Source organism: Xenopus laevis, chromosome 3S (genome assembly GCF_017654675.1).
Source record: "Xenopus laevis strain J_2021 chromosome 3S, Xenopus_laevis_v10.1, whole genome shotgun sequence".
NCBI classification, from domain to species: Eukaryota; Metazoa; Chordata; class Amphibia; order Anura; family Pipidae; genus Xenopus; species Xenopus laevis.
The window spans coordinates 111,148,475-111,220,563 of NC_054376.1; the positions used below are offsets into that span (position 1 = coordinate 111,148,475).

The 72,089-nt window shown below is 39.1% G+C and overlaps 1 protein-coding gene across 1 annotated transcript; it reads right to left on the minus strand.

Annotated features, from left to right (window-relative positions):
* Nucleotides 1–14,251: 14,251 nt before the first annotated feature.
* Nucleotides 14,252–56,691, minus strand: LOC108712407 (transforming growth factor-beta-induced protein ig-h3). The gene is made up of 17 exons (XM_041588749.1): nt 56,407–56,691; nt 55,264–55,362; nt 39,206–39,270; nt 38,305–38,462; nt 38,014–38,178; nt 37,750–37,896; nt 35,191–35,335; nt 32,971–33,183; nt 27,846–27,983; nt 27,242–27,387; nt 25,837–25,973; nt 24,131–24,261; nt 23,579–23,703; nt 22,542–22,644; nt 20,386–20,462; nt 17,878–17,902; nt 14,252–14,816 (listed from the first exon to the last, which is right to left on the minus strand). Exons 1-17 carry the CDS (start codon nt 56,523–56,525, stop codon nt 14,776–14,778), a joined length of 2,034 nt encoding a protein of 677 aa, XP_041444683.1. The 5' UTR covers nt 56,526–56,691; the 3' UTR covers nt 14,252–14,775.
* Nucleotides 56,692–72,089: the final 15,398 nt, after the last annotated feature.

The window sequence follows — 72,089 nt, forward strand, 5'->3', positions numbered from 1 at the left end:
CAGTATGCAGGTGAGGAATACCTCATGCCATGCAACACAGCTCGGAATCCTGAATGGACAATTGCATATACACTGAACATTCCCTAAGGAGCTACCTTTGAAAATCATCAGTGGTTTGCTGTCTAGGACATTCTGATGGAACTCCCAAGACAATGTCTACAACCTGCAGCTCTTTCTAGTTGTATAGCTGCAACAAGAGAGTAAATTCATACCTGCCATTGTAACATTGTACATACAGTATAGCAGGGAAACTCTTGCCAGGACATGTATTTTGTATTTTATGTAATGATAGACAAATACCCTACACAGTGAGAGCATCTAGATACAAATGTCAATCCAAGGAGAATGTCTTCTTCATAATGACTTTAGAGGTGGACACCATCCATACTCATTGAAACTGAGTTGCTGGGGAGTCTGTGGCTGTAATGTGGAGACTGTTTCTTAAAAAAAGACCAGCAGACAGTCATATCTTATGAAGCACTAGCTATTCACTTTTCTGGCAGTTGTTTATTTTGATAACAGTGGGTGGCACTTAGCAGTGCAATCAGAGGAAGAGCTACAGCAAAGGTGTGGGACTGATGTAGACTTGGTAGGGGGTGGGGCATAATGGAGTAGGTATGATACAGCAAGGATAAAGCAGAGATGGAGAGAGCTATGTTAAATGTGTTATACTAACATTTTTCATTAGGTTTTTTTTGGGGGGGGGCACAATCAGAATATATATATTTTGTATGCACGTAGAGAAAGGTGGGTCTGAATAAGAAGTCGTCATGCAAAATTCGCTTTGTTGCACCATAATTTGCCTGGAGGTCCTGCAGATGCTTAATACATAGTCTCAAGGAAGGTAAAGCATGGCAGGTGTCTGGATATGTGAGTATTAATAACACTAGACAACACCACTGCATCTGGGTTGCCTAATGCTGCTTACTAATAGCCCAAAATGCCATGTAGCCCTGCTAGAAATCATGCCCTGTCCATTTTTTTCCTCTAGGATTCTACATGCATCTAATTTACAATATTGTGTTCCACTTTCACCTACTCTTTTCCACGCTATTAAATATACAATAATGGTTGGTGCTTGTTGAGATGGATATATGCGAGATCTGTGTTATGAAATAGATGATTATTTTGCCGGGTTCCATAAAATTGTGTAGATTTGTTCCAGCAAAATGCATTAAGACAGTCAGCAGCTTGCAGAATTGCCTGTAGCTATAAAGTGTACTGATTTCAAACCGGTATGAAGCCCAAATTGTTCTTATATATTCATACAACATGTTTTCTTGTTTATTTTAGTATTTAGCATATGCTACTGCCGCTGTTATTATTACAATACCAGCCCTACGTAGCACTCTGGTGACATCTGTTGGTAAATATCTAAGCAGCACTTAGAATGACACTTTTCTGCATTGTTTATTCACTGATAGAAAACATTAATATTTCAGCATTATTCTTAGTGTACATGACCTCACATGTACCACCCCCCAAACACTGATATACACTGAAGCCTGGAATGCTCTTATGGCTGATTTTTTAAAGAAAGTACAGCAGTATGGTAAAATGACATCTACAGTATATATATATATATATATATATATATATATATATATATATATATATATATATATATATATATATTCCCCTCAATCACAGCACTCACGTTTAGAAGTATCTTGTTCACCTGGGTGCATGTATCCAATGTTGTCTGTAATCCTCCAAAGTAGAAACCGCACTCACAGGACTTACAAAAATATAAAATCTTTTATTGTGGAAAACTAACGTTTCGGCTGCGTTCCAGCCTTTGTCAAAGTCACAAATACCAATGTAAACTACCTCTATATACATAGTAAAAACGGCGCGAAATTACAAATCCTCGTCGCATAATGACGTACCCCGCTCCTATTGGCTCATCCAGCATCCCTAATTTGCATTTATTTGTTATTCCGTACTATTATGCTTAATTCCTTTAATCTCCCCTTTTCCACCTAATCAAATAGGGCACTATATGTAAAGCTTAAAAAAATAAATGTAAAAGAGTTGGTGCTTTTCTAAGCACTTTTGCAATTTGCATTAATTACCTTTTATTCATTTATTTTTTAGTTTCAGAGCTATTTCAGTTTTTTTTAAATTGCTGATATAATTAATTATTTAACCACCAGCCAGTCAGATCCTCTAACTGTACAGTTGGAGAGACAGGAGAGAGATACATTCAGAAGGAACGAAAAGAACTGTGTTAATGTTGCTCTGCTCAGGAAGTAGATGAGAAAGATCATCTAAGGTTTCTAATCTCTTTCCTGAGCAGAGCAACAGAAGAATAGTTTTCTGTTTTCTTCTGAATGTATATTACCAACCACTCAGAAGAACTGACCAGTAGATGATGCTGTTATTATAAAATTCATTATATTAGCAGTTAGCAAAAATTGAAAGAGCTTTGAAACTAAGGCCACTGAGACCAGAGGAGCAACTAATCTCCTAAAAATAATGTAAATGGCAAAAGTGCTTAGAAAAACACCCTGAGCAATTTTACATTACATTTATAAGCTTTACATATCCTTTATATAGAAAACAATTACTGCACACCAAAAGTCAGTCTGGAACTCAATGGAATCCACACAGTTGAATTAGTGCTGTTTGACCAATGGCAATCTATGCATGGTCTGGTTAGGCTGGAAATACAATAAAACACACTGTAGGCATTGTATTCAAAAACTGGTTGTGATAGATGTCTACCAACTAACTGGTCTAACTATCTCCTCCAAAGCCATCTATTTCACATCTGTAGTGTTCGGTAAGAAGGTATGCAAAGCATTATAGTACAGCTCTTGTCCTATCGGCCAGCATAAGTAAAGTGCACATAAAACACAAGACAACTTGCAACAAAGAAAACACACTTAGGCTTTGCTGGTTGAAGGCTGCTGGGAAATTTGTCCTGTAATTTCCTGTTGTTCAGAATCAAAAATACGTTGTTTCTGTTCAGTTGACAGAAACAGCTGTTCCATTTTATTTTCTAACTATTCAAGTGGATTCTCTTTAGGGAAATGGCTTAGCATTTAATCTAGTGTGCATGTGATTTAGCAAATGCCTATTCCAGGCACATCTGCAATTCTTCAGGGTAAAATTCTATAGCCTATAAAAATACCTTTGTTAATATTAGTTTTTTCAGACTGTTATCCCAAAATTTATTTTAAAAAAAAGCTATATCAAACTAGATATAACTGTGTCTCTTTCTTAAGGTAACAGTTCATTTTTTGTGAAGATTTACAGATATGATTTTGTTTATAATGATTAAATAATTTACATTGAAGCCTAATTGATCCCATTAGGCAGCAAGTCAGAGTATCGAGGAACTTGTTGTAAAGTAATCCCTTGCCAAAACATGGATTATAGATTAATAATTTTTTTTATATTAGGGATCACTGATCAATCAGCTCATAATTTTCTCCATTAAAATGCTTAATAAATTTAGTGAATATGATATGACTTACTGTAGATGTCACGTTAAGTGGAGGACAGTGTCCTAGATAAGGAAAACCTAAAGAGCTATGGGCTAATTTATAAACAAGGCTGTATAGCAAAGTACCTCCTGTTATGTCATACAACACATGGGGGGGTAGTGGTCTGTATGTTGTGCCACCACCATCTTTCTGCAGCTTTTTGGGCATCCCTTGTGCCAGAACTTGTCAGATGAGTCTGAGGGGTTCTTTATTAAAGTCTGAGGGGCCCATTTACTTAGTTCGAGTGAATAGAGGAAAAATAGTTTGAATTTCGAATGGTCGAATATGGCTACTTCGACCATCGAATGGACTACTTCGACCTTTGACTACGACCTTCAACTTCGAATTAAACGATTTGAACGAAAAATCGTTCGACTATTCGACCATTCGATAGTCGAAGTACTGTCTCTTTAAAAAATTCTTCAACCCCCTAGTTCGCCACCTAAAACCTACCGAGGCCAATGTTAGCCTATGGGGAAGGTCCCCATAGGCTTCCTAACAATTTTCTGATAGAAGGAATATCCTTCGATCGATTGGATTAAAATCCTTCGAATCGTTCGGAATAGGAATAGCGCAAAATCCTTCGACTTCGATATTCGAAGTCGAAGGATTTTACTTTGACGGTCGAATATCGAGGGTTAATTAACCCCCGATATTCGACCCTAGGTAAATGTGCCCCTTCAAAAATTAAAGTTTTTGTTACTATTTTTGTATATAAGTCAATGGGAGAGGTCCCTATCCGATTTGAAAGTTTCTGGGGTCTGCGTTAGAATTTCCCTGAAAATCTGACTATTTCGGACTTTTCCAGCAAAAATACAAAACATTCTGGCTTTTCGGAAAAAAATTCTACCATTCTGGTTATTCGCTCGATTTTATCGAGTTTGTCCCTGATCTGATTAAACCATGCATTTTTAAAAATGAATAAGATCCAATCATGGAATCCAGTTTGGTAGGACTTTTTTTATTTAAACACTCAGAAAAAATCGGTTTTTGATGAATAAGGTCCTGAGAGTCTGACTAAGGCTTGAGAAGCTGAAGGAAGATAGTAGCTCCCCCACCCTGCAGAAACATTCCTTGGGTTGGTACACATTTAAAGAAAAGGAGGGCTGGCTCATTGTAAGAGGTGAGAGTCACTCGTGTGGTGGCTAGCAATAATGAAAATGAAACTTTATGAATAACAAAAAATGTATATGCAGTGTCTTGTTCTGTATCTGCTGGGTTACTGGGTGTTTTAGTTACATAAATTCACATGAAAATGTGAAATCATGGCCAACCAACATAGATGATATATTGATTATTTTGGAAGGGTCTAGGACCTCTTTAAAGTAATTTATTTACTAGCTTAACACCAACAATATATATACAGGTATATGATCCCTTATCCGGAAACCCGATATCCAGAAAGCTCTGATTTTATCCAAATAATCCAAATTTTTAAAAATGATTTCCTTTTTCTCTGTAATAATAAAACAGTCACTTGTACTTGATCCCAACTAAGATATAAGTAATCCTTATTGGAAGTAAAACAAGCTATTTGGGTTTATATAGGGGCCGATTCATCAAGCTCGAGTGAAGGATTCGAAGTAAAAAAACTTCGAATTTCGAAGTGTTTTTTGGGCTACTTCGACCATCGAATGGGCTACTTCGACCTTCGACTACGACTTCAAATCGAAGGATTCGAACTAAAAATCGTTCGACTATTCGACCATTCGATAGTCGAAGTACTGCCTCTTTAAAAAAAACTTTGACCCCCTACTTCGGCAGCTAAAAGCTACCGAAGTCAATGTTAGCCTATGGGGAAGGTCCCCATAGGCTTGCCTAAGTTTTTTTGATCGAAGGATATTCCTTCGATCGTTGGATTTAAATCCTTCGAATCGTTCGATTCGAAGGATTTAATCGTTCGATCGAAGGAATAATCCTTCGATCATTCGATCGTAGCATTTGCGCTAAATCCTTCGACTTCGATATTCGAAGTCGAAGGATTTTAGTTCCTAGTCGAATATCGAGGGTTAATTAACCCTCGATATTCGACCCTTGATGAATCGGCCCCTTAATGTTTAATTTGTAGTAGACTTAATTCATGAAGACCCAAATTATGGAAAGATCCGTTATATGGAAAACCCCAGGTCCCGAGCATTCTGGATAACAGGTCCCATACCTGTATTAGTTATTTGAAGAAGGCTAAACATCTCCATAATCTTTTACCCCCTAGCAAATTTAATGATCCTTTGGTAGCCATTAAACTAAAAAAAAAACAAAAATAGATTTTAATCTAAAGTAACAAAAAAAAGGTATAAGCAATACATTTCCTGTGTTTCCATAGGTTTAATTTACCGTTCAATATGTAAATGAGGTTTACAATTCATTGGCCAAACAAGAAGGAAGTTGAAGGATAGATTCATTATTCATTGGTTGAATATACTGAAGAGAGATAGGACCCAAGACAAGTATAAGACTCATAACTGAGATATAAGTGGTATACAAATAATGGCAATTGAGCAAACTATAAACTGTTCATCAGATCAAATGTTGATTAAAGATTTATGAGTTTTTAGTTATATAGCCTTCAAACTTTAATATCCTATGGGTTTAATGAAATGTCTGACTTATGATTATATAGATAAGAGTCCTGTGATTTCTCTTTCTCTCTATATATGTTTCTTTGACTTTTTGTGCTTATGCCTTATGTATACAGGTATGGAATCTCTCAATTACGGAAAGGCCATAGACTTCCATAGACTCCATTTCATCAAAATAATCCAAATTTTTAAAAAAATATTACCTTTTTCTCTGTAATAATAAAACAGTAATGTACGGTATACTTTATCCAATCTAAGATATAATTAATCCTTATTGGAGGCAAAACCAGCCTATTGGGTCTATTTGATGTTTACATGATTTTCTAGTAGACTTAAGTCATGAAGACCCAAATTACGGAAAGATCCAATGGTATGAATATCCAAATTACAAAAAGATGCATTATACAGAAAACCCCACGTCCCGAGCATTCTGGATAATATGTCCCATACCCGTATAGGAATGAACTGTATAGGAATGAACATATAAAACTATGCACTTCTTTTACTTTTTAAACTCTGTTACTTATAACGCTTATTTATTAGTATTCATTTATTTATAATGGTTTATATAGCAGCTTCCAGGATTATTTCTATCATTTGGAAGTGACAAGTTTGGTTTTTCAATTTTTAAACTGTTAGATTGCTTGAGTAACCCATTTGCTTTGTATACCTATGCCATTTTGCTTTTTGCTGTGTATAGCACCGTCAAAATATGGTTTTCAAATGATAGGAATTGCAGAGTATCTATACATGAATAGTTGCTATGGTAAATATGATAGTGCAGACAGCAATGCAAGGGAGTGGTGTTGTAACTGAATATGCTTTATGAAGCTGTGTGCTCACATGTCCAGTACATCGCTGTAATATCCTGCCTGGAGTTGAACCAGGGACCTGGTGTTTTTGGGCTCTATGTGAGCAGACAGCTCAGGCCTTGGTTCACTCCCATTGCTATACGTGTAAGTAGCTCAGGGCTTTGTTCACCTGTTATCAATCTGACCCCATCTGTTCCCAGGTGATCAGTGTAAGCCATCAGGCTTCCTATATAGACTCCTGCTTTGCACTGAATCTTTTCCCAATATAGGTTCTGTTTACTTGTTCCTGGGTGTGATTATTATTATTGATATCTGTGTTTGACCCTCTGCCTGATCTGATTCTGCCTGTCCTGACCCTGGCCTGTGACCTCGACTAGGGATGTCGCGAACTGTTCGCCCGCGAACTAATTCGTGCGAACATCGGCTGTTCGCGTCCGCCGAATGTTCGCGAACGTCGCGCGACGTTCGCCAATTTGGGTTCGCCTTAGCTGGCGCTTATTTTTAACCTCCCACCCCAGACCAGCAGATAAATGGCAGCCAATCAGGAAGCTCTCCCTCCTGGACCACCCCCCACACCCCCTGGACCACTCCCCTTCCATATATAAACTGAAGCCCTGCAGCGTTTTTTCATTCTGCCTGTGTGTGCTTGGAAGAGCTAGTGTAGGGAGAGAGCTGTTGAGTGATTTGAGGGACAGTTGATAGTAACTTTGCTGGCTAGTAATCTACTTGATACTGCTCTGTATTGTAGGGACAGAACTCTGCAGGGATTTGAGGGACATTTTAGGTTAGGTAGCTTTGCTGGCTAGTAATCTACCTTCTACTGAAGTGCTCTGTATGTAGCTGCTGTGGGCAGCTGTCCTGCTTCTGATCTCATCTGCTGACTGCTGCCTGTAACCCAATAGTCCTTGTAAGGACTGCTTTTATTTTCTTTTTTGTTTTTTTACTTTGCTACTATAAGAGCCCAGTGCTATTAGTCTAGCTGTGTTGGGGAGTGGGACTGGTGTGCTGCTCCTAGTAGTTCAGCACCAACCAGAGTAATTTTTTTTTTTTTAATATATATAAAAAAAAATTTATTTTCCTTATCTTACTGTTCTTTAACGTGTCCAGTGCTGTTTGCTGTTCTTCATAGTAGTGCACCAATAGTAGTGCACTTGCAGGCATTGTTTGCCCAGTGTGTTCTTCAAACAACTGCCAGCTAGCTGTTTGAGCTTGTTCACATTCTGTCTAAATATCAATAATAATACCGTCTCCAGAAACACCACCTGAGTGACGTTTTTCAAGCAGCAATAATATATTCCGTATCCACTGCTGTAGTGTATACGTTGACCTTGCAGACATTGTTTGCCCAGTGTGTTCTTCAAACAACTGCCAGCTAGCTGTGTGAGCTTGTTCACATTCTGTCTAAATATCAATAATAATACCGTCTCCAGAAACACCACCTGAGTGACGTTTTTCAAGCAGCAATAATATATTCCGTATCCACTGCTGTAGTGTATACGTTGACCTTGCAGACATTGTTTTCCCAGTGTGTTCTTCAAACTACTGCCAGCTAGCTGTGTGAGCTTGTTCACATTCTGTCTAAATATCAATAATAATACCGTCTCCAGAAACACCACCTGAGTGACGTTTTTCAAGCAGCAATAATATATTCCATATCCACTGCTGTAGTGTATACGTTGACCTTGCAGACATTGTTTGCCCAGTGTGTTCTTCAAACAACTGCCAGCTAGCTGTGTGAGCTTGTTCACATTCTGTCTAAATATCAATAATAATACCGTCTCCAGAAACACCACCTGAGTGACGTTTTTCAAGCAGCAATAATATATTCCGTATCCACTGCTGAAGTGTATACGTTGACCTTGCAGACATTGTTTGCCCAGTGTGTTCTTCAAACAACTGCCAGCTAGCTGTGTGAGCTTGTTCACATTCTGTCTAAATATCAATAATACCATCTCCAGAAACACCACCTGAGTGACGTTTTTCAAGCAGCAATAATATATTCCGTATCCACTGCTGTAGTGTATACGTTGACCTTGCAGACATTGTTTGCCCAGTGTGTTCTTCAAACAACTGCCAGCTAGCTGTGTGAGCTTGTTCACATTCTGTCTAAATATCAATAATAATACCGTCTCCAGAAACACCACCTGAGTTGTTGTTGTTTTAAAAAAAATGCCAGGCAAAGGCAGGCCGCCACGCAGAGGCACTAGGGGCCGTGCTGCTATGCTATCCTGTGGCCCTAGGAAATTGCCCAGTTTTACAAAGGCAATTACCCTGAACTCCCAAAATGCTGAAGAGGTAGTTGACTGGCTTACACAACACACCCCATCCTCTACCGTTTCTAACTTTGCCACAACATCCTCATCCTCCTCTGCTATGGGCACCCCACGTAACACTTCCTCCACCACCGGCGCCCCTTCTTCACTGGAGTCAGAGGAGTTATTTACACATGAGTTTCTTGAACTGAGTGATGCGCAACCATTATTGGCAGAAGAAGATGAAGGAGATGAGGACGTTACACCAGATATAATTCTGGCAGACAACACAACAGAGATGGACATAATGAGTGATAAGGAGGTCCCCGCTGCTGCTTCCTTCTGTGAGCTGTTCGAAGAAATTGATGCATCTGAGGAGAATGATGATGAGGAGATTGATGTTTTGTGGGTGCCCAGTAGAAGAGAGCAAGAGGAGGATAGTTCAGATGGAGAGACAGAGAGTCAGAGAGGCAGGAGGAGAATAAGACTTAGAAGAAGCAGGGAGGACAGCTCGCAGGGAACAGTAGGGCAACAACATGTATCGGCACCTGTGGTCAGCCGGCCAACTTCTACTTTTACCGCCAGATTGCCAGCTTCAAAAAGCTCAGCAGTGTGGGATTTTTTTAATGTGTGTGCCTCTGACAAAAGCGTTGTAATTTGCAATGAGTGCAGTCAGAAACTGAGTCTTGGGAAGCCCAACACCCACATAGGTACAACTTCTATGCGAAGGCACATGAACGGCAAGCACAAAGCACTATGGGAGCAACACCTCAAAGGCAGCAGACAAACTAAAAGCCACCCTCCTTCTGGTCCAGCATCTTGCTGCTCTACCTCTGCTGTCCTTGACCCGTCTGAACCACCCTCCACTCCGCCTTCCACCTTGACCACCAGTTCCCAGTCATCTGCCCCCAGCCAAGTTTCTGTGAGGGCCATGTTTGAGCGTAAGAAGCTAATGTCTGCGAGTCACCCCCTTGCCCGGCGTCTGACAGCTGGCTTGTCTGCACTCTTAGCCCGCCAGCTTTTACCATACCAGCTGGTGGACTCTGAGGCCTTCCGCAAATTTGTAGCAATTGGGACACCGCAGTGGAAGGTACCCAGCCGCAATTTTTTTTCAAAGAAGGGAATACCACACCTGTACCACCATGTGCAGAGCCAAGTCACCGCATCTCTGTCACTTAGTGTTGGGGCAAAGGTCCATATGACTACTGACGCATGGTCCTCCAAGCATGGTCAGGGCAGGTATGTCACCTACACTGCCCACTGGGTGAATTTGGTTATGACTGGGAAGCAGGGAATGCGTGGCTCAACAACAACAGTGGAGTTGGTGTCACCGCCACGGATTGCACGCGGTTCTGCCACCACCTCTACTCCTCCTTCGCTCTCTACCTCGTCTTCTTCCTCTGCTTCCTCCTCCTCTATTGCTGGGTCCTCCTCCTCCACACCTGTGCACCCCCAGCTCCCCCTAGGCTATTCGACGTGCCAGGTACGCCGTTGTCATGCTGTCTTGGGGATGACGTGCCTGGAAAGCAGAAACCATACCGGATCTGTACTCCTGTCATGGTGGCTGACCCCACACCAACTGAAGATCGGAAAAGTGGTGTGTGACAACGGAAGCAATCTGTTGGCAGCACTGAGACTGGGCAAGTTAACACATGTGCCCTGCATGGCACATGTTCTGAATTTAATAGTCCAACGTTTTGTCTCGAAGTACCCAGGATTCCAGGACATTCTCAGGCAGTCCAGGAAGGTGTCGGCCCATTTCAGACGTTCCTACACAGCCATGGCACGCCTTGCTGACATTCAGCAGCGGTACAACATGCCAGTCAGGCGTTTAATTTGCGACAGCCAGACTCGCTGGAATTCAATGCTCCTCATGTTGGAACGTCTGCTGCAACAACAAAGAGCCGTCAATGAATACCTGTTTGAACTAGGTGGTAGGACTGGATCTGCAGAGCTGGGGATTTTTTCCCCCCGTTACTGGGTGCTTATGCGCGATGCCTGCAGGCTCATGCGCCCTTTTGAAGAGGTTACAAACATGGTCAGTCGCACCGAAGGCACCATCAGCGACCTAATACCCTTTGCTTTCTTCCTGGAGCGTGCCGTGCGACGAGTGACAGATGAGGCTGTAGACCAGCGTGACGAGGAGCAGGAAGCGCACGATTTCTGGTCGGAATCACCAGAATGAACCCAGGCACCTGCTGCAACGCAGGGAGAGGTGTCAGAAGTGGAGTCAGAGGAGGAAGGTGGCTTTGTGGAGGAGGAGGACCAACAGGAGCAGGCTTCCCAGGGGGCTTGTGGTGACCTTTTGGGGACCCCTGGTCTTGTACGTGGCTGGGGGGAGGAGACCGTGGATGACGTAGTCCTTGATAACGAGGAAGCGGAGATGGATACCTCTGCATCCAACCTTGTGAGAATGGGGTCTTTCATGCTGTCATGCCTGTTGAAGGACCCCCGTATCAAGAGGCTTAAGGAGAAGGACCTGTACTAGGTCGCAACGCTACTAGACCCTCGGTAAAGCATAAAGTGGCAGAAATGTTACCAACGTACCACAAGTCCGAAAGGATGCGGCATTTACAAACCAGCCTGCAAAACATGTTGTACAATGCTTTTAAGGGTGATGTCACTTCAGGAACTCATCAACATTCCAGGGGCAGAGGTGCCAGTAATCCTGCCACGAGCGCACCTGCAAGGACAATGCACTTTGGCCACTCTGTAACGTCAGACATGCAAATGTTTTTCAGTCCAAGGCAGCGCCAGAACCCTTCGGGATCCACCCTCAAAGAACGCCTCGACCGGCAGGTAGCGGACTACCTGGCATTAACTGCAGATATCGACACTCTGAGGAGCGATGAACCCCTGGACTACTGGGTGCGCAGGCTTGATCTGTGGCCAGAGCTGTCACAATTTGCCATGAACCTCTTGTCTTGCCCCGCCTCAAGTGTCCTCTCAGAAAGGACCTTCAGTGCAGCAGGAGGGATTGTAACTGAGAAGAGAACTCGCCTAGGTCACAAAAGTGTGGATTACCTGACCTTTATTAAAATGAACGAGGCATGGATCTCGGAGGGTTACTGCACGCCGGAAGACTTGTTCTGACTCCCCATGCAGCTGTCCTTCTCTGCACGCCGCATGACTCCACACACAGCTGTCCTTTAGCGTCCTCCTCCCTCCACCACCGTTACAAACTAGGGTACAAACCCTACTGGTTTCATTTCAATCAAAACTTTTTGGGCAGGTAAATCCTGAGTTTTTCTGGCCTCTGTGCTTCAGTGGCTGCGACAAAAAAAATTCATATTTTCAGCATTTATATGGCATATTTTTTCTGGCCTCTGTGCTTCAGTGGCTGCGACAAAAAAAATTCATATTTTTAGCATTCATATGGCATATTTTTTCTGGCCTCTGTGCTTCAGTGGCTGCGACAAAAAAAATTCATATTTTCAGCATTTATATGGCATATTTTTTCTGGCCTCTGTGCTTCAGTGGCTGCGACAAAAAAAAAATCATATTTTCAGCATTTATATGGCATATTTTTTCTGGCGTCTGTGCTTCAGTGGCTGCGACAAAAAAAACATAATTTTTCAGGAAAGTACACATGCCTAATTTTTCAGGTTCTGCAACAGTGGCAAAATCGCATCTTTTATGGTCACCGCAGGTGATCAATAAAATAGACCAAAACTGGGCCCACACTGCAGAATCAGTGTTTTTTGGTTCACTTCACTGTACATTGAATTACCTCTGCCTGACCGTGCACGTGCGCACAAGCACGGTGACTGCTAAACACACCACTACAGAAATATTGCCACCAACAGGACGAACATCCTGGAGGTGACAAGCAACTAGTAGTAATTAAAAACTATTATTTGCTCACTTGACGGTATCATTCATGAAAGCTCTTTGCGTTTTTTTGCGTTGCAGTAAGCGCCGCGTTTTGTCTTTGCGTGTGAACAGGCTGTAACCTTTACACGACTTGATTGGCATGTAGACGCCGGACGTTTTAAAGCAGTTTATTACACAAGTTTAGAAATGTAGTGTGATTTCTGCCCTTTACAGCACAAAACGCAGCGCTGTGTCAACAATGTATTTTTCAGATACATTTTTGCCCTTGATCCCCCTCTAGCATGCCACTGTCCAGGTCGTTGCACCCTTTAAACAACTTTAAAATCATTTTTCTGGCCAGAAATGTCTTTTCTAGCTTTTAAAATTCGCCTTCCCATTGAAGTCTATGGGGTTCGCGACGTTCGCGAACCGTTCGCATTTTTGACGCAAGTTCGCGAATATGTTCACGAACATTTTTTCCGACGTTCGCTACATCCCTAACCTCGACTACTCTTCTGTTTCTGATTTGGCACCATATTGTCTGATCCTTGTTATTGACCCAGCCCGTGTCAGGGGGCCTATTGGCTCCCATTGGGAGAATTCTGGACCAAGGAGACGGAAGCTTCGGGTAAAAGTCCAAGTACCAAAAGGGGTCAAGAGTAAATGTAGTCAATATCCAGGCAAAAGTTCAATAGGCAGGCAGAATAAAAGCAAAGTCACAGGTTCAGGCAAGGTCAGAAGTCCAGGAAATAGGTTAATATAAATTTAGGAGCACCCAGGAAAACTCTCAGTAAATCCTATAATCGGGCATTGAACCTGTGACCTTGGCGTCATTTTATCTTGAATTTTCGCAGCAGACGCGTGACGTCATCGCGCCATCGCTGCTACCCCATGGGCACGCCATCCTGGAAGCTGCGCTGATGGAGACGGGAGTGTCATCGGGTGCACCTGACAGCCCGTCCCTTGACTATGCTTCTTGCCCTCCCTTCCTGTATCACGTGTGGTTCCCTTGCCTGCCCAGAACTCTGCCCCTGGTCCTCTCACACTAATAACTGGTGGCACCTGAGTAGCGGAAGGCTCCTCCTGAAGCCAAAGGTGGCTGCTGCAGGCGAAAGACTGAGCTGCGACTGGGACCTTGGGGTTTGTTCTGGTTTTCAATTGATTGTTTCCCCTACCTAAAAGACAAGGTTTTAATTTTTTTGAAAAAAAAAAAATCATAGTTGACTTTGGTGTGTCTGAATTGGAGCTGCGAACACTTGCCATTAAGATTCTAAGCAGGGGTAAATCACACACAGCAAGTAAAATCCTCATAAAAATATGTCTTTATTTTCTTGTACATGACACATGAGTTGTCGAGTCAGAAATAAAAAAAAAGACCAAAACAAAAACAACAACAAAAAAAGGCAACCCCCCTCCCATATACCCCCTCAAAAAATGAATGATAGCAATCATGGGCAATTTTAAAAAACAAAAAGTTAAAGAATAGTAATGCAACAACATAACACATGAGATCGCACATCTAATTGAACACTGAAAACTGCCAAATTAATACTGGCAACACTCTGTAGATTTGCATTTTAAAAGACCTGTTTTTATTTTAAGAACAACTGTTATTTGCTGGTAACAAGTGTGTTTAGTTTTAGATTAGCACATGTTTTTCCCTTGCTCTGTTATTCTAAGCAAAGAAAAGGGTGTGCATTTTGTTTAGGGCATTAATATCTTAAGACATTTTATATAATCTTTAATTGGAATTTCAAAACAAACATTCTGTTCTTGCTGCTTGAAGGCACATATGGTGATCCTTAGTTTTCTCCTCCCATAAAAGCAGCTACTGTTTCACTCTTGACATTAACTTGGAGTACGTGGGCACTGAACAAAAAATGAAATAGAATAAAATAAACACATAGAAAAGCAATATTACAGAATGTGTTCCAAATTATCGTTTTTGGTTTCTCTTACCAATCTTAGCACTGGAAGTGGACAACCCTGCTTTCCAAAAATAGTATCTACATGATATTGCTGTGCAAATGGCTAATACTCAGGGGCCCATTTACTTAGCTCGAGTGAAGGGACTACTTCGACCATCGAATTGGTTACTTCGACCTTCGACTACGACTTCGAAACGAACGATTCGAACTAAAAATCATTCAACTATTCAACCATTCGATAGTCGAAGTACTGTCTCTTTAAAAAAAACTTTGACCCCCTACTTCGCCACCTAAAACCTACCGAGGTGAAATGTTAGCCTATGGGGAAGGTCCCCATAGGCTTCCTAGTAATTTTTTGGTTGAAGAAAAATCGTTCGATCAATGGATTAAAATTCAAAGGATTTAATCGTTCGATAGAACGATTTTTCGTCGTTCGATCAAACTATTTGCGGCAAATCCTTCGACTTCGATATTCGAAGTCGAAGGTTTTACATTCGGCAGTCGGGTATCGAGGGTTAATTAACCCTCGATATTCGACCCTATGTAAATCTGCCCCTCAGTGTAGTACTTACTAAGCTTTAAAGGAGACCTTTCACTTTAAGAAATAATTCCAAATTATTTTTTAGTAAACACTATAAATATTATTGCAATTGTTATACTTTTGGAATCCACAATTAGATCACATAGGTGAGCACCATTTTGTAAGCACTGTTATTAAGGCAAGCTTTGCATGATCCCAAAATCTTCTTTAGGCACCAGAATGGGCGACACAATTAGATTCTGAGAAGGGAATGTGGGTTGGCAGTGACATTTAGGGGCATATTTAGCAAAGGTCAAAGTTAAAAAAACTTCGAACTTCAAATTCAAAAAGAGCAATCGAATGGAGGTCGAAGTGGGCCGTATTCGGCCTATTTTTTAAATCGTACAATCGTACTTCGATTCAAAGTTTTTTTTAACTTCGACCTTCGATCTCCCACACTCCCCCAGTTGCCTCCATGCAGGTTCTAGGAGGTCCCCCATAGGCTAAAACAGCACTACGGCAGCTTTTAGGTGGTGAATAGTCAAAGTCGAAATTTTAAAGAGACAGTACTTTTTCAACTTCGAATCAAAGTTGGATTATTCGATGGTTGAAGTACCCAAAAATACTTCGAAATTCAAAGTTTTTAACTTCGAACCTTCACTTCCACCTTTGATTAATCTGCCCCCTAGTAAATTCTGAGAGGAGGAAAGTGAAAGTACTGTAATTTCCTGCCCTAAATCTATATCTCAGGCAGGACAGGTAATATATTTATGGAGATGTTAATAAAATAATTTGGGTTTCATGTTTTATTTGAAAAGGACTTTTATTATAAAGGTTTTTATGTCTTGGTGACAGGTCCCCTTTAAGCTTAAATTCAGCTGCTGCAAATCTCACATATATTAATATAAATACATATGAACTATCTATATATTTATTCACTAATGTATATAAAATTATCTTCAATCGTCAGAGTCTTAATTATGCTGATTTGTACCACTTAATTTGTAGCACACTTCTATGTCTGTGCCTTGTATCTACCATCACTTCAATAATTAAAAAATATGCACATTACACAATTACAAGAGCCCAGGAAATAAAATAACTAGGACAATCCAATCCAATCCAATGAGAAAAATGTATCTTTTATCATAAGAAAACTTAGGGACAGATTTATCAAGGGTCGAATATTACATTTAAATTCAAATTCGAATTTTTGAGTTTCAAAATTCACACATTCAAATTGTAATCCTCTATTAGAATGTAAATTTGAAAGTGAGATTTATCACAACTCGACCATGTAAACAGTTCTAATTCATTATTTACTCGATTCCTCTGAACCATTTGATCGAATATTAGACATTCAAATTTTTCTTAAATAACCTCCCAGTCGAACTGGGAGTATAATCGAATAAAAAAAAATTCACATGAATTCGAAATTCAACCTTTGATAAATTGGCCATTGGCCTCTTTGGGGCAGATTTATCAAGGGTCGAATTGAAAAATCTAATTTTTAAATAAGAATTTTGAGCTCATTTTGTACTTCCACTAGGGAATAGTCCAAATTCATTTCGAATTTAAATTTTTTTTAAAACGTTAAAAAATTCTGTTTTTTTTTTATAAATTTTGGTTGGTAGATTTTTATACCAATTCGGTATAAAAAAGAACTCCTATTATCTCGAAATTCGACCCTTGATAAATCTGCCCTGAAATGTGGAAATCTCGAAATGGAGATATATTTTTTTGAATTTGACTCATAGGGGCAGATTGACCTAGGGTTGAATATCGAGGGTTAATTAACCCTCGATATTCGACTGCCGAATTGAAATCCTTCAAATATCGAAGTCGAAGGATTTAGCGCTATTCCTACGATTGAACGATCGAAGGAATAATCGTTTGATCGAACGATTAAATCCTTCGAATCGAATGATTCGAAGGATTTTAATCCAACGATCGAAGGATTTTCCTTCAATCAGAAAATTTTTAGGTAGCCTATGGGGACCTTCCCCATAGGCTAACAGTTGAAGTATTTTTTAAAGAGACAGTACTTCGACTATCGAATGATCGAATAGTCGAACGATTTTTACTTTGAATCATTCGATTCAAAGTCGTAGTCGAAGTAGCCTATTCGATGGTCGAAGTAGCCATATTCGACCATTCGAAATTCGAAGTATTTTTTCTTCTAATCCTTCACTCGAGCTAAGTAAATGGGCCCCATAGGTTGGCCCTTCTAATCTTGGAAGTGAACTGTATTGTTCCAGCACATATTGGATTGGATTCAGTTCATTGACTTGCACGTGGTCCTATGTATTTAAATTTCCGGTCTCCTAATTCAATTTCAGACTTCTTTTTAGACTTCTATTGAGTTTTCATAAGATAAACTATGAGATGATGGCATTGAATAGTCTGCCCTAAACTGGGCCAATGTGCACAAAAAAGATAATAATAATAATTCAGAATTCAGTTATTCCTAAGATTTCCTTACCTAATCGGGCACTTCTCTGGGAAATCTGTAAAAAAAGAAAAAAAGGAAGAGTTACAGTTTAGAGGGGAAGGAAATAATGACAAGCTGCTATGTGATTGATGGCTTGGGGCTATTCATTGCTGTGGTCTGGGAAAGAATTTGAAAGGTCAATAACAAAAAGGGCTGCAAGTGGTGAGCAGCTAAAATGCTAAACACCTCAAACCTCCAGGCCCTACTGTAAACACCATCACAATGTCTGCAGTGTAGTAAGTGTGTTTTTATTGCTCTCCAAACAAGAAGCCAGTCAAGGATCCAAACTGAAGCACTGAATGGGTGGGAAACTCATAGGTATTTACTGAAGTTAATTGATGTATAATGAGCAAACAGCTATTAATAATAGTTTTTTTTCTTCACCATTAAATGCACATGGCTCATTGTCCTGGTTTTGCCATAGTAGGCATAGAATGCTAGGGAACTACTTATTTAGTCTGCCTTCACTGTAATGTTTCACAGCACAGAGCCTTTAGAAGTTAGAATATTCACCAAGGGAGAAGCTATGAAAGCCCAATTTCAATGCCAGTATCATACCACACAAAAAGAAGCAGAATAAATGCACCGGTGCACAGTTTCTGCCATTAAAAATAATTGTCATGAAAATGAGGTGCTATTTCTACACTTTATGTAAGCTCATCTGCCATGTAAAGGCTCCAAATTATAAATGAGTCCTACGCCTCCTATTAGCATACAAAAGGTGTCCATGGATGTTAAGATTTTGAAAAGATCTTTTTTTTTATCGTAGGACCAAGCTTATCCTGAAGCGATCGTTTACATGTACGACTTGTCCATCAACTAGAAAGACTATTTCAAGCGATATCGTCTAGTTGAAGCCAGGAAAACTGTGGGTAGCTGCCTACTTGTTGCCTACTTGCCCTTACAAACAATTGGACAATGGATGCATTTCACTGTGAACAATGAACATCTTCTAACCTGCCCGATCAATTTTCTGACCATCATGTTGTACTTACCCTTAACTCATGAACTCTAGTGATCATACCAAATGGTTCTTGGATTGTTTGCAAATTAGCTTATTTATTAGGGTTGAGGTTGGTTAATCAGGTATGGCTGCACGTGGTGTATGTTATAACCAGGCTGTTATAATGCAAGGTGCTGTAGATACCTGAGCCTTGTTCGCCATAAAATAAGTCTACATAGAGTTGGTGTGTGGGGTATTGTGAGTATAAGTGCCTCCCATGGTTTCCAAGGCTGCATGTTATATACTTCACAGGCAGACGTCACATATCTACAGTTTACTGCAATGTAAAGGGAGCAATAGAAAGAGGTGAATATATAATTATTTTCTTCTTCACTTGTTTCTGCTTAAGTGTTTTAGTGGCTCCATTTGCAGGTTTATTCTTGTTTAAGTTGCCATTGTTACAGCCTTAGTTAATGCTTCTTATAACCCTCTTAAGGGGAAATGCAATGAAAGTTGCTAATGGAAAAAAATCTGAGAAATGCAAACTATTTTCCTTTGGCTGTATTGTACTTTTTGTGAAGCCGTAGTGCCAGGAAAAAAAAGGATTGGTTGATTTATAATCTGTTCTAGTATTTGTAATAGAACCATATGAGACGTTCTGAAGGAAAATGAAGAGTACAGATGCTATTAATAAAATATTAGAAAATCAGTAATAAATTGATTTCCAGCAAAGGCATTAATTGCAAGGAACTTGTATGTTCTCCCTATATTTCTGCAGTTGCTCTTGTTTCCCCCCAGGCCTGGCTTTGTGGAAAAGCCACAAAGGCCCAGGCCTAGAGCGGCAGGATATCCTGCCCAACCACATCTACTGTACATTGGTTTTGAAGCACTGGGCATACATAGGAGATATGATTGTTTTTTAAATGTAATCCCCAGTGTTTCAGACCCAATAAGGAAATATGGGCACATGTGAAGGAGCGCCCGTTTTCCCCCCACAATCCAAACACATACAAGAGAAATAATTGATGAAATTAAGCATATGGATACATGCATGATAGGTAGCTAAGATTGTAAGTAGTGATGGGCGAATTTATTCGCCAGGCGCGAATTCGCGGCGAATTTGCGTGATTCGCGGCAGGCGAATAAATTCGCGAAACGCCCACGAAAATTCGCCGGAAAAATTCGCCGGCGTCAAATTTTTTTTTTCGAAAAACGGACGCCGGCGTCAAAAACGAGACGCCGGCGCCGTTTCGCGAATTTTTCGCAAATTCGCCCATCACTAATTGTAAGCTCCACTGGGGCAGGGACTGATATGAAAGATGTAGAATCTGTGTAAAGCACTACAGAATAGGTGGGTACTATATAAATAAAAGATAATAATAATAATAATAAAATATAGAACATCATCTTTATTCTGGTAGCCTTTTCCCTACAAACAAAATTATACAGTTTTACATCTGTCAAATAACAAAAGGGATCCACTTTTGTTGGTGTAAAAAAAAAACCTGCATATTTCAATCTAATAGATATACTCTAGTATGTAACATGAAATTTACCTTAGAAAATACAGGGGCTTGCTTAACAATTTCCAGGCCAGTGTCGGACATCTCATCTCCTCTTTCTTGTGTTTTGGCTGGTAATGAATACAAAAGATATTTATTATTCAGTTCCTGGTTAAATACATACATGAAAAGAGATGGGAGGATTAGTGAAGTGTTTATCAGGCTGTTACACACTTTGGGGTGTCTAATAACAATTCAAATGTTTGAACCAGGTCTAGAAGCTCATGAAAATCCAATCAAAAGATGACTGGTTGCTACAGGCTTCTAGACTTATAGCAAACTTTGTGACATTAAGTTACTCTGTATGCCCAAACACATTGGGCCAGATTTAATTAGTTGAGAAAGACTTAGGGGCCGAAAATCCCCGAAATCATCAGGTATTGGTACTGACAGCAGCGCAGACACTGGCACCTTCCCCATTGACTAATACAGGACCTCGAGAGCTTTGAGATTCCGGGTTTTCGGATTCAGAGTTTCCCAACCATCGGACATTAGTAAATCTAGAATAATTCGTAGTATTTTGTTTTGCTCCAAAAACGAATTATTCGAAGTTCAGATTCGGACCTTAAAGGGATACTGTCATGGAAAAACATGTTTTTTTACAAAACACATCAGTTAATAGTGCTGCTCCAGCAGAATTCTGCACTGAATCCATTTCTCAAAAGAGCAAACAGATTTTTTTATATTCAGTTTTGAAATCTGACATGGGGCTAGACATATTGTCAATCTCCCAGCTGCCCCAGTCATGTGACTTGTGCTTGTACTTTAGGCTGGAATTACTTTCTGGCAGGCTGTTATTTCTCCTACTTAATGTAACTGAATGTGTCTCATTGGGACTTGGCTTTTACTATTAAAGGGATACTCTCATGGGAAAAAACATTTTCTCAAAATGAATCAGTTAATAGTGCTGCTCCAGCAGAATTCTGCACTGAAATCCATTTCTCAAAAGAGCAAACAATTTTTTTTATATTCAATTTTGAAATCTGACATGGGGCTAGACATATTGTCAATTTCCCAGCTGCCCCAAGTCATGTGACTTGTGCTCTGATAAACTTCAATCACTCTTTACTGCTGTACTGCAAGTTGAAGTGATATCACACCCCCCTCCCTTTCCCCCCAGCAGCCAAACAAAAGAACAATGGGAAGGTAACCAGATAACAGCTCCCTAACACAAGATAACAGCTGCCTGGTAGATATAAGAACAACACTCAATAGTAAAAACCCATGTCTCACTGAGACACATTCAGTTACATTGAGAAGGAAAAACAGCAGCCTGCCAGAAAGCATTTCTCTCCTAAAGTGCAGGCACAAGTGAACAGGGGCAGCTGGGAAATTGACAAAATGTCTAGCCCCGTTTCAGATTTCAAAATTGAATATAAAAAAATCTGTTTGCTCTTTTGAGAAATGGATTTCAGTGCAGAATTCTGCTGGAGTAGCACTATTAACAGATGCGTTTTGAAAAAAACATGTTTTCCGATGACAGGATCCCTTTAAGTGCTGTTCTTAGATCTTCCAGGGAGCTGTTATCTTGTGTTAGGGAGCTGTTATCTGGTTACCTTCCCATTGTTCTTTTGTTTGGCTGCTGGGGTGGGAGGGAGGGGTGATATCCCTCCAACTTGCAGTACAGCAGTAAAGAGTTATTGAAGTTTATCAGAGCACAAGTCACATGACTGGAGGCAGCTGGGAATTTGACAAAATGTCTAGCCCCATGTCAGATTTCAAAACTGAATATAACAAAATCTGTTTGCTCTTTTGAGAAATGGATTTCAGTGCAGAATTCTGCTGGAGCAGCACTATTAACTGATGTGTTTTGAAAAAAAAACATGTTTTCCCATGACAGTATCCCTTTAATAAATAACCCCCTTATTAAACCACAGAGCTGGATTCAAATCAACGAGAAAGACTTCTCATTGTTTATCAAATTAAAACTATATTGAAGTCTATGGGGAAAAACTGGAACTGACTTATAAGAACTGTTCCTTCTCCTCAACCATAAGACTGGCATACTGTATGCAAGCAGCAACCGAAATTGTCTCTATTGAACACATTACAAGCCCTGCTAGACTACATGCATATGTTTATTATTGCATAAGCATACAAATTCACACTATAATGCAAAATAGATTTAACACATATTTATTTGCACTTACCTGGTGGATGCAAGAAGGTGGTAACAGCATGAATTACTCCATTTGTTGCCATTATATCAGCTTCAGAAATGGGTACTTTGTTGACATGCATTGTGGCATTTTTCTGGGAAAATCAATAGATATATGACATTTAGCCTTTAAAATTACCACGTCTTCCTATGAACCTGTCCTCTCCTTATTCTCCTGCAATTTACAAAGTAACTGAAATGGATTCCTATATCTCTTATGTCCATAATAATTTGAAATAACAAGATGCTATCCTTCATGGGGTTTTAACCTCGAACAAGGTTCATGATATTTTATTCAAAGTCATGATTTATATAACTACCAATATTTCCAGTATCTGTGTTTGACACATTGGGGGCATATATATCAAGAATGACTGCCTGTTTTTAGGAACACGATTATCGGCGGGTGAAAGGTGCCTCTAAGGTTGATGGCACGCAGGACGCTTGTGACTGTGCTAAATTGTATGACAATTAGTGATGGGCGAAACGGCGCCGGCGTCTCGTTTTTTACGCCGGCGCCCATATTTGACGCCGGCGCCCGTTTTTTTGAAAAAAATTTTCGTGGGCGTTTGGCGAATTTATCCGCTGGCGGCGAATCGCGCGAATTCGCGCCTGGCGAATAAATTCGCCCATCACTAATGACAATACTTTTTAGAATTTAGAATTTTTAGAATTAAAGTAAATTTGAATCTCCACTGGTAAAATATTTGAATTGCTTGAGAATCCAGGAGAAGGAATTTTGGCACAATTACATGATTCAGTACCAGAAGAAATTCACACTGACTATAACACAAAGTTGAGATTTAGGTGGAGATTTAGCCGGGGCCATGCTCTGATTGTCTTTGTGCAGTAATTATATGTAAATTCCAAATAGTAGTTATATATCTTAAATAGATTGTAAACTCTAACAATCACTATTTCTGTGTAATCGTGTATGCCATCTGTATGTTTGATGTAACTACCTTCTTTTGTACAGCACAGAGGAATACGTTCTAATCAAGCATTAATGACAGAGCTTGAGACACTTACTGAACTAGCTTCAAGTTTTTCACCCTGCAGTGATTTTAACCGGACAAGTTGGCTGACAGCTCCACTGACCAGGATCTCATCACCAATGTGATACTTCAGAAGGTTGCTAAGGTCTTTGGCATTACCTTGTGAGAAAGAATAATGTGACTAAAAGCATTTAGGAAAGGAGATACATGCATTTTACAAAAGAGAACTAGAGAACAAAATCACTTGTTGCCAGGCATGGCCAGCATGGCATTGTCTACTCATATGTTTATAGATCTATATGGAGGCAAATAATGTCCAAAGTAAAGGAAAGCCCTGGTATTTTAAAAATAAGGGCAATGGCTGACATGGCAAATCTTAACATTTTGCCACTCGCATGATTTCCAATTTAGAGCAGTTTGGAAAATTCTCTGACTTGCCTGTGAGTGCCTAGGTGTCAACCCCTAAATGTTGTTGCTGGAGTCACAGGGACATATGTTCATTTGTTGAAGGACACAGCCAAGGATTACCTGAGCTAGATTCCACGACACTCTTTCTTACATAAAACCATATAAGCATTGTTCATACCTAGAAGCTTGTTCATGTCTCCTCTTGGAAGAGCACGGAATGCCTCGTCTGTTGGAGCAAAGACAGTGAAGGTGCCGTCTCTGTTTAATGTCTCTGTGAGTCCAGCAGACTGGATAGCAGCTACCAACATGCTGCAAAGTTAAAAATGCAAGGTTCCATGACAAAAGGCCTTAAAGGGCACCAATCATGACCAAAATCATTTACTAAGTAAATACACTATGTGAAAGTTCAAGAAATCCGATTATTAAAACAGTTAGTCATCAGCTCACTATACCTTCTGCAAGATCTCCCCTATCTCCACTGCAGTTCTAACTCAGGCAGGCATCTTGGATTTCACTGGCTCCTCCTACCTATATCTTCCCAGCCAACTGTAGCTCTGAAATCTCGCACATGCTCAGTTGAAATTCCTTGTTGCTTATCAATCCTTCTAAGCTATTTTCAAATCAGCCAAACCTCTGTGTTAGCTGCTGTTCAGTAGTGCTGCCACCTGCTGGAAGATAGTGTGTGCCCTTCATTTGCTAATGACTTTACCAGCAGGGGACAAGCTAGGGAAATCTCCTGATACTTCTAGTGGAGGAGTTTACTTAAACAAGGCATTCTGGGTAGAATACTCAAAGCAGTGTTACAATCTGAGCATGCTCCTGAAATTTGCATATTAGAGTCTCTATTATAGTCACAGTATGGCCTCCCTCAGTGAAAGAACCCATTTGGGATTTTTTTAAAACCTGCAGTTTTTCCAAAAAACGATATATGTAGTTTGATTAAACGTGTTTAGCTTGTACTAGTCAGATTGTTAATATGTGTTTGATTCCACAAAAAAATTCCACACACACTTTGAAACAGCAGTTCTCAAACTGGGGGATGCTAGAGCTTATTGGGATATTTACTAAAACTCAACTTTTTCTCATTATAATTAAAAAAATTGACTAAACTCCAAAACCTGAATCCCATTAATTTAACAATAAACCAGCATCAACAGCCTGAAACTATTGAGAATCTTGAAGGTATAAAACGTGTTCCAATTGTTAAAGGGACCATCTGCTATTGACCTCTATATGATTTCGACAGGTTTTAACTGGAGTATTTTCAGAGCATAATGAATGTTGAAAATGTAAGTTTTTGTTTTCTCTAAAAATATGTGTTTTCTTCAATAAAAACTTGACCAGAAAATGTTGATGTTTAATAAATAGGCCCCTTAGCGTTGAGGTAGTCAGCCTTAGGGATATTTATGGTACTATTTGCAAAGCATGTCTTTTGCTCACCTGAAAGACCATGTTGAGGGTCTATTAGGGTGAGATTCGTCATTGAATAACTGATGCATAAATGTTTTTCAATTTCTGTAGGCTGGAAAATATTGCTAGGGGGCCTCTTAGTAATAGTTGAACCTCAAAGGGGTATTGAAATAAAAAAGTCCAACAACCACTGCTTTAAATGGACCATGTTAGAAAATGTGTTAAGTAATGTAGTTATTTCCATATTGTTGTGTTGGTATTTTATTCTTAGTGGAACCCCTCAAGGTATATCCTTTGGAACCCAATTGGTGGAGGCAGCATTTTAAGATGTAGCAGGTTTCCTATTCTCTACCCGGTACTACTGAAGGTTTTGCTTGACAACAAGCAGGTGAGCACCAGGAAAACATTTTATTGGAATCCTTGCCTTAAAAATAGCGATAGGAATGGGTTAAATATAGTATCTATAAACAGTACCTGAAGCGATTGTCAGCTTTCAGGACATCCATGACATTTCCGGTGGGTGGAGTTAGCAGCTTGTCCACAACAAACAATGTTCCATATCTCCCCTTCTTGTCGTGTGCATCGATACAGCTGTTTTCAATGCAAAGAGCCTGCAAGCCGAGGAATCATAGTTATTTTAAACCACTTTGGACAGCAGACTAGAACATACATTATTGGGTTTGCACTCAATTCCTCATTTGCAGTCAGTCAGATACAGAATCCTCCACAATAGACCTGGCCAAATACTGAACTAAATCTGAATTTTAATTTGAGCATACAAAATTGAGAATAAGAAATAAAACATCAATTGTCAACAAAAAATAGTCAGATTCAGCTGTTCAGAGCTTTAAAGTTAATTGATTCTGCCAAATAGTGAGCTAAATCATGAATTTAGTGCATTGCTTATCTACTGTAGTGTAGTTAAAAAGAATCGACTAAAGGTGGCCATACACGGGCCGATAAAAGCTGCAGACAAACCGAGTTGGCAGCTTATTGGCCCGTGTATGGGCCCCCCCAACGGGCTTCCCCGATCGAGATCTGGCCGAAAGTCGTTCAGATCTCGATCGGATGGGTCTAAATATCCCGTCGGATAGCGCCCGCATCTGTTCGTTGATGCAGTCCCCGATCCGACCGCCCGTAAAGCCACCGTTAGTATCCAATCGTTGGGCCCAAGGGCCCACGATCGGATCAGCCCGATAATGCCCTCAAGGTGGGCATATCGGGTAGAGATACGCTCATTTGGCGACATCGCCAAATGAGCGGATCTCTCCGTGTATGGCCACCTTAAGTAATAGATTGAAATGCTTTTAAACAGCACACCAGTAAATGCTATCTGCTAGTTTGTTGCTCTGGGTTTCTACAACTGGTGTAAACATTACACTTGCTATTACGTAAACTGAGCAAAAAGGAAAAAGCTAATGAAAACATTGAGGGGCATTTATTATGTGTGCGGGATAATATACTACACATCACCAGGCTTCGCTGTGTAAAAAACAGTGGAAATAAAGGTTTAATTTTCAAGCCTTTAAAGTCGGAAGCAGTGTAAAATAATGGTGGCAAATCTGGAATTCATGTGGTGTAAAATTAAACAAACCTTGATAAATTGACCAGATTGTTACACAGTTTTATCTACAAATTTTGTTTTACACAGCATAATAAATATGCCCCTGAGAGTAATGTAAAAAAGTCACAAAGAAACTTGTCTAGCCGCCAACCAAATGTTTGCATTCATACAAGTGACCAGTACTTCTGATTGGTTGCTATCAGTCACTAGACCTGGTGCAATCGTTGGGACCTTTATTACACTACTCCCCTTAATGTATGCAATGTGTATCCCTTATTTAAAATATTAATTGTGGTATTAAAATTGTGGCCTTACATTTCGGTAGACAAAAACACGAAGCTTCTTTCCACCAACTGTTTCCAGGATTTGCCCATGATAAAGGTACTTGGAGGACAGTGTTTCTTTAATAATGTGGTTCTGAAGTAAATTTGTCAGGTCTCTGTTAACAGTGGGAGTACCATCTGAAAAAATAAAGTTAGTTGGGATACAATTAATAAATAGTGATGGGCGAATTTGCGCCGTTTTGCTTCGACGAAAATTTTGCGAATTTCGGTCGAAATTCGTGAAATGGCGAAAAATTCGCAAAACGGCGCCAGTGTCTCGCTTTTTACGCCGGCGCCCGTTTTTTTGATACCGGCGGCCGTTTTTGACTCCGGCGTCCGTTTTTTCAAACACCGGCAATTTTTTGCCGCGAATTTTTACGGGCGTTTCACGAATTCGACAAACTTGCGCAAATTCGCCGCAAATTCGCATATACCGTGCCTAAAATTCGACTTCAGGCAACACCTCCCTAGCTCCTTCTCCAATCTGGCATTGAAATGTCACCCAAAGTCAACCACACTCTGTTCATCTAGAACCAGCCAGAAGTCTTTTATTCATGATATCAATTAGGATGATCTCAAACACATGAAGAACAAACCTTTAAAAGCATTGTTGTAAGCAGCAATGACAGTCACACGCTCATTTACGGCAAGGTGGGAACCAAGACCAGCTTGTTGGAAGAGTTCAATGGCTTTGGAGACATCACTGTCTTTACCTAGTTCAGATAAAGTTTTTGCTGTAAAAAGAAAAAAAATTGTGTTGAATGAAATTCTGTTATTATTATAAACATGTACAATAGAACAATGCACGCATGAACATAGAAATCACTTACGAAAACTGATCAACACAGGAGGTAAGGAGGGCCCTGCTCAATAGATTTTAAATGTGATCATAGCATAACTCATACACACTTTCTGTACTGTTTGTTTTCGCTACCAGAGAAATTTCACGACAAAGGTTTAGCAAAATCAGTGCGATGCAATATATACAGTAGAGATGACACTTCACTGTTAAATGGGGGCCGTAGAGTTGAAATAGACATGAGATTACAGTAACATGTTTTAATTGCCAGTTTGTGTTTCTGCCATATCCAGCGGATTTTTATTGAAATTACACACATTTCTCTAACACATATACAATATACTGTATATAAAGATACCAACGTAGGGATCATTTAAGACTGCAGCTGAAGTTGAGGTCATTTGAAAATGGACATAGTCATTGACGTCATTCATGAAAGGTACTTCTGTCTAAATACAATACTCTCCCTTGTATGGGCACCATTCTGTTTAGATGAATCACATGCAAGTGTGCCTATTGATACAGGGGAACACTGGTTATTTCCATTCTGATAATGGACGTTATTCCATGCAGTGTCGGACTGGAACACCAGGGGCCCATCCAAATACCTTAGACCAGGGGCCACCAAAAAAACCTTAGACCAGGGGCCCACTCTCTGTACTATATTCTTCCTCTCCTCACTCAAACTCCAGTCTCCTAGTCTCTTTTGTTTACATACCATTATCTGTTATTCTATCTATTTAGGCTCTTTGTTAGTATAGAATGGCCATGAAATAGGCCAACATTGAGCAGCATGAGGGCCCACTGACACCTGGGCCCACCGGGAGTTTTCCTGGCATCCCGGTGGGCCAGTCCGACACTGATTCCATGGTTGCCATTGTGCTTCCATTAATATGTGCAGCCCTGTTAATCAGTTCACAAAACTTGTAGAGTCCATTCATATGGCTTAATGTCATGCATCATTGCCTACATCTCCATTTCTACCTGACGTTTTGGTAACTTAGAATGTACAAGATTGAAACTACCAAAATGTAAATGTAATATGCTTCATATATTTGTCGTACTACAGTGGCAATCTGTGCACCTGATCTATGCCAGCTGCTGTGACAGAAACATTATTGTACATTTTCAGAGATGTGGAACATGTACCTAACTTTTGCTCAAATAAAAATTGTTTTTTTAAAAAAAAAAATATGTGCAGCCTATGGTTAAAGACATGCAATATAATTTTGGTGCTGAACGCCAGAAATGACCCAATTCAGGGCAACTGTTCCTGATTCAAACCAAAATTGAACATAAAAGCACTTGACCATGGTTTGGTCACCAACCCTTTGGATGTTGCTCCCAGTGGCGTCAAAGCAGGGGCTTATTTTTAAATTCTTGGTTTGAAGGTAAGTATTGGTTGTATAAAAACCAGGTGTACTGCCAAACAGGGGCTCCTGTGGGCTGTCATCCCACATATGGGCTACCAAACAGCCAATCAGTGCCCTTATTTGGCATCCCCAGTGACTTTTTGCATGCTTGTGTTGCTCTCCAACTCTTTTGACACTTGAATGTGGCTCATAGGTATAAAAGTTGGGGACCACTGGTTTAAACAATAGTTCAAAAACTTTTGTTTCACGGTAAAGGACAATGCAATCCTAAAGTGATGTAAAAGACAGAACCCGTGCACCTACCTTCACTTATTGTACTGCTAAGTGAATAAAATATCTAATTTACTGTAGCTATGAATTGCTGCAAACAACTCCAGCTAATTGGAAATTTATTCTCAGTATATTAATACACAGGGCACACAACCAGGAGTGAAAATGTTTTAAGAGAAACACCCTGTGTCTGTTTAGGTGATATTGTTCATGAAACATGCCGTACCACTGTTATGTACAAAATTCTCTTCTACTGATACTACTGAGGGGGTTTTGGTGGCAGTAGAACTTTGTGGCCAGATATTTAGATAAAGTTTTATTTTATATTTAACAAAAAGTTTGAATATGATCAATAGGAGGTCTATTGCAAGAGGTATATTAAAGGGCATGTAAAGTCTAAAATAGAATAAGGCTAGAAATGCTGTATTTTGTATACTAAATATAAACATGAATTTACTGCACCACAAGCCTAATCAAACAAATCATTTATGCTTTCAACGTGGGCTACAGGGGGTCACCATCTTGTAACTTTGTTAAACATCTTTGCAAGACTAAGACTGTGCACATGCTCAGTGTGGTCTGGGTTGCTTAGGGATCTGCAAGAGGTCCTCTTTACCAACCCATTATCAATATATTTAAGACAGAGTCATTTTGTGCATACTGCTACTGAAAAATTCCTTACCCTTTAAACAAAACAGGGATTGTTGTAGCTCCCACCCTTCCTAGCTATAGTCAGGTGATCTCACTGGTGTCTAATAAAAGGGCAGCCAAGTTTGGGAGTTTTGCTTTGAAAGCAGCGAGTAAGTTGCCGGTAAAACTTAGTCCCTTTGTAAAATATATAATGAAGCAATAGAATTCTTAATGAATCAGATGAAAATTGAGCATAGGACTGGCCAGATATGGGATGACTTTGACGTAGTTGGCCAGCTTAAATATATTGCAATATATGGACAAACAATCCCTGTTTTGTTTTGTTTAAAGGGTAAGGCATTTTTCAGTAGCAGTATGCACAAAATGTCTCTGTCTTAAATATATTGATAATGGGTTGAGTGCAGAGGACTCTTGTATTTGTCTATATGTATTTTGTGGTCACAGCCTCATTGCACCCCCGCCTAATGTTTTTTAAAAATTAGTGGTGAGCACAACTTTCCCTTGTTTGCTTAGGGATCGTCATAAACAAAGCTGCTTGAGTTCTGCATGGCTGGGAAGTAAGGCGGGGGCTCCCCCTGCTGTTCATAAGTATGATTGTTTCCCTGCTCAGCAGTTAGGGACCGTCTGACAATTCCTATCCACAGCAGTAAATGAAGGGAGAATTTCACTGCATACAGTCAGGTTTCTTATAAAAATGGTACATATTTTTTAATAAGAAAGTAAAAATGGGATTTAATTTTTTTGCCTTCACATGCCCTTTAAATTACTATCCAATTCTTTCTCCTAGAAAATCTCTGCTGGCCTTCCAGGCACTTTATTTGTCCATGGATAAATCTGTGTCAGGCACTCTTCCAACAAGTTGGAGAAATCAAGTAGAAAAGATTTATTGTGTCCTCCGCTTTATGCATTTCATGTTACAAACACTTAAGCATAGGCGTGATTAAGTGTTTGTAACACGAAACGCGTAAGGCGGAGGACACAATAAATCTTTACTACTTGATTTCTACAACTTGTTAGAAGAGTGCCTTTAATTGAGTGCCTGCCACAGATTTATCTTTTCGGTTGTCCGTTCCCTATGCTGAGGACTCAGAGCGGTGCCCCTGGGCCACTTCCCAAATGTGGTGAGTAAATACTCCACTTTATGAAAACCCCCTCTCTACTTCATTACTTTATTTGTCCAAGCTGTAGAATTTTCTCTTTCTACTTAACTGCTTTTGTTTGTGGATTCTCCTTGGCAACTGATTGAATAGGTTTATATTCATGTTGCCATAGTTTGAGGGGGTTATTTAAGTCTGAATGCTAAAAACTCGAAAAAAATTGAGTTTTCTTACTAGAAAATCTGACATTTTCAAGATTTATTATACCCTGAGGCTACTAATCCGAAAATCTGCCATCTCAGACCTGCCAAAGTTGTATATAAGTCAATGGGATAGGACCCTATCCTATTTGGAAGTTTCTGTGCTGTAATTAGCCTGAAAATTTTACTTTTTCAGCTGAAAAAAATCGAGTGATTCTGGAAAAACATCCAAAAAAATCAAACGTTTCGGGTATTTGCTCCATTTTATCAAGTTTTTCTCCCCTCCGATTAAATCATGTTTTTTTTAATAATAAATAAGGTTAAATCGTGGATTCAAGTTTGGTCAGACTTTTTTATTTTAAAAATTCAGATAAATATGGATTTTGATAAATAATCCCTGAATGTGTTGTCTTTCTCAATAAATGTTTCTCACTACAATAAGGAGGTTATTCACTAAACTCCGAATGCAAAAATCACGAAAAATTTGTGATTTTTTTTTTATAAAATAGGACTTTTAAAAAATCACGAATTTTTCGGAATCTATTGTAACCTGAGGATGGAAAAGTCTGAATCTGAAAATCCGGCATCTCAGACCTGTCGAGGTTGCCTTGATGTGCGCTGGGTTTCGTGCAATACCCCAACGTTTTCTGAGTTTTTGGGTGAAAATTCCAAATAAATATTGAATTTTGTAAAAATCAGATGAAAAGATTTGAAAAAAAATGTGAAAGTCTGATTCTTTCCCTCAAAGCAAATTTTCGGGAAAATGTATTAATAAATAAGCGTAAAAAAACCCAAACGGATTTGATTGGAGTTTGTAGCAGAAAATGTTGAGATAAATTCGGACTTCAGTCAGTGAGTGGCAACTGTAACCACTTTGCATGGAAAAGGTGATGTATATTTGGAATGTATACACAGTATGAACATTTGCCCATTTTAAAGAAAGATATCCAATCCTTCATAAAATCATAATATGAAAATTCTAATTTCTTCGACCACATAAAGAAAGAAATGGATGACTCAGCATTACTCATACAACACTGCCATGCCAGTACTAGTTGGAAAGAAAACCTATACTTATTTTAAACCATATACTGAATCATAATTTCCATTTAGTTAAGAGGGAAAAATAATTTGGTTGTGAAGTCTATACATTAGTGTTTTTTTCTTTTCTTCATTGAAAGCTCCAAAAAGTTCCTAAAAGTCTGAATGGTGGTCTGAGTTGTGCAAAGTAAAACAATATAAACGGAGGCTTTTAAGACCATGTCTATATGTCATTAAGATCATAGACAATATTGAGAGTTTACCATATAAACCTTTTAAAATAAAAGTACCTGCATCTGGGATCAACAATTCATCAATGAAATGTACAACACCATTAGTAGCTAAAACATCTTTCCGAGAAATGATTGGTTTTCCATTGAGTGTGAGATCGTCCCCTGAGCAGCCAACTTCAATAGAGGTGCCCTCAAGTGTCTCCATGGATGATCCAGCGATGATAGCTTCAGAGCACTGGGCGTTGTTTAAAATGTGGTGGTGCAACAGATCTAGGTTTAGAAATAGGGAAATAATGAAAGATGATGAAGAAAAATAGCACAATTTGTTTCTTACAATATAGCAAAATAAATTGTACCATACCTAAAATTATATTAAATTATTTTAAAACAAGAAAACCAAGATACTTATTTTGTTCTTTTCTCTCAGCTGTTTCTGTCTCATTATACTCCCATGTAAAGGGAAATGATTATTTCAGTAGAGACTTTAAGACAGGAAAACCGAATTTGCTATTAAGGCCTGGATTCATTTTCAGTCTGTTGAACCCACATAAGTATTATTGTTTTTCCATTTGTAGGAAATGTAGCCATTTTATTGCAGATAGTTTACTGACATCGTAATATCTCAGACTCCCACTTTGTACATTTCCAGATCACTGACATTTCCAGATCACTGTTTTTCTATTTCCTCTTGGGTGTCATAATGCTTCCTACATTCGGCCTCAAACCTGAAAACATTATCTACTCTGCTCCACCCAGGTCACTTTCTAAAGGATCATCTGTGACTCCACTTTCTGTTCTACCTCACATTCTGTCCTTTCCCTAATCTTGCTGGTTTTTGTCTTAACAAATTACCCATTACTCTGGAGCAACCAAAAATATTTTTATATAATCCTTGAAAATCCAAATAATACACATAAAATACTGCAAACGATTCCTTTCTGTCATTCTACTTAACCATCTTGCTTAAATCCACTCTGCCAAAAAGTGGACTCATAGGGGCAAATTCACTAAAGGACGAAGCACCTAACACTAGCGTTAATTCGCTAGCGTAGCGCATTTTCGTTAATTCACCGATTCACTAACGGACACTGCCGTAAATTCGCTAGTGTTACTTCGCACCCTTACGCCTGGCGAATTTGCGCAACGGACGTAACTATGGAAATTCACTGACGCGCGCATTTTTCTGAACGCTACCTTTTACGCCAGACTTCCTTCACCACCTCAGACCAGGCGAAGTGCAATAGAGTAGATAGGGATTGCTTCAAAAAAAAGTTAAAACATTTTCTAAGTCCCAAAAAATGCTGGCGTTTTTTCTTTTTTATGGGTGATAGGCTGAAAAAGATCGAAAAAATTTTTGGGGCTCCCCTCCTTCCCCCCTACATTTCCTAACTCATGGCAACTTAACTATACAGTGGGCACATGTGTAGCGCAAAATAAAAATTTTATTTGATGTTTTGAAGGTTTCCCAGGCTTGTGTAGTGATTCTACGTATTCCTCCATTGTACTTCAATTTGGCGCCGTATGCAAATTAAGCATCGCTAGCGTAACTTCGCTTTGCTTGGCGAATTAACGCTAGTGCAACTTTGCAACCTTACGCTTCCCCTGAGCGCAACTTCGGATTTTAGTGAATTTGCGTAGCGCTGGCAAAAATACTCCTGGTGAAGTGCGGCGGAGCAGACGCTGGCGCAACTACGAATCTTAGTGAATTTGCCCCATAGTTTCATTATAATTCAATGCATCCCTTTAAACACTAGTGTCTAATGAGCTGAATAGAAGCCTGTACTGCGTGCTATTCTGTCCTCTTCACCAGATATATTATATCCCACTCTAGCTTCTGACTTCACTGTTTACAGTTAAAGATTACTTCTGTATACCTTACCATGATGTATTAGACACTCGTCCTTCCTCCAAACTTAAAACGTTCTCTGAAATACAGCCTGTTTATTAATCCCTCACCGATTCACCATTGCCAACATGATAATTAATGGAAACTTTATTACAAGAGCCCTAAGTTGTTGGAAAGGACCAATTGCATTGCGATACTAAAGGGAAACTATTATATTATTGTCATATTATTATCACCTAAGTTTACTATCAAATTTATATTACACAAATAGCAGTGTTTCTTTTTCAAAAATCTAAACCTGTATCTAACAAGGAAAAGTAATGGACTTTCAGTGCACTTAGTACAAACATTAGTTATATTAAGTCAATAAACAAGGTTTTATAAACACCCGTCCAGTCCAATTAACAACATACTGTTCATTTTACACTTACCTTTTAGGGCCTCTGGATCACCTAATATTCTGTTCAATGTTTCAGGAGGTATTTTTTCAAAGGCTTCGTTGGTGGGAGCTAAAAGTGTATATTGTTTGTTCTCATTTTCTAACAGGGTGTTCAGGCCAGAAGCGGCGATAGCAGTCTATAAATAAAAAATTGCACTTGTCAGTGAAAATAAAAAATAAGAACACTATGGTTCCTATTTACTAACATTTAAATTCAATTTTTTTCACAAATGAACATTTTTTGCTAAAAATGTATTCTTTCTACATTTTTTTTTATTTATAAATTGTTAAAACCACAAAAATCTCTAATACAAAACTTCGCCAAGTAAAAAGCAGACACGGTCCTATAGAAGTCAATGGGAGCTGCTCTGACCCTATTGAACTATTTTTTTAGCCATTCAGACTTTTAGGAACTTTTTGGATTTTTTTGTTAGAAATTGTCCAAAAAAATTCAAATTTTTAGAGGTTTTCGTATTTTTTAGCACATCGTTTGGTGTTTTGTTTTTTTTTGTACTTTTTTTATTCAAATCTTTTACTAAATGACAAGGCATTTGGGATTTCAAAGAAGTAGAATTTAATCATAGTTTTGAAAACCTTAAAACTGCTAAAATTCGAATATTGATAAATGGGCCTTCCCATCAGTCATTATAGATAAAACAAACTGCCTAAATTCAAACTGAGCATCCTACAGGCTTCCCACTTATTCAACATCGATAGGAATTTTTAGGAAATGGCCCAACAGTCCGATCCATTCATTAAATTTGAATTTGGTTCCGTTATTTATCCTTGTCCAAGACTTTGGGCTTTTGTTTTCCCAAAGCATAACAGCAAATCTATGAGGTTTTTCTCAAGTGGATTTGATCAATATTTAGCAAAAAAGTGTTAATGCTCTTTATAGAATGAAAATCGATTGTATCGATTGGATTCACTGTAAATCAATATTGTAAGTCAATATGTGGATAAGTCACAATGGATTCTTCCATAACAATCATGTTTGCACTATGCAGTGTATATCATTTCTAACTGAAATTATACAGCTTTTAATGTAATTTATTTCTTTCTATATGACATGGAATTGTGACTAATACATTTTTGCCGACTAAGGAATTGGACATCTTGCAGTAAAGTCCAGATCTCTGATGGAAGTGGTTTCTGGGCCTGCGCCATTCGAAAGTGTGGATCATACTGTGCATATTTTCCAAAGGGTCTGCTCCAGCAGTAATCTGATCCATTTTACCATTGTTCCTGCCAGCTATGCTTAAGGATACAGTACTCCCCACTTTTTTAAGATCTGTAAAGTTTTATTAGAATTCGAAATTCAGTTGAGGATTTGTAAAGCTAATTGAGCTTTTGATGGATTCTAAAAACACGTGTTATATAACACAAAATATGGAACTTATTCCAAGAATTTAAAGGGATACTGTCATGGGAAAAAAATTTTTTTTCAAAATGAATCAGTTAATAGTGCTGCTCCAGCAGAATTCTGCACTGAAACCCATTTCTCAAAATAGCAAACAGATTTTTTTATATTCAATTTTGAAATCTGACACGGGGCTAGACATTTTGTCAATTTCCCAGCTGCCCCAAGTCATGTGACTTGTGCTCTGATAAACTTCAATCACTCTTTACTGCTGTACTGCAAGTTGGAATGATATCATCCCCTCCCTTCCCCCCCCCCCAGCAGCCAAACAAAAGAACAATGGGAATGTAACCAGCTCCCTAACACAAGATAACAGCTGCCTGGTAGATCTAACAACAACACTCAATAGTAAAAACCCATGTCTCACTGAGACACATTCAGTTACATTGAGAAGGAAAAACAGCAGCCTGCCAGTAAGCATTTCTCTCCTAAAGTGCAGGCACAAGTCACATGACCAGGGGCAGCTGGGAAATTGACAAAATATCTAGCCCCATGTCAGATTTCAAAATTGAATATAATAAAATCTGTTTGCTCTTTTGAGAAATGGATTTCAGTGCAGAATTCTGCTGGAACAGCACTATTAACTGATTCATTTTGAAAAATTTTTTTTTCCCATGACAGTATCCCTTTAAGGTTTACTGGTCTAGTGCAGACAATCACAGAAGCAAACATCTTAGTTGGGATCTTACACACTAGTTTATATTATTCTCTAGTCTATAGCGGCTCTCATGAAGGTCACGTAGCATATATTGTGGAGCAAATGATGACTTGGACATAGGCATAATTTGGGGGGAGCTCTGCAAGGGCATGGGTAATAATATTGCGTTATTTAGAGTAAGATATAAAGGCAGGACTTAACCCCCTTCGTTTCCTAATAATCAGCAATTTAAAAAAAAATAAATTACGAAATTCAATCACAAAATTGATCAAATAACTATTGTTTATGCATATTTAGTGTGCATAGTAGGATACTGCAATAGCTAAGTGCGTCAAGGGTTTTTTGCCACAGACATAACAGATTAAGCGTACACTGCATTAACATTTTTTTTAATAAAAATTTCAAAACACAACGACACTGGCACAATGATTTAATTGGGATGATGAGAGATCGAATGGATAGTATATACTTACTCTTAGGGTGTCAAGGCTTTCCTCTGTTTCAACCACTTGGTCGATGTTGTTTGTGACGGCTGTGATAACTTTATCAATAACGTGGACCACTCCATTGGTGGCATGGTGGTCAGCCTTTATCAGTCTGGCACAATTTACTGTTACAATCTTTGGAAAGAAAAAAGGGGGTTTGTTTTAATTCTAACAATAAATAAAATACATATACATAAATATATATACATAGCTATAGGTTATGATGGCACTAAGGAAATAAGGTTTACTTACTCCATTGGGATAGTGATGCACATGTATATCCAGGTTTTGGTACATTGAAGGGAAAGTCACTCCATGTTTCAGCTCATCAGTAAGAAGACGCCTGTTCACCATATGATAGCGTAGAGCATTCAGAAGCTCAATATTAACATTGCTCACTAAAGCATCCAATATTTCCTGTAAGACAGCAATAAACATGTCAAGTTGCAGTCGTTTAAACCACCCAGATGTCTTTTTATCTCTAAATGTTCTGCCTTCTTGTATCTAACAATGCGTGTTTCACCCACAATGTGGTATACTCACAGCTGGAAGGGCAGCCCATGCTTCATTGCTCGGTGCAAAGATAGTAAAACTTCCAGGTCCCTCGATTTCTGGTCTCAAGTTTGCTCTGTCAGAATATAACTGTGTGGTAGCCGCTCCAACTATTCCAAGAGTTTCATAAATATTTGAAAGTGGAAGTGCTATGAGAAAAATATCAAGGTAACAAAGTTACAGGCGTATTGTCCCCAAACATGCATGCTTACCAATCCAAGTTAGGAATGTCTACACTGGAGAAGAGGCACTTAAGAGAGGATATGATAACTATGTATAAATATGTAATTGTAAGGGGACAGTACACTAAACTCTTTGATGCCAGTAGATCCTTCCAGAGGACAAAAGGTTCTCCATTGAGACTAGAAGAAAGGAGGTTTCCTCTGAGATTAGAAGAGTTTTTTTTACACCTTTGAATTTGTAAAATTCTCTCCCTGGAGCAGCTGGACTGGTAGATACAATCGATAGCTTCACGAAAGGGTTGGATGTCTTTTTAAGCACTGTCACTGAAAATAACCCAGAACAAAGTTCATCCAGTGGCCTTATTGCCTTCCTGAAGTCAGAAAGCGACTTATTATCCCCTTCTGAGGCAAACTGTTGTTGGGATTGAAAGTATCTAGGTTGTCTGAACTGAATTTTGAAAGATCCACTTCTATCTAGTAAAATCCCTTAACATTTAGAGAAATTATAAGAACTTATTGAACATCTGCTGAGATCTTAAATTGAGAACTATCTATCATTGCACTAAGCCAGTCCATCCCCTGTAGGGATGCCTTTGTATATCACAACTTGGTTTGCCTGCCAGAGCAATTCACCCTGAATGGATTTTACCATCCCAAACTAGATAACTATAGGCTTGGATATTATATGCTAAGAAAACAAATTAACTCACCTGCAGGGCATCCTTTTTCTCCTGGAACCCTTTCATATCCTGGGCAGCATTCATAAGTGATTACCCTAAAACAAATATTTGTCTGTTAGTAAAATGTAATCATATGATAATCCAGAGGCTCTCCCTGATGATGATGCCTCAAGTATTGTAAGGCGTAGATGTTTGTACTTCAATAAAGTAGATTTTCATTGTTTAATCTCTGTGCATTGAACTTGTGCGGAACATGGTATTGTGAGTGCTGGTTTAGAAATATACAGTATAATCACAGAGCAGACATCCAAAAGCATGTAATACATTTCAAACATTTTATTTATAATATATATATATATTTACGTGGTATGCCAGCAATCTTCCCTTTTATAAATGGCTCACACTGTTACTGTTGTATCTGAGCAGATATATCTCTGATGGGTTTTTTGCCTTCCACAGACATCAAACTTTTCATGAATTGACTGGCTGGCCTTTTTCTGTACCCTGTTGAATTTTACCCCCATGGGTTAATTCAAATATAACATCCGAATATCCTTCTGCCTCATTATCATTGCTCTAGCCAGTCTAACCTCTCTCCGAAAAGCCTATATCTTTTCAATTTTCCTTGGCCAGCTTCTTGCTAGGTATGTAAACTGTATTAGAGAGAGAGAGAGAATCAAGTTAATCATCAGCTAATCCAATATTGCCAGTGATTTCAGCCAGGGCAGTAGCTACAAAGCTTTTGTATGTTCATCCATTAACTCCAGGTGCTAGGGTTTTCTCTTACACTCCAAAAACATATAGTAAAGACAAAATGTACATTATATCGGCTACACATTCATTCCATGGATAGTTTTTATTTCTTAAGCTTGCTACCATTCCAGTTACCCAGTTTCTCCCCACTATTGTGCATTGAACCAAAGAAAGGAGCATCTCAGAGTCATGAAAGTCTATAAGACTATGGATCTGCACTGCTAGGTATTACACTTGGACAAGTCAGGCTTCAGTGGCCTCTAATACATCTAAGTGGGACCCCAGTGGGTTGGGAGTTGACTTCATTCAATTACATGTTAATTCAGCAACATAATTATCCATTCGATAACAACGTGCATTTTATTATTAGTTGTATTTATAGGATGCAGTCCAAATACATTTTGGAATTTCATTTATTTATTTTCAAACCAAAATTTGGCTTGCATGTTATCCTCATTCGTGTCTCAGGAACTGTGGGGGTTTTACATATAAAATGTAATCACAAAGATGAATAGTTAGTGAAATAGTAACGCCTTGTGATTCCATTACATGCTACCAAATGGACCGCAGTGCATAAACAGCCCATTGTTTATAGGAAGAAATCTCAGCTCTCCAGGAGTGTTCAGCTTTTACATAAAGTTCTCATGAGTGGAGTTAAACACAAATGGCTGTCCCGGCAACTCAAGCCAACAGACTCTGTTTTATTTAATATAACCTACCCTAAATCTTCTTGGTTATAACAGTAATTCCGTAATCATTCCCATAAATAGTTGCAGATGACAACTTTAAGGAAAATGTAATGCTTTCATAATTTCATAAACTTCTAAATGCTGATATTAAAACAGGAGTGTTCCTCATGCTGACAGTAGGTTTCCTAACTTTTGACCTAAGAATTTAATACAGTAGGGGCAGATTTACTTAGGGTCGAATATCGAGGGTTAATTAACCCTCGATATTCGACTGTTGAAGTTAAATCCTTCGACTTCGAATATCGAAGTCAAAGGATTTACCGCAATTCGTTCGTTCGAACGATCGAAGGAAAAATCGTTAGATCGAACGATTAAATCCTTCGAATCTAACGATTCGAAGGATCTTAATCCATCGATCAAACAATTTTCCCTCTACCAAAAAAAGCTTAGAAAGCCTATGGGGACATTTCCCATAGGCTAACATTGAGGTTCGGTAGGTTTTAGGTGGCGAAGTAGGGGGTCAAAGTCTTTTTTAAAGAGACAGTACTTCGACTATCGAATGGTCGAATAGTCGAATGATTTTTAGTTTGAATCGTTCGATTCAAAGTCGAAGTCGTAGTCGAAGTAGCCAATTTGATGGTCGAAGTAGCCAAAAAAACACTTCGGGGCCCATTTACTTAGCTCGAGTGAAGGAATAGAATAAAAAAAATTCAAATTGCGAATGTTTTTTTTTGGTTTGAACTAAAAATCGTTCGAATATTCGACCATTCAATAGTCGAAGTACTGTCTCTTTAAAAAAAACTTCGACCCCCTGCTTTGCCACCTAAAACCTACCGAGGTGCAAGTTAGCCTATGGGGAAGGTCCCCATATGCTTTCTAAGGTTTTTTTGGTTGTAGAAATATCGTTCGATCGATTGATTAAAATCCTTCGATTCGAAGGATTTAATCGTTCGATCGAACTAATTGCGGTAAATCCTTCGACTTCGATATTCGAAGTCGAAGGATTTGCATTCGGCAGTCTAATATCGAGGGTTAATTAACCCTCGATATTCGACCCTATGTAAATCTGCCCCTTCAAAATTCGAAGTTTTTTTGCATTCGAATCCTTCGCTCAAGCTATGTAAATGTGCCCCGTGGTGTCTCCCACTGAGATTAAAATGACAGGAAGCTGCTACTATTTGGTTTCTTGATTGTGCTTAAAAAATAACTAGCTAGGAAAAAAATTGAACATCCTGACTTTGTCTACTGCCTTCATTTTGACCTAGCCAAATAAACAGATATGCCACTGGATATGGCTACTGTGGGCAACTAAAATGTCCCATAGAATGGTGTATTTTGTATCAAAGAAATAATATTTTCCTGCCTCCCATATGGCTTCACTGAACACATGCATCTGTATTGAAAGCTAACTTTAATTCAGAATTCAGAGACAGCTGATGGCCCAGTAGATAACAGACTGCTATAATTACAGTTACATCTCCTAGATACTGAAAACCCAGGATGCAGTTTACCTTTTTTCCTGCAACTTTTCAGTTTTGTTCTTTAGGGCTTTTCACCACCTCTTTAAGCAGGATTATAATGGTCACTACTTCCTAAATCACAAGTGCATTTCACTTCCGCACAGCTGTTTTTTAGACTCCCCTGTGTGCCATTTACCTCCATGAAATGAAAAAGGAACTCTATTTTTGGAGTACTATACCCTTTGGACCACAGGTGACTGACTGATAATTTCATCGTCCCCAAATTGTTTCTACAGCTATATTCATTTGAGTTACAAAAATGTCGTCTGAAAATGACATCTCTTCCACAGGCAAGCATCCTTTGCATTTTGCAGTGGGAGGCGGAAGTAAGACCTGCTGGCATTTTAATAGGCTGTCGCAGTTGAGAGACCTTGCCTGAACAATCAGCAGGGACATGGAGTTTGCTTACCCTTTGCTCTAAAACTTGTCAGTCAAAACTCACACATTCTCCTACTGTTTATTGCTATATTATAATGTAAACAACCCACAGCTTACTTGTGGCAGCAGTGCAGTCACGGCATGTAATAAATCACTGCCTATGCAAAGTTGAAATAAAATATTATTGGAGATCATTATTTTAATTAAGTCAAAGAAGGTTATAGACATTTTTTTCTAATAACTAATATTATCTCCATTGTCCCTGTCATCATGGCAATCATGGCAGAGAGTATGAGACGTTTTACTGTCAAGATCACAGATTCAACAACAGTCTATGGGGCAAATTTACTTACCTATGAAGTTGCGCCAGCGTTGGCTTCGCCGCACTTCGCCAGGCGTAGAGTCGCCAGGGCTTCGCAAATTCACGAAGATCTGAAGTTGCGCACAAGTTACCCTTCATTTGTGAAGTTGCGCTACCGATGTTACGATCAGCGGTACGAAGTTACGCTAGCGATGGCAAATTTGCATACGGAGTGCAGTTAAACAGTTAGGGGCCGATTCATCAAGGGTCGAATATCGAGGGTTAATTAACCCTCGATATTCGACTAGGAACTAAAATCCTTCGACTTCGAATATCGAAGTCGAAGGATTTAGCGCAAATGCTACGATCGAACAATCGAAGGATTATTCCTTCGATCGAACGATTAAATCCTTTGAATCGAACGATTCAAAGGATTTAAATCCAACGATCGAAGGAATATCCTTCGATCAAAAAAAGTTAGGCAAGCCTATGGGGACCTTCCCCATAGGCTAACATTGACTTCGGTAGCTTTTAGCTGCCGAACTAGGGGGTCGAAGTTTTTTTTAAAGAGGCAGTACTTCGACTATCGAATGGTCGAATAGTCAAACGATTTTTAGTTCGAATCCTTCGATTCGAAGTCGTAGTCGTAGTCGAAGGTCGAAGTAGCCCATTCGATGATCGAAGTAGCCCATAAAACACTTCGAAATTCGAAGTTTTTTTACTTCGAATCCTTCACTCGAGCTTGATGAATCGGCCCCTTAAAGTACAATGGGTGTATATACAGCAGCAAACACATTACACTACACAAGACCAGGGAACCTAAATAAATGTATTCTAATGCCCTACACATGTGCCCAGTGTATAGTTTAGGTGCCATATGTTATCAAATGTAGGGGGAAGGAAGGTACCCTAAAAAAAATGTGATCTTTTTCAGCCTATCACCCTATAAAAAGTAAAAGACTTTTTTTGGACCATCCCAATCTACTCTATTGCACTTCGCATGGTCTGAGGTGGCGAAATAAAGTCTGGAGAAAATCTGCAACTCTGTGAATTAGCGTAGTTACGTCCCTTCGCCAGAGTGCAACTTCGCCTGGCGTAAGGGTGTGAAGTAGCGCTAGAGTAGGTCCGGTTCGCTAGAGAATTTACGCCAGCACCCGTTAGTAAATTGCCCTTTAGTAAATTTGCTCCTATAATTAAATGGATCCAAACATATGTACATATTCCCTTATTATGTAATTTTTTAAAAAAAATCCGGAATATTTTCTTTAAAATATCCTTGCTTTCCATTTCCTTCAACTTGCCCTGCACAAGCCCTTGAATGATTCAGTGACATTATGATGTATTTTAATAGAATCTTCTGAAGCCATTAAAGTTTAATGTGACACTACAAAGAAACATACTTTTGTGATCACCTCTTCATAAAATCACAGGATTAAAGAGCAGGAATTAAATCATATATAAAGCTTCTTGGAAAGAATTATAACAAACATTTTATAAGGTTGTTAAAAAGACCCAAAATAAAAAAAAAAGATCCTTGTAAATACAAAGTTGAACCACAAGTATGTAGACTTCAAAAATGATTGTTAAAATGATGGAAGACAGGCTTGTCAATAAAGTATAAGTAAAGATAGAAAGGAAAAAAGAGGCGAAAGAGATATGTGTGTGCAGTAAATGTTGAAAAGTATGGAATGAAAGATCAGTTAGCTAAAATGAGCAATTGAGACGGCAGTTACACCTGAAACCCAACCTTCTTCAAAATCTGCAAAGAAGCAGCAAATGCTTCTAAAAACGTTGAGTTATCTTAGTCCTCATATAGGCCTTGTTTACTATATACTGGGCAGGTATATTGTAAAATATTTATAAAGTAAAAACTTTCTGCTTGGACGCAAGTGCTCCGTAACCAAAGACTAAGGGGTGTGGCACTGCGTCGTTTAGTGCTCTAGTCGACTAATGTCTTCTTGGGATTTAACAAATAACTAGTGATGGGCGAATCTGTGCTGAATCTTTGCAAATTTACCCCGAAAATTGTGAAACAGCGTAAAAATTTGCAAAACGCATTGAAGTGGATGGGTCAAAATAATTTTGACTCGAGCGTCAATTTTTATACGCGTTTCTATTTGGTCCACATGCATTAAAGTCAATAAGTGTCCGAATAATGTTGACATGTGTAAATTATTATTTGTGCGCCAATTCATTTGCTTGCAGCGAAATGCAGAAATTTGCAGTGAATTAGTGTCTGGCAAATTTATTCGCCCATCACTACAAATAACCTCTTTTAGTATCACCTGCATAACACAGGAGGAATTATTCTTCCACTTAATAGGAACCAGAATAATAAAGTTAAATCAGGAATGGCAAGGCAGCTGTGTGGCATCAAATTATAGGGGTTACAAAGTACATAGTGCAAAACGCAGTTGTATCCCAGGGTATAATAAATGATGCGTTTCCTGGTTTAAAATGGCAAGCTACTATTCTAGCTATTAGAGTATGTCAAGATACTATTCTGGGATATGTTAAATAGAATACATTGATTACAAAAGGTCAGTGCTGTTTAATGGAGGCCATTCATTTCAAACTATTTTTGTGTACTTCGACTAGGAAATAGTCCAAATTCGATCTGAATTTGAAAAAAATTTGAAAATTCAAATATCTTAATTTATAGGGGCAGATTTATCAAGGGTCAAAGTGAATTTGAGGGAATTTTCGAAGTAAAAAAATTCGAAATTCAAAGTAATTTTTTGGATACTTCAACCATCGAATAGGATACTACGACTTCGAATTCGATTCAAAGTAAAATCGTTTGAATATTCGACCATTCGATAATCAAAGTACTGTCTCTTTAAAAAAAACTTCGACTTCAATATTTCGCCAAATTAAACCTGCCGAAATGCTATGTTAGCCTATGGGGACCTTCTTGAGCATTTTTCTAAGTCCAAGAAAAATTGTTCGAACGATGGATGAAATCCTTCGAAACGTTCGATTCGAAGGATTTCATTGTTCAATTGAAGATTTTACTTCGACTGCAAAACGGTCAAATTTGGTGAAAAAACTTTGACTTCGATATTCGAAGTTGAAGTAAAGCCAACCGAAATTTATTGGTCGAATTTCGAAGTATTTATCACTTCGAAATTCAACCCTTGATAAATCTGCCCCATAATGTACTATCTCTTTCAAAATTCAACTTCGACCATTCACCATCTAAAACCTGCCGAATTGCTGCTTTAGCCTAGGGGGACTTCCTAGAACCGAATTGAATTCAATCAAATACGAACTTACTTTGATTCAAACAATTGAATACAGCCTATTCACCCGCAACAAAAAAAAAACTTTGATTTTTTAATAAATTTCGGTTGGTCTTTTTTTATTAGTATTTTGAAGTTATGGGAGTTCAAAAAAAACTTCCATTACTTCGAAATTTGACCCTTGATAAATCTGCCCTTAATATAGAAGCTCTCCTTCTCAAAGCATTAATAAGGAGTGCTTTATCCCTCTTGGACCCTTACCCTCTTTGCTATCTAATTTGCAGGGAAAGTGTCCTTTGATTGCCCTGAGTTGACACAGTGAGCACCTTTTGTTGGCACTAATTGTTAGAAGCTAATGTAGTTTTCTTAAAAATGTTACCAGCACACTAGATTTCCTCAATATAGGAGTGATGATTGGTTGTCATCATTGCTGGCTTGTAGTCTCAGGCTTAGCTGCAGATATGAGGTGCACATTCTGTTACCCAGGCATTCTTTATCAAGGCAATTGGGAAGGGGAGGAATGTGGAGCTGTCTTATTTCAACCCTTCAGCAGTATATGCTGTTTCCTATGCTACACTATAAACTGTGTGAATACAAACAGACACTAAACCAACACATTTAGTATTATTATTATTATTATTAACATGTATGTATATAGCGCCAACACATTGCGTAGCACTGTAAAGTAAATGTGATTATACAACTAAACCACATGAATTCTATACATAGAACATATGGAGTTACATACATCACAATCAATATCGGTACAAAAAGTGAGGAAGGCCCTATGCAAAAGAGCTTACACTCTAAAGGGAAGGGAGTAATACACAAGGTGTGGGAGTGGGCAAGATCAAATTAAGTGGGTGAGAAATGTGGTATTGTATGTGGTGTTGTGTTTGGTAGTTAAGCAGAGTGACGGTAGGCTTCTTGAAAGAAGTGCGTTTTAAGAGATTTCTTGAAAGCAGAAAGGTTGGGAGAAAGTCGGACCGACCGTGGGAGAGAGTTCCAGAGGAGGGGTGCAGCCCTTGCAAAGTCTTGAATACGAGCATGTAAGGAGGTAATGAGAGAAGAGTTGAGTAGCAGGTCAGTAGAGGAGCGTAGTAAGCGGTTGGGTGAGTATATAGAGATGAGTTCAGAGATGTAGGGTGGGGCAGAGTTATGAAGTGCTTTGAAAATCAGTGTCATTAATTTGAATTTGATTCTGAAAGGTAACGGAAGCCAGTGCAGGGATTGACAGAATGGCGAGGCAGAGGAGGAGCGGTTGCTGAGGTGTATGAGCCTCGCAGCAGTGTTCATTATGGACTGGAGAGGTGACAGTCTCTGTTAATACATATTAAGCAGAATGAAGGACAAGTTTACAATTTTACCAAAAATCTAAAGTATTATGTCAATATAGAAGCACTCCTTCTTAAAGCATTATGGGGCTTATTTACTAAAGTCCGAATGCAAAAATCACGAAAAATGTATTAAAACCTGAGGATGGAAAAGTCCGAATCAGAAAATCCGGCATCTAACACCTGTCGAGGTTGCACATAAGTCAATGGGAGAAGTCCCAATGATTTTTTGATGTGCGCTGGGTTTCGTGCAATACCCCGAAGTATTCAGAGTTTTTGGGCAAAAATCTGAGTTTTCAGGTGAAAAATCCTTGAAAATTGGATGAGAAATCTGAAAAAATCTTGAAAACCTGATTTTTGTTCCCGCAAAGCAAATTTTCAGGAAAATGTAATAATAAATAAGCGTAAAAAACCAAAGCGGATTTAATCGGAAGTTTGTAGCAGAAAATTCAGACTTTGATAATCAGGGAATGTTATATTTTACCTGTTAACAAACCTACTTGTCCACGTTAATTGAACACTTTTTATTGTTATATAGGGGAATGTTGTGAGTACGATATATATAACTAATCAGCGTTCCTCTCCCTTCACCTTAGGTAACCAGAACTGTTTGTTTAAACCTCTCACAGAATAAACTCATTTATCAATGTAGACAATTAACTATTGTATGTAGTAATAATAATGTGTAATGCACCTGGAACATATATATTCTTTTGTGCAAAAAAGGCAAAAAAAACCCCAAATCATTGAGTTTTGTGGTTTATTAGATGCCATAACAATAAGAGATTTTCAATAGCTTATAGTTAAGCTGTTTGCAAGCTGTGGCAAAGAGTCTGCTACTTTTAAGAAGAAAAGGGTAAAAGAAGGTTAAAACAGCAAACTTACGGAAATAGTCATAATAAAAGAAAAAAATGAACAGAATCAACTATGTTATTCAAGTGAAAAACACATGGCCATATTTTATTGATATGAGGACCTGCTATATAGAATGCTCGGGACCTGGGGTTTTACGGATAAGGGATCTTTCCGTAATTTGGATCGTCATCCCTTACATCAGTTAAAAAATAATTTAAACATTAAATAGGATTGTTTCACTTCCTATAATGTTTAATTATATCTTGGGTGGGATCAAGTACAAGGTACCGTTTTATTATTGCAGAGAACAAGGAAATGATTTTTAAAAATCTGAATTATTTAATTAAAATGGAGTCTATGGAGATGGCTTTCCCATTATTTGGATCTTTCTGGGTAATGGGTTTCCGGATTATGGATCCCATATCTGTACTAGATTGCCACTGTATTTGCAGTTATTTGGAAGAGTAAGAGATTATATATTGTCCTTTTACTACGTTAATGTGGGAAATCAACATTATAATCATAAGGGGGTACTTACTAAAGCATAACTTTTTCTCACTATAATTAAAAAAATTCAACCAAACCCCCAAAACTGAATCCCCTTAATTTACCATTAAAATGTCTTGAAAAAAAATCCATGAGTGAAAAAGTTGCAACATAATTGTGCATCAATTCGAAACGGGAACTTTCTCTAATTGAGATCCCGAAAACTCAATTTTATTGAATTGTCACCACTACAGCTCGAATCGATAGATTTATCAAATGAAAACCAGTGCAGAAAGCCTGAAACTATAGAGAATTCTGAAGGCATAAAACATGTTCCAATTATTAAAAGAACCGTCTGCCATTGACTTCTACACGATTTTGACAGGTTTTTAGTTGGAGTGTTTTTGGGCTTGGATTTTTAGCAGCTTCAAAGCATAATAAATAGTGATGGCCGAATTTATTTGCCAGGCGCAAATTTGCACCCTGAAAAATCGCCGACATTAAGGGGCCGATTCACTAAGGGTCGAATATCGAGGGTTAATTAACCCTCGATATTCGACTAGGAATTAAAATCCTTCGACTTCGAATATCGAAGTCGAAGGATTTAGCCGAGATAGTTCGATCGAACGATCGAAGGATAATGCCTTCGATCGAACGATAAAATCCTTCGTATCGAACAATTCGAAGGATTTTAATCCAACGATCGAAGGAATATGCTTCGATCAAAAAAAGTTAGCCAAGCCTATGGGGACCTTCCCCATTGGCTAAAATTGACTTCGGTAGCTTTTAGATGGCGAACTAGGGGGTTGAAGTTTTTTTTAAAGAGACAGTACTTCGACTATCGAATGGTCGAATAGTCGAACGATTTTTACTTCGAATCCTTCGATTCGAAGTCATAGTCGTAGTCGAAGAAACCCATTCGATGGTCGAAGTAGCCCAAAAAAAACCTTTGAAATTCAAAGTTTTTTACATTCGAATCCTTCACTCGAAGTTAGTGAATCGGCCCCTAAAACACAAACGGATGCCGGTGTCAAAAACGAGACGCCGGTGCCGTTTTCGCGAATTTATTGGCAAAGCAAAACGCCCCAAATTCGCCCATCACTAATAATAAATCTTGAAAAATTCAAGTTTTTTTCCCCTCTAAAAATGTGAGTTTTTCGACCAGAAAAATTTGAGTTGTGCAAACTGGGTTTCTTTCCCACCAAAGGGGACACAATAATCCAACACTGATATTGTGTTAGAAAATAAAATTATTGTCAATTCCATGATACCCTTGAAGTTTCTGTTATTTTATTGGCATTTCAATAGTGGCTAAGCATAATGGACATATCTAGTGATGGGCGAATTTATTCGGCAGATTGGCGCGATTCGCGGCAAATTTGCGCGATTCGCCGCCAGCGAATAAAATTTTTTTTCCGAAAAAACGGACGCCAGCGTCAAAAACGGACGCCAGCGTCAAAAACGGGTGCCAGCGTCAAAAAAGAGATGCCGGCGCCGTTTCGTGAATTTTTCGGCGAAACGGCGCAAATTCGCCCATCACTAGACATATCAGCTGGAATAGTCAAGCTCTGATAGCTACTGAAATATTGCAGTGTATGGGTAAAAAATTACTCCAAAAGGGTATGTTTCATTGTTATATGATGGGCAACTAACATTACGTATTATGTCAGTCTACTTTTATCATCAGGAAAGTATGGTAAATCCTTTATGGTCTTTAGCCATAATTACTGTATAACATGGAACTGTTATTTTCAATTGATAAATGAATCTGCCAAATAGAAATATACAAATATAAACCAACTTGCCAGACCTTTAACTCCAGTCTCTCAGTTAAAGGGATACTGTCACGGGAAAAATTTTTTTTTTCAAAACGCATCAGTTAATAGTGCTGCTCCAGCAGAATTCTGCACTGAAATCCATTTCTCAAAAGAGCAAACAGATATTTTTATATTCAATTTTGAAATCTGACATGGGTCTAGACATTTTGTCCATTTCCCAGCTGCCCCAGGTCATGTGACTTGTGCCTGCACTTTAGTAGAGAAATGCTTTTTGGCAGGCTGCTGTTTTTCCTTCTCAATGTTACTGAATGTGTCTCAGTGGGACATGGGTTTTTACTATTGAGTGCTGTTCTTAGATCTACCAGGCAGCTGTTATCTTGTGTTAGGGAGCTGTTATCTGGTTACCTTCCCATTGTTCTTTTGTTTGGCTACTGGAAGGGAAAAGAGAGGGGGGTGATATCACTCCAACTTGCAGTACAGCAGTAAAGAGTGATTGAAGTTTATCAGAGCACAAGTCACCTGACTTGGGGCAGCTTGGAAATTGACAATATGTCTAGCCCCATGTCAGATTTCAAAATTGAATATAAAGAAATCTGTTTGCTCTTTTGAGAAATGGATTTCAGTGCAGAATTCTGCTGAAGCAGCACTTTTAACTGATTCATTTTGAAAAAAATTTTTTTTCCCATGACAGTATCCCTTTAAAGAAACCTCTATATTCATGACATCATTTGAGAATAAGAGGCGCACGATTCAAGGGCTGACCTTAGAATGAATAATAGGAGAAAAGCAGCCAAATGATGTCGCCATGGGATGAAGAAAGGATTAACCTTAAGTAATTATAGGAGTTGAACAAATTCTGGTGCAGGAAACCAGTTAATATACATGTCTAAAGGAACAGTCCTTACAGAAAGTAACAAGACCACCCAGAAGCAATTAATAACCTGGAACCATGAAGGACAAATCCCTTTCTGCCATTACATCAACATCCTACCAGATGGAGACTGCAAGGTATTCATTATGTTTGATGTTTGTAGAGGCCCCGAGTGAACTCAGTCGTTACTCTCAGGTGTTTAGGATCCACAGCTGCAATTGCAACGGACTTTACATTGACAATATTGCTGTAACTGTAAAACAAAAAGGCTTATATTTGGACATTGTAATGAAGCGTGAATATGTCCTGTGTGAATATGAGGTGGCCTCAGTGTAGATAGATGAAATAAAGCTCCAACCTCTCACTCAATGGGGCAGATTTACTAAAGGGAGAAGTGCCCATCACTAGCAAGAATTCGCCAGAAATCCAATCTGCAGCAACATCGCCAATTCACTAACAGGCGCAGATGACAATTTACTAGCGAAAGAGACCGCCACTAGCGTTCGTTCGCACTCTATCGCCAGATGACTTTTCGTTCAGGCAAATGGTCGTTGCTCCCCAAATTCCCTAAAGTGCTGATTTTACTGAACGTTTCTTCTCTCGCCAGAGTTGACTTTGCCACCTCAGACCAGACAAACTGCTAAAATGAAGCCAGATCTTCCTCAATCACTTACATCATATCCTGTCTGCCAAAAATACATTAAAGTTGAAAAAACGCTGGCGACTTTTCCTTTTTTTTTTTAAGCGGGATTGCCTGCAAAAGTCCTAACTTTTTTGGGTTAACATTTTTCCCCAGACATTAAGAACATTAATTTTACAGTGAGCTCATGTGTGGAGCATTATATGATGTCCAAGGAACCTTAACATGATCTATTAAGGTTCCTTGACATGTGTAATAAAAAGTGGTAACTTCAAGCATTTGCACCAACATCTCTAATAAAGACGTCCATACAACTTTAATGTAACTGCCCTATTCAAATTGTCAGAAGCGTAAGAACACTAGCGACTTTTTGCTACACATAAAAGAACGCTATTGAATCTTCCCTATGAAATACTTGCACTGAAGAAGTATCGCTAGCGAAAAGTCGGCAGCATTTGGCGCCCAGGACGCAACTTTGCAACTTAGTGAATTAGCGTGGTGGTAACGAATTTGCTAAATCATCTTTTTCTACCGTGTTTTTGAACAATGCACCTTCCTTTTTCTGATATAACTAACCTCAATGATATCAACAAGTGTCATATTCAGGGCAGCCATCAGGGGGGGACAGGGGGGAGAGTTGTAGGGGGCCCCGAGGGTAAGGGGGCCCGGCCACGCCACACTTACTTGATTAGCCGGGGCCCCCCATCTTTCTGATAGCTGCTGACTTCAGGAAGGCATGGACGTTTAAGGGGCCCTGGCCACCAATTTTCTTATAATGTGTGGAGGGGGGGCCTTGGCCACCAATTTTTTTTCTCATGTGGGGTCCTAGCCACCAATATTTTTTAATCGGGGGGCCCTGGCCACAAATGTTTTTTTATGGGGGGGCCCTGACCACCAATATCTTTTTATTTTTTATTAACATGTGGGAACCCTAGCCACCAATATTTTTTTTGTTTTTTTACTGTGTGGTGGGGAGTGCGGACCTGTAGGTGGGGCTTGCGGTGGGCGCAGCCCAGGAAATTTTGTCGTATGGGGCCCTGCGATTTCTGATGCCGGTCCTGGTCATATTACAAAGGAAGATAGGTGGGCTATGGGTTACTGCCCAGTTAATAGGGGGCATTTCCTTTACTCTTTGGCGTCACATTTTTAAATGCTAAAAACCTGTGCCATCGTTCTGAATCCAAGTGCCTGAGCAAAGACCATGCAGAAGAGATGTACCTGGGTGCCTAGCTACATATGGGCTTTCCTTTTTCACTCTTTGCATCACTCCCATGTTCTCTATTATTTAGAGATCCATTAGGATACAGTGAATTATTAGTGTGGAAGAGTGAAGAATAAATTCTTAGACCCTTCTGCTTCTGAACACTGGTATTGTGCCTTTTACAGTCTCTTGTTGAGCAAGTAAACAAAAACACATGCTTTTTTCATCAACCTATAGGCAGGGCCGGATTTATATAGTGGGCACGCCTAGGCTTGCGGTCATTCTGTGCCCCCGTTCCCTCTCTTTTATTCGTTTGAATTTACATCACTGGGACAGGAGCAATGGGGATTGGTGTGCTGGAAATTTAAAAACTGTTGTATCTTCTGCACATCCCCAGTGTTTCTAAACCAATGTGGGTGTGATTGGGCAGCATCCCGACCCCTAAACTCCTGCCTCCCTAGGCCTTTCCACAAATCCGGGCCTGTGTATAGCAAACAACTTATACATGTGCATGAACATGGGCAATCATTACAACATTCACAAATTTCTGGAAATGCTATTAACACCATTTTGACGTTACAGGTTTAGTGACCCATAGGAACCAGTGCCCAGTAAATGTTATCTGCTGATTGTTACAGGCGATTAGACATGCAGCAGCCCTTTATTATATTACCCCAATAACTTATGCATCCACACAATCTCAGAATTGTTGTTGAACATAACATTCATTTTGGATCCAAAATATAGTAATATAAATAGAGCTAGAGAATTCCTGTGCCAACAGGCTTTGTGCCTGACACATACCATATCCTAAAACACAATACCATATTTACATCTGTTTCTTATTTGGATTTAAATTACTTATGGTAATTTATATGGTACTCACATACTGTGAAAGATCTTATTTTATATAAGATTCTGTGCCAAAAATACTGTGTGTAATCCATAAATGGGAAATAGCAATTCTGTGCTGATTATTCAAAGTAAAATAAATCATGAAATAATGTTAATATTCAATGCAGTTTGTGGATTTTTTCCGTGTTCTTCTCTCTTTTCGAAAAGGAATAACCTAGGAGTAGTTTGTATTTTCTATTGAAAGAACCACAAAAAAAGGGTAATTACTGTGAAGGAGGGAGGGAGCTAAAATCTGCTTTATGGGGTGGATGGGGCTTTCCTCTACTGTTGATATAATGTGAGGGATGCACCGAATCCACTATTTCGGATTCGGCTGAACCTGGCTGAATCCCGAACCAAATCCCTATACAGTATGCAATCCTTTCATTGATCCTTAATGTTGTAATAAGCTAAGGGACACCCTGCTAAAATGTTGGACCTCAATTTGGGGCTATAAAACAAAAACGTGTGAAAACCACTGTATTGGGATGTTTTATTCCAGCCTGCTTATTGAAACTGGCAAAACATGGAGTAACAATGGTAGAATGCCCAATTTATCATCCAGCCAGCACTGAAGATGAGGCTTCTCTCCTTTAGTAATGTTCCATGTTAATGAAGCATGTTATAAAATGCTCTGGCAGTCAGGATGCCCAATAACTACCCAAAAATTGACCATATATTTAGTAGGTAGGAAGTTATGTTAACATGGGACCTGATTGATGACCCAGAGTGCAAGTGGTCCAATCAGTTAGAGATCTGCTTGTTTTGCAACCTAGCCAAAAAAAAAAACATCTCCACATGTACGACCAGTTTAAGACACTCATATTCACATTGAATATTTTATTTTAAAAGTTATTTTATCTTAAAGGGAGAGAGGGGTGGTGCTTTTACCGGTTAATTTGAGGGGTGGTGCTTTTACCAGTTAATTTGAGAACAATGCCATATTATTCTTTATGTGAAATGTGATAATCCAGTAATATTCTACTGTGTGCCAAAAAATCATCTACGGGTTTAGTTGTTCTTTAACGATGATAAAATACACATTAAGGTGCACTCCCAAAGGCATTCATTGGTATTTCTACATCCAAAAAAAGTCATTATTATATTCAGGCTTTCAATGAAGTTCTGCATATGGACTATACTTACGTGGATTTGCCACATATTTTCCTCTGATACCACTGCTTGCAGTTTGCATAATATTGTTTGTTGGTGCCAATAAGCTTCTGGACTGCACAAACATTGGGGCTAGAACAGAACATAATGTATAAGAAATGGACCCTTCCCAAAAACCAATAATACAGTATACATATTAGGGCTAGGGGGCAGGAGGTAGAATTAAGCTGGGGGATCTCACTGGATTGCTTCCTACTGATGGTCAATTACTTACCAGATAGAGTATTTGTTTAAAAATTTAAATTTATTATAAGCTTCAACATCAACTTCAACAACTTCCGAAATAAGAAGCTTTCTAAATACAATAAATCTAAAAAGTCTGCATAGTTTCTGAAATAATCAAGCTTGTCTTTACTATCCCTCTCTCAGCATCTGTTTCTCTTCATTCATGAAGCAGTTGGGTGTCAGATATTCATTGACAGTTAGATCCAATATATCTTATAGGGGGGGATTCCTTTGCCTAGCAGATGTATTAGAGCTCACTCAAATAACTGATTCCAGTACAAACAAAATAACTGCCTCTTGCACAAATCTTGCATGTAGAGAGTCTGGCGATTTTATTAGAGTGAGCTCTAATACATCTTCTAGGCAAAAGATCCAGAATTTTTAATTGATTGCATATAGAAAGTTTCTTATTTCAGTATGATGAAGCTTAAATTACATTTTCATTTTTGAGATAGTTGCCCTTTACCCCTGTTTAACAACAGAACATTATACTAGGTACAGCATTTTGAATCACTGGGACATTATTTAATTAGATATATATATAAAACACAACAGACCCTGTCATTTAGACAATACTGACCATTCACAACTATCTCTACAAGTAAAGTGAAACTTATTAAAGAAGTACATATGAGTTTCTCTACAGAAGAAAACTGTATCACCAACAAAATTATCTCCAGGAGCTTTATTTTAGAGCAGACCCCAAATTAGCTTCTCCTTTGCTAGGCTAATAAATATTTGTTGACTTTTGATCATCCCAGAAGGAATCCACATTAGGGCAGGCATAAGGGATGCTACGAGGTGCAATTCAGAAACAGCTGGAGGGCCCAAGGTTTCACATTCTTATGGAAATCTACATTTCCCAGCTGGGGACAAAAGTCAGTAACTCACCCATGCTGTCTGCCTCTGATGCGACTGTGCTGCAGGACTTGCTGGTAAGGGTATCTTGCTGATAAGACGAGTGACACCAGAAGAGTCACCGTGAAACTGAAAAACACCAGGGAATTCATTTTTGGAGCTGTACTGAGCTCCTCTCACAGCAGCTAAGAGACAAAGCCAGGATCTGTATGAGCTGCTCGGTTAAATACACAGTGAGCTGGAATGGGAGGGGATAGCAAGCTAGTGTTATCTGAAACCTACTTTCCAACTTGACTGATGAATATGTAACCTCTTGGCTGGGTGTCCCAAAGTCTTCTGCAGAAATCAGACTTTCAATTATTTGGGCTACCTTCTTTAAAAAAAAAAAAAGAAAGAAAGAAAAACAGAAAAAGCTGAGTCGCTGGATATAACCCTGTAAATTTTCATTAGCCGTATGGTTTCACATTACAGCTGCAAAGCACATTACCCGATTAGCCTTAGCCGTGTTTTGTTGCTTATGAGAGCATTATTGTTATACACCCCAAATTAATACTTTTCTGGCTCTGCTTCTCTTCCGAAACATCCATGTAAACTTGATCTTCATAAACCCTAAATCTGTTTAGATTTGGAAGAAGTATTTGCATTTTTATGGCGGCTTCTGTATACAAAAAAAAATGCTCTTTGGTAGCCTAGCACTGCATCAAACAAAGTAAATATGAGCTAGGGATGAGCAGTTTCTCAGTGTGACTTTTATCCTTATTTAAAGGGATTGATCATCTTTGAATAAACTTTTAGGGGCAGATTTACTAAGGAGCGAAGTGGCTAACGCTGGCGACAACTCGCTGGCGCGAGCACCCGCAGGAACATCGCTAATTTACTAACGGACGCAGGCGCCAATTTGCTAGCGAAACAGACTGTTCCTAACGGTCATTCACACTCTATTGTCAGGCGATTTTTCACTCTGGTGAACGGACGTTACTCTGCAAATTAACTAAAATGCGGATTTTACTGAACGTTACCTCTTTCGCCTGAGTTGACTTCACCACCTCAGACCAGGCAAAGTGCTATAAAGCAGCCAAATCTTCCTCAATCTTCTGTCACTTACATCAGATCCTGTGAGACGAAAATGCATCAAAAAACGCTGGCGTCTTTCCCGTTTTTTAAGCGGGATTGACTGCAAATGTCCTAACTTACTTTTTTGGGTAATTGTTTTTCTCCAGACATTTTATAACATATGGAGCATTCATTTTACAGTGGGCTCGTGTGTAGGGCATTATATAAAGTCTCTTGTCTTTATTAAGGTTCCCTGGACATTTCTAAGAAAAAGTGGTAACTTCAAGCATTTGCACCAACATTTATAATAAAGACGTCCATACAACTTAAAATTTTCTGACCCTATGCAAATTGACAGCCGAAGTAACGCTAGTGAAAAGTCGCCAGCGTTCGACGCCCAGGACGAAACGTCGCATTTTAGTGAATTAGCATATTCGTAGAGTATTTGAACCTGCCGACTTAGTGCGATGGGTGTGAAGCTGATGCTGGTGAAAATTCGCCCATTAATGGAACTGCCCCCTAGTATGATGTAGAGAGTGATAGTCTGAGTTTAATTTTCTATTATTTGTGTTTTTTATTTATTTAGCTTTTTATTCAGCAGCTCTCCAGTTTGCCGTATCAGCCATCTTTTTTTCTATGGTCCAAATTACCATAACAATCATGCATTGATTTGAATAAGTGACTGGAATATGAGTAGTGGAGGGGCCTGAATAGAAAGAAGAGTAATAAAAAGTATCAGTAACAACAAACGTGTAGCTTACACAGCATTTGTTTTTCAGATGGGGCCAGTGACCCACATTTGAAATCTGGAAAGAGTCAAAAAAAGAAGGCAAAGAGTTTAAAAAATATATAAAAAACAACAATGAAGACCAACTTAAAAGTTTCTTAGAATTGGCCATTCTATAATATGCCAAAGGTTAACTAAAAGGTCATTTGTCATACAGATTGATTGGCATAGCTAACTTTTACCCTGATAACCTTCAAGATTACCCTTATACTAAACAGCACAGAAACACATTTTGCCAGCATCTCCCAAAATAAAAATCCAAGGATTTATCCCTTTCTCACACTTCAGCAGACATTCCAGCAATTACACTCATAACGGCCAACAAGGGGCCCTCATGGCTTTGTTCAAGTTCCATCCAAACCCCAGGAAGCCTTTGTATGATGCCTGCAAAACGAATATATGCCATTTCCAGAAGTGTTTTTGTGCATGCCCATAGCTTTCTATAACTGACATTAGCACACGTCATTATACATCAATACCATTCAGTTACTGTTCAAAAAGATGCCACAAAGAAAATGTAGGTATCTGTTTTGTTCAACGATATTGTATTGCACATAAGCAAACAGTCAGGGGCCACATGAGAGGGGAACACGACCCAGAGATGTGGGGTGGGATTGTTGGAAAGGTAACTCTGTATGCTTTGCTTTCTTTTCTTCAGAAAACGATTGATAGGATGAGCCCCATGCCAGCTTAGACTGTTTTCTTTTTTATTGCATCATGAGCACTGCAACTGCATTCCTTTTGGGGGCTGTAGAAAAGCAAAATAAATAACAGTAACAATTGTTGGCATACATTTCAATGAAATATGGATTTTCCAAATGGTTAAAGAAATGTTTTAATACATTGAACAAAGACATGTTACTTTGACTTCACATGGTTTATTTTACTGAAAGCTAAAAGCCAAGCAGTTTGTATTTTATTTAGCGACAATGCAGTGTTTTTTCCACCAGAACCCTAAGGGGCAAATTCACTAACCTCTGAAAATTCGCCAGCGACTGCTTCGCTCACAGAGCAACACTTCGTCAGGCTTAGATTCGCCAGGACAACACTAATTCACTAAAATCCGAAGTTGCATCCAGAGTGCCGAACGCTGGTGAAGTTGCACTAGTGTTACTGTGCCAAGCGAACCGAAGTTGCGATAGCGTTGGCTAATTTGCGTTGGCTAATACTGCGGGAAGTTAAAGTTGAATGGACGTATATGTTGCAGCAAATACATTACATTACACAAGTCCAGGGAACCTTAATAAAATAAAATAAAGTTGTTATATTGCCCTACACATGAGCCCAGTGTATAGTTTATGTGCCATATGTAAATAAATGTAGGGGGGAAGCCGGTTACCCCCCAAAAAAATGTACGCTCTTTTTTAGCCTATCACCCTGAAAAAGGAAAATACGCCAGTGTTTTTTGGGACTTTTTTTCAACTATTTTTTTAGGAAGTTCTATCCACTCTATTGCACTTCGCCTGGTCTGAGGTGGTGAAGGCAAGTCTGGTGCAAGAGGTAGTTACGTCCATTCGCCAGAGCGCAAATTCGCCAGACGTTAGGGAGCGAAGTACCGCTAGAGTCTATCTATTTCGGTAGTGAAGTTACACCAGCGACCAATAGTAAATCAGCGAAGTACCGAAATTAGCAGGCACTGAAACTTGTGAGAAAGGTGTCTGTGTTGGGAATTTTTTTTTTTTTGAAAGATATGGTTCCATTTTAATTTTTCAATCAGTATCGGCTGAAATATGTTACCTGTGGCGCAGGGTGGGTGTAGGTTCAACATGCAAAGAGAGGTCCTGGAAGTAACACTTACACAAGACAGCTGTTAATTCTAAGGCTCCCATACATCTTGGCTCCATCCACAAAACAGCAAAATGTTCACGGATCCGCACACACTCTGCAGTTGGGGAGCTTACACCTTTTATTATATCACCAACTGTATCAACGTTTTCCTTCATCAGGATTCATCCACACAGCAGGCTGGATTGGTGCTAGGCTCAAGTTACATGAAGTGTATACACAGTAGGTGCAATAGCTTTGTAAATATTAGGGTCATTCTGTTATGTTAGTACACTGTATGTGTGAGCTTAAATTCATTATTAAATTTATAATAAGGACCCAGGGTTTCATGGGAAAATGGAACAAAGCAAGTGGGAATCCTGTACCCAGAAAATATAGTAAACCTCTTCACCTATCATAATCACATCCAAGAAAATAATAAACATAATATAGTATGAGGCTAAACATACAGGCAACATTAGGGTGCGTTCACTTATAGGGAGCAAAGTGCAATTTTGCTCCCTGAATTTCAGGGTCATTGTAGATGCAAACTATTTATTGTCATTATTGTGCTGCACCTACCGCAATTGCATTTATCAAAATGGATTCAACTGCACATATGTTCACTGCATATAGGGCTCAGCTGCACCAACACCAAGGGGCAGATTCACTAACGGGCGTATTTTCGCCAGCGTCAGCTTTGCACCCATCGCACCACTTCGCCAGATGCAAATGAGCTACGAATATGCTAATTCACTAAAGTGTGACGTTTTGCCCGGGCTTTGAACGCTTGCAACTTTTCGCTAGCGCTACTTTGGCTGTGTGAGCATTTCATAGCGAAGATGCGCTAGTGTTCATTTGCCTAGCGAAAATTCACTAGTGATCTTGCCCTTAGGTCAATTTGCATACGGTGAGTAATTTAAAGTTGTATGGACGTCTTTATTATAAATGTTGGTGCAAATGCTTGAAGTTACCACTTTTTCTTACAAATGTCCAGGGAACATTAATAAAGACAAGAGAGTTAATATAATGCCCTACTCATGAGCCCACTGTAAAATGAATGCTCCATATGTTATGAAATGTCTGGAGAAAACCAGTTACCCAAAAAAGTTTAAGTCAGCCAAAAAAAGTTTGTCAGGACTTTTGCAGGCAATTCCTCTTCAAAAAAGAAAAAGTCGCCAGCGTTTTTGGAACTTTAATGCATTTTCGGCATACAGGATATAATGTAAGCAACAGAAGATTGAGGAAAATCTATCTTCTTTTAAGCACTTCGCCTGGTCTGAGGTGACAAAGCCAACTCTGGCGAAAGAGTTTACGTTCAGTAAAACCCGCACTTTAGTGAATTTGCGGAGTAACGATCGTTCACCAGAGTGAAAAGTCAGCTGGTGATAGAGCGCGAATGAACGCTAGCAACTGTCCCATTCATTAGCAAATTGGCGCCTATTAGTGAATTGAAGATGTCTCTGGGGGTGGCAACGCTGGTGAAAAGTCACTAGCATTAGCCACTTTGACTTTTAGTGAATCTGCCTCTAAGTCTGCTTGGTATCATGATTGTGCGAGTGACATCTGCACCCAATCCTTTAGGTGTAAGTGTGAGGAGCCAGTTTTGTCAATAGATGCAGCAGCCAGATCCAATCTAAAATGCCCTATAATTTGCAAAAGCATTGTGCCACCTTATCTGGGCAAAGGCTAATACATACATAGGTTTACAAAATATTTGCACAGCAAAATCAACTCTATCCCCAAATTTCTGAACACTTTTGCATATACAGCAGATAAGTACAAGCCTCCATATTAGCAATCACAGCTAATTAAACAAAAAATAGGTACCCCTCCCAAACATACAATGTAAGGAAAAGGAACCGACCCCAGAGCTGCAATCCCTTCCACACACAAAGCTGTGTAAAAGACACAGACCCAAATATTTGCAGACCCCCACACAACAGAGGTGTTACACACGTACCTCTATAGTCTCCAAGTCCTTGGGACAGAGTACATAATTAATGCACCAGCAGAATAGGATTGGTCGATGTCGATGGACACAGTAATGGAAAAACTCCATGGAAAAGTAGGTTAAATTTGAATTGTAGGTTTTTCTGTGTACTCTAGTTTCCTCCAACATCAGAAATAAATTGATTCATAATACCATTTAACATAGTATGTATGCCGGTGATTTAGATTCTAGCTGGCGGGAAGGTTTTTCGGGAGATTAGTCACCCGAAGAAGAGGTGATTGGACTAAATCTCCCCGAATCTTCCCGTGTGTCTCTGCCCTAAGAGTGTAAGATCCTCTGGGGCATAAATTTAAGTGAATGATGTATAATCTCAACAAAATAAATAAAAGAATAGGCAACTACACTGGTCAAATATATTAGGCTGACTACTAATTAGCTGTAAATGTCAGCTATAATAGAGCTTAGAGTTTCATGTGTGGTGACATAGATGGTCCCAAAATGCAAGTGCATTGGTTATTAAATTATTATTAATGTATTAAAGGAAAAAAATCTCAAAAATCACAAGAAATACCAACAGACTACACTGGCAAACTGGAACTGTAGCTGCAAGATGAGGCTACAGATAGATGTTCAACAAAAATTACCACTGAATTTAAATTCAATTTAAATTATCGTTTTCAGGGCCTGGTCTAAAAACTAGCATAAGGAAACACTTCTAGCCAAAGCCAAAGCACAAAGATACATGGCCTGTACAAGGTGAGAGCTGAAGAATGCTTTTAGGCTCTAGTTTTTGTTGATAAACACATGGTAGATCCATAATTATGGGAAGCACAGAAATCCTCTAGGAGTCTTTGGCTTGATGGGAGCTCTTCATGATCTTGCAACATCCAAACTATGAGGCCATTTTATAGACTCCCTATGATGCATATACTGTGTCCTAATATAGTTCCCTAATATTTAAAGATGGTAATTAACACCAGTAAGAGATCTAACACCTTCCTTGCCAGTTACCAGATAAATATCTAACCTTCACGAGATATTCTTGGAAACAGTATAGAAAAAGATCTCCATTATCTTCATCTCTCAGGAAGCTTTTCTTTTTGAATCCTGGTCTTATATTTCAAGGCACACAGTCCCGAACTGGTATGAAAATATTGTGCTTATATAGGATTCTATTCTTGGTGGCCATAGAGGCACCAATAATATAGCACAAAACAAAGTTTCGTACAGTATTTGGTGTGCGTATGGAGGAAGACAAGCCAATATCAGAAGAAGATTTGGCTATTGCTCGGCTTGTCGATCAAGCTGGCCCACTGTTAGTGTTGGATTCTCAGAAACAGATAAAATTCTATTGTTTCTACATGTAAATCTGACAATTCAGCTCTTACATGTTTGTATTGAAAACAAAAGATTGTAGATGTTACTTCTACCACCTTAGTTGTCAAGCACATTGGACAACCATGGACAATACCAGTCTAGATTAGGGATGGACCGAATCCAGGATTCGGTTAGAGATTTGGCCAGGATTTAGCCTTTTTCAGCAGGATTCGTCTGAATCCTTCTTCCTGGCTGAACCAAATCCAAATCCTTATTTGCATATGCAAATTAAGTGTGGGGAGGGAAATCTTGTGACTTTTTGTCACAAAACAAGGAAGTAAAAAATATTTTCCCCTTCCCACCCCTAATTTGCATATGCAAATTAGGGTTGGATTCAGTTCGGTATTCGGCCAAATCTTTTGCGAAGAATTCAGTGCATCTGTGGATTCTGTGCATCCCTAGTATAGATATCCAGTGCACCACCTTCTGTAGTCATTCTGGTCACTAGCTACATTCAGGCCCGGACTGGCAATCTGTGGGTTCTGGCAAATGCCAAAGCGTCTGCTGTAAGATGCCATAGAAAGTGACTATTAAGTGGGCTGGTGGAGGCTGTTTGGGCCTCTGTGTACTAGGAATACTAGGGCCTATTTTGAATCCGAGTCCAGTCCTGGCTACATCCCTTTCATGAGTATGAGAGTTCAGATACTGATCTCCAACCAATGGCTCATGTGCAACATGTTGCTCCCTGACCCATTTGATTTTGCTCCCAGGGGCCTCAAAACAGGTGCTCATTTTTAAATTACTGGCTTTAATGGAAATTTTGGAGGCACAAAGGCCGTGTGCATTACAAAACAGAGCCTTCTTCAAGTTGTCAGTCTACACGGTGCTACCAAAAAGCCACTCAATGGCCTTTGGCACTCCCTTTTTCATGCTTGTGATGCTCCCCAAATCTTATTACATTTGAAGTGTCTCACAGGTTAAAACAAAAGGTTTGGTATCCCTGTTGTATAGGTAACTAATTATGAGGGCAGACTAGTACGGAAGGGTGTAACGTTTCATGAAATATCAGTTCCAGGAAGAGTTCCCATCAAATGAGAAAGACAATGGTAATATATTCTTTAATTTGACATTGTTCTACTAAGCGTTGATGAAGAATAGTTTATGAGACAAGGGCATATTGCTAACATACAGTAGGTCATTCTCCTGTGACACTCCTATATGCTAAAGTCACTGAGATCCCTATACATATAATGGCAATTAGTTGTTAGTGGCTTCAGTGTCTATAAGGCTTAAACTGTTTGTTTTGCTGCAATATGAGCTTCATGCAGCCAGACCAAAATTCTTCTTCAGTGAGTTAAAGCTTGGTTGTCCATCCCTTTAAGCTGTGTGTGGGCGGTCTGACTCAAGAGTTACTGGAATTTCGTTTATAGCTGGTGCATTTAGTAAGCAGATAATTCACCGAATATTTAAAATGCAGCTTTCTTGCAGTTTAGTATTATAGGCACAAATATCAGGCTCCCAAGCCAGGGTTATCATACGGTATTTTCAATTTCCTCTATGTACATTCACAGTTTCTCTCACCATAATTTATAATTCATTAATTATGCTTTGCATTTTAACAGGTCCATTCTGAATCATGTGTTAAAGCATTTATGCAAAACCATAAAAATGTCTTACTAACTTGATTTATAGCAGTATCCTAAGCAGGCCCTTGAGTGTGCTAAAATACCAGTCTATGGCTGTGATGGCTCAAGGATTATTTTGATAAAGATGAACAAACAGTAATGTGCCGTATGTCTTTCCTACCCCAGGTACATTTCTCTCTAAATCCTTTAATATTACTCTCAGAGTCAGAGGTCTTTCCTTATTATATCCCCAATATTTAGAAGCTATAATTAGAGTCATGTCTATTAAAGATTTCTATTATACTGTAAATGAAAACAGAATACCTTTGTTTCCCTTTAACCAGTAAAAATGATTTTGTCCTGCCCCCTTCCCAGGTATATAAACACTTTGCCCCTGTAGGTAGAGGTGTGCATGTACTCTCACACTAGCAGGAAACTGAAGGCTCATGGACCTCTTATGAACATTATGGAGAAAAATAACTACATAAAGTCTACAGAGGTAGTTTATTTTGGGTCACACTATACAGAGCAGCATACTATTTTCATTTGTACTTTAACCCAGGTACTACTTGTAGCCCAAGTACTTACTACAACATATTTAAATTAGGATTCGGTTCCATATTCGGCCAAATCTTTCACGAAGGATTCGGCCGTATCCCAAAAAGTGAATTTGGTGCATCCCTATAAATAAACCCCCTTAATGTCCATTAATATATAGCTATGGGAGAGTGCTGAAGATCTGTTTTTTGGTCCCGCTATATTTTATGGTCATAACTTTATTTATCTGCATACACACCCTTAATTTAATTTCAAAATGTTTAGTGGAGAGCCCAACTTTCCCTTTAACACTTTCCCTGAGTTTGCCAGAAGCACAAAGGCAGTCGCACATGGAGATAGATATTACTTCTGACAATAGAAACAGCCAGGTGTTCTTCCCCCTGGGTATTGTCTGGGTATAACGACTTCCTCGCTCCCCTCCCATAAATTAATAAAAGTTCCATATTTCACTGGTCTGCCTTGTGTCAGGCTTTATGCTTGCTGGGTGAAGACATAAACAGTTCCCAGAGACATTTAGTAGGAAAAACTCATAAAGAACTTGCAAAGCACTATATAATAAAGAAAATAAATTGGTAGCTGTGGCATTACATTGCTCACTGTAGCAAAGGGCTCATTTAAAGGGACCACATTCACATACATCAATCTAAGTAACGTCTATAAGAAAACGGCACCAGCTTTATTAAATGTACCCGTAGCACGGAATATGCCCACCAATGGTAAACAATGTCATGCCACGTAGTTCTTATCAACTATTTCAAGATGCAACATTTATCTGTATTTCTGTATTTAAGCTAGAGTTACTTATTAGACAGATGAACGTCTGCAGGCTTTCTGCTCTCTTCTTCATGTTAATACCCTTTTCCCTTTTCTAATCCTCTCTCATTCAAACCATAACCAGATCCATAATGTCTGCAGTCTCTCTGATGGTTTTCATTCATTAGTTAAGCTCTACCAAAGCTCTTGTAAAGCTTCCCAGTGATGCTTATGCCATGCTGGCTTCTGCATGATGCATATTTTCAGCTCCTTTCATAACGTTTTGCATAACCCATAATTCATATTCATTATGGGCACCGTGAGCTGTTCTGCTAACTATAGCCAGCTGACACACTTAAAGGGATACTGTCATGGGAAAAAATTAATCAGTTAATAGTGCTGCTCCAGCAGAATTCTGCACTGAAATCCATTTCTCAAAAGAGCAAACAGATTTTTTTATATTCAATTTTGAAATCTGACATGGGGCTAGACATATTGTCAATTTCTCAGCTGCCCCAAGTCATGTGACTTGTGCTCTGATAAACTTCAATCACGCTTTACTGCTGTACTGCAAGTTGGAGTGATATCACCCCCCTCCCTTTCCCCCCCCCAGCAGCCAGACAAAAGAACAATGGGAAGGTAACCAGATAGCAGCTCCCTAACACAAGATAACAGCTGCCTGGTAGATCTAAGAACAACACTCAATAGTAAAAACCGATGTCCCACTGAGACACATTCAGTTACATTGAGAAGGAAAAACAGCAGCCTGCCAGAAAGCATTTCTCTCCTAAAGTGCAGGCACAAGTCACATGACTTGGGGCAGCTGCGAAATTGACAAAATGTCTAGCCCCATGTCAGTTTTCAAAACTGAATATAAAAAAATCTGTTCGTTCTTTTGAGAAATGGATTTCAGTGCGGAATTCTGCTGGAGTAGCACTATTAACTGATGTGTTTTGAAAAAAAAAACATGTTTTCCGATGACAGGATCCCTTTAAGTCTGATTCCGACCTAGCCTGAGAAGCTTATTATCAGAAAAAAAGAGGCTCAAAATTTATTATGGATATTTTTTTTTTAAGGGCAGAGACACAAGGTCAGATTCGGGGAGATTAAAATCTCCTCTGCTTCGGGGCGACTAATCTCCCCAAACTGCCTATCGCAGAATGTAAATCACCGGCGGGATGACAATCGGTGCACTTCGTTTTCCGAAGTCGCCTGAAGTTGCCTCACGAGGAAACTTCTTGCGACTTTGGAAAATGAAGCACTCCGAGTGCCATCCCGCCGGCAATTTACATTCTAGTCTGCGATTAATTTTCCCAAACTGCCTCCTGCCGGCTAGAATGTAAATCGCCGGTGGGATCGCAATCTGTGCACTTCGTTTTCCAAAGTCACCTAAAGTTGCCTCACAAGGAAACTTCGGGGGCGACTTCTGAAAATGAAGCGCTCCGAGTGCCATCCTGCCGGCGATTTACATTCTAGCCGGCAGGAGGAAAACGAAGCTCTCCAAGTGCCTTCCCGCCTGTGATTTACATTCTAGCAGGCGACTAATCTCCCCGAACTGCCTCCCGCTGGCTAAAATGTAAATCACCGGCGGGATGGCAATTGGTGCGCTTCGTTTTCCAAATTCGTCTGAAGTTGCTTCACAAGGAAACTTCAGATGGCTTTGGAAAACGAATCGCTCCGAGTGCCATCCCGCCGATGATTTACATTCTAGCCGACGGGAGGCAGTTCGGGGAGACTAGTCGCCCTGAAAAAGAGGAGATTTGTCACTGGTCGACTAAGCTCCCCGAATCTGAGCATTTGGTCTCTGCACTTAAGGGCAATTCGCCAAAAAAAACCTCACTTTCTCTTATGTTGCAAAGGAATCCTTTTTCCTTTCTTGTTTCGCACTTCTTCTTTACAAAGTGAATGCTAACGTTTGGGTAGTTATTTACATTAGCTTTTGGACAGATGCACATCAATGTACACTGGTTTCTTTTTTTTAAAGGAACAGTAACACTGCTTGTTTCAGAAACACAACTATTTTGTGTATATAAACAAGCTTATTTGGAGCCATGTAGATAATTGATAGAGGGCTCAATTGATATAGGGCTACTTGCCACTGGTTTTTCTGAATTTTCTCACTTTTTTCTGAACTGAATCTGGCCCAAAATCTGCAGAACACCATTATATTCTGTAGAGTTTATTTGCTATCTGCAACCTGTACCCTGAGTGGAATAAAAATAATGTTTGCAGCAAGGCCCTGCTTTCTTGGTCTGTTTCCATCCACTTTCTATGAAACGTGAGCCCTTTCTTCTCTGACTGGCTGCCCCCCATGTTTACACAGTAGCACTATAGAAGTGTTTCTGCAGCAAATATACCAGTACAGGGTAAAATTACATTATATTTGAATTACTTTTGGTGTTACTGTCCCGTTAAGTAGCAGGAGCTCAGTGGCACTTCTTTTCAAGGTAGGCAGCATATTGATTCCCTAGACTTTCAATTTGGCCAGTAGACAAGGGAGGTCAGAGCTTCAAAGGGGATGTGATTAATGTATCACCAGTGACCCCATCATGACTCCTGACTGTGACCCAGAGGAGTTAACCCATTTATCTGGCCAGAAATAGCCTTAAAGTCTATAACTACAGTTTCCAAAATGATTGCAATGGTGTTGAGTTATGTTGAGTCACATGAGATGCCTCTTAAAATTTCTGTTTTCGTATAAGTTCAAAGTTTACTCTTTTTTGCTCTTAGTTCCTGAAAGTGGAGCTTGAAATCAAAATTTTCTTTTCTACTGATAAAATATAGCAATGACTACATCTCTAAAACCTTTTAACTTAGTGAACCACATTTAAATTCCATAAGGGACCATAAGCCTCCAGTACTCTCGATGCCACGAAGGTTGAAAAATAATCAGCCCTATAACATCCATAAACAGGCCAACCCCATCATTCTGCTTGATCCTTAAGTCCCCCAGTTTGGAAGCAGCATGTTTTACCCAGCAGGTACTGTTTGAATAAGAAACACCTGGATGTGATTCTGGGGATGTTAACATCTCTGAGTAATTTCATGCCATCTTTAAAATGCACTGCCATGGTCTTATGGATAGTGATGTGCAAATTTATTCGGCAGGCGTGAATTCACGGCGAATAAATTTGCAAAAGGCCCGCGAAAATTTGCGTCAAAAATTTGTTTCGCAATTTTTTCTGCCGTTTCGTGAATTTCGCGCACAATTCGCAAATTTTTCGGCAAAGCGAAATGGCGCAAATTCGCCCATCGCTACTTACGGAGCAACAGAAGGTTTTAGTGATATTTTGAAAATAAGCAGGGTTTCCTCGCCCTGATAAACCCTTTCTGTGCTGGTGGTTGTAGGATTGCCACCTGTCCAGATTTCACCTGGACAGCCCAGTTTTTGCCTGTCCAGATTCCAAATTAGGAAACTGAATGGCATGGAGATCAGCCCATCTCTGATCGCATGTCATCAGTCCTGCCCTCACCTCATCCATCCCGCCCCCTACATCACCCACCCCTCACCCTACGTCATCCGGTCCCCCCCAAGGTCACCCAGCCCACTCCCGACATCACCAGCCCGCCCCCTGCTTGTTTTTCCCAAACAAAAATGGTTTGAGAATCTCTATTTCTGTAGACAAGAGTCCAAGAGACCTCTATAATTGTCCAAGAATGTCCAATTTAGATTGTAAGCTCTACAGGCAAGGGATCTCCTTCCTCCCATGTCTCTTAACACTTGCCACAAAATTTCAGTGGTTATGTACAGTATAAATTGCAGGTATAAGATCCGTTATCTGGAAATCCATTTTCCAGAAAGCTCCAAATTGCAGGAAGGTCATCTCCCATAGAATCCAATAATTAAAAATTGTAAAAAAAATATCCTCTTTTTCTCTTTAATAATAAAACAGCACCTTGTACTTGATCCCTGTTAAGATATAATTAATCATTATTGGTGGGAAATCAATCCAATTGAATTTATTTAATGTTTCCATGATTTTTAGCAGTATGGAGATCCAAATTACCGAAAAACACCTTATCCGAAAACCCCCAGCTCCCAAGCATTCTAGATAACAGTTTCTATACCCATATTAAAAATGTTATTTACTAAAATATTTTACCTATCTGTGCAGTTAATGAATTGCAAAAATGTACAAGATTGTGCATATAAGTATATATATATATATATATATATATATATATATATATATATATATATATATATATATATATATATTTATATACCTCTGAGTTCCAACAGGCTCAATTAAAAGGCTTGAAAACTCAAGCATTACAAAAAGTGATCATTGAACACATCTTTAATAAAAGCAGCAAGTTTGGAGTGTGAAAGCTTGTTTGATAAGATTTGAATCTGCCTTCTGAAATGCAGTATATTATACAGGATAGTAGGTCATCTGAGTTTTTTAAAGGGCATGTAAAGTCTAAAATAGAATAAGGCTACAAATGCTGTATTTTGTATACTAAATATAAACATGAATTTACTGCACCACAAGTCTAATCAAACAAATAATTTATGCTTTCAAAGTTGGCTACAGGGGGTCACCATCTTGTAACTTTGTTAAAGATCTTTGCAAGAATAAGACTGTGCACATGCTCAGTGTGGTCTAGGCTGCTTAGGGATCGTCATAAACAAAGCTGCTTGAGTTCTGCATGGCTGGGAAGTAAGGCGGGGGCTCCCCCTGCTGTTCATAAGTATGATTGTTTCTCTGCTCGGCAGTTAGGGACCATCTGACAATTCCTATCCACAGCAGTAAATGAAGGGAGAATTCCAATGCATAAAGTCAGGTTTCTTGTAAAAACGGTACAATTTTTTTAATCTATTGGAGATAGGTTTCTTTTTCATTAAAGAAAGTAAAAATGGGATTTTATTTTTTTGCCTTTACATGCCCTTTAAAAGAACATGGCACAGTTACAGTAGGACATACATTATTCCTTATATATAATATTTAGCTACTAGAATTTTCTTTGTCAGTATGACTATTTGGCTTTGCTGTGATATACTGCGAGACATAACTACAAAGTGCATGCCAAAAGCTGCTGCTGCCTATGGTCCCTACTCCAAATACATCCAGCACACCACCCTGAAGAATTTGTCTTTTTTCCCATTAGGAGTCTATGACATGCAGATGGAAAAACATCTGACTGAACACCAACATAGCAACCTAGATACCATAATTGAGCCTGTGTGTGTGTATATATATATATATATATATATTGACAGGCATCACATGAGATTAATTTATCTCGGCATCACCTGGTGCATACACGTAACAGCCACTATATCACTACATATACTGTCAGTACTATGGTAGATTTTATCCCCACAAATAAACCATTATACCGTGACATGAACACAAGTTGGCATGTGTTAGACAGTAAAACTGCACATGTGAAGGACAGCAAAAATAACCAAAAAAAGATCCATAAGGAAGCAATAAAAGCCTCTATAGCTGAATTCCTGATCTCCTTTTATTCTGTTTTTCTGTGAAAACCTGATTCAACCTCCAAAAATCAAACTACCCGGTTCTCAACTACACTGGTGGAACTTTTATTTTCTTTAGTAGCAAGAAGTAGAATGTGTGCTGTAGCCACTGCCCCTTAAAAAAAGATTATTTTGCTATAAGCACAACGTCTCTATATCACAGACAGTTTGGAGACTGGCAATAATTGTCATAGGAAAGTGTTTTATAGCATTATTATACTTGCATAATGATGGGCGAATCTGTGCAGTTACGCTTCGGCTAAAAATTTGTGAATTTACAGCGAAAAATGCAAAACGGCAAAGATTTTTGATGCACATCAATTTTGATAAGAGCGTATATTTATATGTGCGCGACTATTTGGTCCAAATGCATTAAAGTCAATGGGCGTCCAAATAATTTTGACGTGCAACAATTTTGTA

What these genes read in the sequence shown, in the direction of transcription:
- LOC108712407 (XM_041588749.1), bottom strand. Translation starts at nt 56,525, where the DNA reads ATGAATTCCCTGGTGTTTTTCAGTTTCACGGTGACTCTTCTGGTGTCA. An exon ending in AAAGCCTTGACACCCTAAGA is followed by an intron (nt 35,336 to 37,749) that starts GTAAGTATATAC and finishes TTTTATTTATAG; the next exon opens with ACTGCTATCGCCGCTTCTGG. An exon ending in AGACATGAACAAGCTTCTAG is followed by an intron (nt 23,704 to 24,130) that starts GTATGAACAATG and finishes CTTTCTCACAAG; the next exon opens with GTAATGCCAAAGACCTTAGC.